This window comes from Mytilus galloprovincialis, chromosome 13 (assembly GCF_965363235.1).
Source record: "Mytilus galloprovincialis chromosome 13, xbMytGall1.hap1.1, whole genome shotgun sequence".
Taxonomy (NCBI): Eukaryota; Metazoa; Mollusca; class Bivalvia; order Mytilida; family Mytilidae; genus Mytilus; species Mytilus galloprovincialis.
The window spans coordinates 5181676-5253764 of NC_134850.1; the positions used below are offsets into that span (position 1 = coordinate 5181676).

Sequence of the window (72089 nt, forward strand, 5' to 3'; positions counted from 1 at the left end):
GCAAAAACAGACGACAAAGTCGAAAAAAAGATTAAGGGCTGATTGGAATTAATCAAATATAATTCATTAACCCTAACACAGAACAACCCATGTATTATAAATGTACACTAAACTATACTCTAAAAAGAGGAGGCATGATTCAAGTAAAAGATGGCCGAAATGGGGGAGGGTAAAAAATACTAAGGAGGAAAATTATTTAACACAGTTCTTGGGGAAGACTTTTGACCCTAGAATAATATTCTTTTGCTTGTTGAACTTATTAATTGTCCCAAGTTGTCTCCCGGCCAGCAATGTAACACAGTTTGGCAACTTAACCTATCTTGGCTGAGTAATACTATAAAAAATGTTAACAATCCCACACCACCTCCATTTAAAAAAATGTATAAGCCAAAACGACAAGATAACTTAGACAATATAGTAAGATCCATTTTGTTACATCTCGTGATTAATTTTATTTATCAATCGCCAATGGCAGTCAGCAGGGTTAAAGAACATCAGTTGTTCAACCTGTTTGTCAAATGCGTTTTGTTTAAATATACTTTTTCACTTTTTTGGTCATTTGGAAAATGTTGTCTGTGCTGTATTTAGTCGTCCATTCTTCAACGAAATTTGTTTTATATGCACACGTATAAAAATTGCGGTTTTTATCCAACGCAATCATAGGTTTGATCGTAGTTTTTAATTTAGACTTATTTATATATTTTTTTCGTTTGGGCTTGTAACATATTTTCCCTCCGGTTTATATGATCCGTTCATCCTATATTGACTCTTAAAATTCAAGAGTCTTATCTTAAATTGAGAGTAAATTATATGACCTTCCAAATATTCACCTTGATTTGTCTATTTAAGGTTGTATAAGGTATAAATAAAAGATGGTAGAATGGTTTCAATACCTAGCTAGAATGTAGCTTTTATCGTTGTATTTATTTAATTATATATCAAATATAGGTTATAAGTCTTATAAAAAAAAGCTACAACATGTCAAAATTGACATACTTTTAAAACAGCATACCGGGGGAAAAGCATCATGATGTGTATTGAAAAATATTATCAATCTGAAATTCGATTATTCCATAATGAAGAGAAATAAATCTTATGAAAGAAGTAAAATCACAAAAAACAAACTGAACTCCGAGAAAAATTCAAAACGGAAAGTCACTAATCAAATGTCAAAATCAAAAGCTTAATCACATCAAACGAATGGATAACACCTGTCATATTCCTAACTTGGTACAGGCATTTTCTTATGTAGAAAATGGTGGATTAAAATGCTTTTAGGACTTTTGTTTTTGCTTTATAACAGAATAGAATTATTATCCTTATCTCTTCTATAAAATGTATCTCTACTGATAAAACAAAGTTTTAAATAATTTTAATTATAGTCTATATCTGTTTTTTGAATATCCAAAGCTAAACAAAAATATGAAGATCGGACAAGGAATTATAGTTCTGCGTGAGGGAGATATATATTTTCTTAATTCAAAACTATACATATGCTTAAGCTATGTCTTATTTTTATATATAATGACAGGAAATATGATGCTGTACCTTGCTGTGGTGTTCATTTTGCACACGTATAAAAATTGCGGTTTTTATCCAACGCAATCATAGGTTTGATCGTAGTTTTTAATTTAGACTTATTTATATATTTTTTTCGGTACAGGCATTTATATCTGTTTTTTGAATATCCAAAGCTAAACAAAAATATGAAGATCGGACAAGGAATTATAGTTCTGCGTGAGGGAGATATATATTTTCTTAATTCAAAACTATACATATGCTTAAGCTATGTCTTATTTTTATATATAATGACAGGAAATATGATGCTGTACCTTGCTGTGGTGTTCATTTTGGATTTTAATGGTAAAGTATTCACCTTCACTTTTGGTACATGCTTAATAAAAAAAAAACACCATAACAGGTTCAATTAAAAAGGTACATAGAATAAACACATGGAAAGGTTTAATTAGCAAAACTATTCCAAATAAGGAAAAAATTCTGAGGTCATGGTTAGGTCTTCAAACTAAACGCAATACTTCCGCTATTAGTCATTCAAAATAAAACTGTAAAAATTGTTGTTTAAGGAACTAAATAGATATAATTATATATTAACTTGTTATCTAATGAATAGTATACTATATAATATTTGATGGATAAATTGTTTAAGAAAAGTCGATGAAAAAGAAAATAAAAAATATCGGTTTATCAAACAAAAAATGTATAATTCAGTGCGTTTTAACTTTTAAAAATAAACCTTTACATATGTATTCAGGCTAAAATTCTGAGAACTTATTGTCTTCCTTTTTAAAGTACATCTTGGAAATGGTTATTTTTAATCACTTGCGTCAAGCGGTCCATCAAAGATTTTGACAGTATATATTCTACATGGCATAAATAATTAAACAAAATGTCAGAATGATAAACAACGTCCTTAGGAAAATGAAAATACAACTGAACAACATATGTCCACATAGTACTAAACAGAATATTATAGATTATCACCAGCCCAGTAGTCAACTCTTCGGTGTTGACATGAATATCAATAATGTGGTCATTTTAATAAATTTTCTGTTTACACAACTTTGAATTTTTCGAAAGACTTAGGATTTTCTTATCCCAGGTATAGATTACCTAAGCCGTATTTGGCACAACTTTTTTGAATTTTGGATTCTCAATGCTCTTCAACTTTGTACTCAAGTAATTCATTTTCCCAGTACTGGCAGGAAAATTCGAATATTGTAAAACTACGGATATCTTTTGAAATTAAGGAATCCATCTTCCTCCTGTTTTTTGTCAAGGTTAAGCTATGCTTTTATAGTTTGTTTTTTTCGATTATATCAGTTTTTAATGATTCTAATAGGTTTTGGTTTTAAAATGATTGTCAAAATGTTCATCTGGTGCATTAATATTTGTAGTGTACTTGGCATTAAATTAACAACAATACAACATTTAAACAAAACTAACGATTGAACCACACAAACCCTTCAAAATACTGGAGGGATCGCATGTGCTCCGGAAGGGTACGCAGATCCTGTTTCACATGTGGTATCCGTCATGTTGTTCATATAAGCACAAGATGATAAGTCGAATTCATTCACATTCGATGGAAAGTAGGCCCGATTGTGGTTAAGACAATTGGTTTGGTATTTTTGTTATTTTAACTTTTTTCTATATCAATCGTCATCCGTGAAACATATATTCCATAACGGTCAACCAACTCGTGATGGCGTCCGTAATTTTTTTCCAAAGGATGATTTTAACTAGACCACTTGGTTTTATAGCTTCGTGAGTAGAAATCATTTATCAAGGAAATCATGATAGCGAATACAAGCCCTGAAATATCAAGTCAACTGGGAGATATTACTCCATATGAAGGTGCTACAGGAATGTTGATACATAGGAATACAAAGCTCACAATTGGAAAGTTGAAATCAATTGTTGTAATGTTGGTTTTTTTTTCAATCGACCCTTATTATCAGTTTCTAGTTGTCAGCTAACATATAAGCAGACTTTACTGTATATAATGTATTCATTCATTCAAAATGGTGTATTAAAACAATTTCATTACCGAAACGAAAAATGCTTAGCATGTAACAATTTCAAAATATTTATTACACTTATTTAGATAAAATAGGCGATTAATATAAAAAAGAAGATGTGGTATGATTGCCAATGAGACAACTATCCACAAAAAAACCAAAATAACACAGACATTAACAACTATAGGTCACCGTACGGCCTTCAACAATGAGCAAAGCCCATACCACATGTTTTAGTCAGCTATGAAAGGCCCCGATAAGACAATGTAAAACAATTCAAACGAGAAAACTAACGGCCTTATTTATGTAAAACAATTTAACGAAAAACAAATATGTAACACATAGACGACAACCACTGAATTACAGGCTCCTGAAGTCCGAATTCTTCTTATACTGTCTATCTGATGGGGTCTTATAACAATACTTAGTCCGTTCCTATTCCATTTTGATTGAATGTTTAAAAGTTATGATTGTAGTTTAACCTTATTTCATTACACATGTTACAGTATATCAAGTTGTAAATGCTTCTGGTTCTAATCAGTACTGGAACGCAACATCTGATGTATCTCTACAATGTCAGGTGGAAAGTTTGACTGTCGTATATGTTGAATGGTTCCATGTGCTTCATGGTAACATTTTGCAAACTCTATCAGGAATCCGTTTACTAAATGGAACTTCATTGACAATAAAGCACTGCAACTATGAAGATACCGGTCAATATGTGTGTGTATTATCAACAGATACCGAGATGTTCTCCGTTGCAACTAACGTAACTATTCAAGGTATATAACAAATATCTGTATTGTTTTTTTTTTTTCATTTTGAATTGTTTTCTATTTGTTCTGGGTTTTTTTTATTTGTTATTAAGTTACAAATTTATTTAAACTTGATTAAATTGCAGATTTATTTTTTGGTTTGTTTGTCATAATTGATTAACTTATTAGATAGTGGCGGAATATATACTAAAGGGACATATCAAAAGTCATGAGTAGATGTAAAACTTACAACTCCATGGCAAACAATAAACAAGAGTACACACACTCAAATGTCTCGCCTTCTTTACTAATCATTGATATTATTTCGATAGTCCTAAATATAAAGCTTTATTACAACTGTCAGATAAACTTAACGTTGACCAAGATAACTAAACATTGACCAATGAACTGTGAAAATGAGATCAAGGTCAAATAAAACCTGAGCAACTGACATATTGATCATACAATATTTCCATACACCGAATAATTAATTGACCATATAGTATTAAAAAAAAGACCAAAACTCAAAAACATAACTTTGACCCCTGAACCATGAAAATGAGGTCAAGGTCAGATGACACCTGCCACCTAGACATGTACATCTTACAATCATTTCATAAACCAAATATAGTAAACCTATTGCATACAGAATAAGAAAAATAGACCAAAACACAAAATCTTCAGTATAATCACTGAACCATGAAAATGAGGCCAAGGTCAGATGACACCTGCCAGTTAAACATGTACACCTTACAGTCCTTCCATACACTGAATACACAAGACCTATTGCTTATAGTATCTGAGATATGAACTTGACCACCAAAACTTAACCTAGTTCACTGATCCATGAAATGAGGTCAAGGTCCAGTGAAAACTGTCTGATGGGCATGAGGACCTTACAAGTACGCACATACCAAATAAAGTTACCCTATTACTTATAATAAGAGAGAATTTAACATTACAAAAAATCTTAACTTTTTTTCAAGTAGTCACTGAACCATGAAAATGAGGTCAAGGACATTGGACATGTGACTGACAGAAACTTCGTAACATGAGGCATCTATATACAAAGTATGAAGCATCCAAGTTTTCCACCCTTTAAAATATAAAGCATTTAAGAAGTTATCTAACGCCGCAGCCGGATCACTATCCCTATGTCGAGATTTCCGCGACTAAAGTCGCAGGCTCGACAAAACCAATATAAAGACCGACACCAGAAAAGAATAGAAAATACAACACAGAAAACGAAACACAACTTGACTTAGAACCAGGTTATATTCTATTTTATTTTTTTCACTACTGATGAAATATCCCATAAATATCGATTTGTTTGCTTCATTACTATTTAAACGAAGTAGACGTTGTTAATCAGATTTGATTATTTGACATCTATTTTTTTTAGACAAGCCAGTGTTAAGTCAGAAATTGTAACATCGATGGATGGACTTATAAAACTGACCTTGCTATTTTACTCACTGCCTCAGCCACAGTATGTGTTGTGGTTGAAAAACAATGAATTAGTAACGGACGGATTCAAGTCATCTCTCTCAAAGAGAATGGTTTATTTGCAGTTGTACAATAGATCAAATGGTGAATGGTTTTGTGGCAGATCTTACTTTTCCTAAGGAATTTTACAATAACTCTTACACTTGCAGAATAACAAATTTTGTTGGTAACCTGGATATTGTATTTGACGACTTTTCATTGAAACAGGTTTTTAAAAATTTGACTGATTTGAATAGATGTTGGTTTAAGAATGGTAAGATTAATTTCTTATTTGTTCGGGTAAAAATCACGTCAACCTTTGGTCAACATACTATATTTCAACTAAATTTACAAAACATTTGTAAAATATGTTGAAGCTTTTTTTTAGAAAGTGTATTCTGCTATTCGGCAGCACGAAACTGTAGTAAAAAAATTATTTAATATATAACAACAAGAGTGATCGGTTCATGCGAACTTGTGATTTAAGATTAGTCGGAATCTGTATAACATTTCGACAGAAAGTTAAAAGACATACTAAAATGTTGAAATACTACCTCAGATTTGGTACTTTGTTTTTGTGAGTATTAACATATTAACGACGCGTCAGTACCAAGTCAGGAATATGACATTTTTTTCCATTCGTTTCATGTGTTTGAGTTTTTTATTTTCCAGTCAATAAAGGACTTTCCGTTTTTAATTTTCCTTTGAGTTAGGTATTTTTGTTTATTTACTTTTATTTGTTTGTTGTGAGATTGTGACATAGTGATGTACCCATATTTTGACAATTTTACCTATTATGTCTGTTTTGTTCACGCATCGTTGTAATTATAATGAAATGTGATGCGACTGTCATAAAAGTGAAAGTAGATATCAAAGGTACCAGGATTATAATACATCAGACGCACGTTTCGTCTACATAAGACTCATCAGTGATGCTCAGATTAAAATAGCTGTAAAGCCAAACAAGTACAAAGTTGAAGAGCATTGAGGACCAAAAATTCCCTAAAAGTTGTGCCAAATACGGAAAAATTAAAGGTTTAGAGCTATACAACCAGATTCAATCCACCATTTGCTACATTTGAAAATGCCTGTACCAAGTAAGGAATATGACAGTTGTTTTCCATTCGTTTAAGGTCTTTGTTATTTGATTTTGTCCTTTAATTAGGGTTATTCCGTTTTGAATTTTCCTCTGAGTTCAGTATTTTAAATTTTGTGATTTTTACTTTTTAATACTAAGTAATTAGGAAGATAATTATCAACACTATATTTACCCAGATAGTTTGTGATATTTTTAACGAATTTGTTTATTTATAATCGCCTATATCTTAAAATTATTATTTTTAAGTAACTTCATTTCGTAATGTAATTAAGTTTGTCTGACCTACACATAACATGCATGTAACTACCATATTTATTCTCCTTTATTTCTTCAGAAATCTGCGAACCATACATGAAATTCTTTTTTGTAAGTGCAGTAGTCTTGTCGTTATTCTGACGACCATTGTCATTACAGTAACCAAGTGCGGGCAGTGGTGTTCTGGTACGTTTGAATAATCATAATAAAGTCAGTTTCCGTATAGAAGTGCTTTGTATGTGGTTATGTTTAATCACATAATTTTTTGTGTGTAAATGATAAGTGGCTTTAACAAAACCTTGTGAATTAATAAGTGTAAATGTTTGTACAGTTTTTATTTAGCCATCTACAAGACATTAAACTATCCAAATATACAATTTTACCATTGAAATATGATTTACATATATGTAGATTCAGTAATACACCATGGTAGAATTGGTAACCCAAATCAAAGATGTTGCACTTTTCTTAAATACTCCAGATGTACCTAAAATCCTCAAAGCTGCGACCTTATAGTTCAAATTTAAGGACTTCATCACATGTTTAAAATGATAAAAGAGATACAAAAGATGAAATATTATAAAATTTGTTAGTCCCCAAAATAATTTCACCATCTTTAAAATCATAACATTAACAGATCTAAGGTAATGGAAAATAGACAAAACAAATTCTTTCTTGTAAACTTGTAAAACAAAAAAAATTGCCAACTAATGGAGGTGCTGCACTTATATTATTATGTACATGTATGTTGATAACCAGATGTGCACAATTATGATTATCATTCATTCACATAAAAAAATAACAATTGAAGAAAAAACCAATAATCTATCAGTCTGAATCAGCTTTTCTGTACCAGAATCTAGCTCTGAAATCCTCACTACATGTGATGAAGGCTGGTCCTGTTGGAGAATGAGCAATGTATCTTACTGCACCATTATGCCCTGTAATATAATATATCATTTATGTCAGATGGTATTTTCTCTAATTTTCATGCTATTTTCACATTTCTCGATCTGTGTGAGAAAAGTCTTCCTAGATCTGTGTGAAAAAACTATTTATCAGCCCTCGGCAAACGATTGGTCAAAATTCAATTATGATGTTAAATTTTATTGATTTATCCAGAAATTCCTTTTATGACTTCATAAAAAAACATCACAATGCCAGATTATGTCACCTATAAAAAAACAAAACCAAGGGGTGTGGAAATGCTATGCCCGACTCGCCCGACTCGTACATTTGAACAACCGGACAAGTAATTATTTTTGTCTTGGTTGCAGGTGGACAAGTAAAAAAATATACAAAACAAAGTTTCAAATCCAACAAAAACATAAAATTAATTTCAAAACGTATAAAGATGTTTAATTTATGTAAAATAAACCAATGTTCAGCAAGTGAAAACATGATTGTTCATGACGACAAATATTACATGATACCGAAAATAGATCGATTACCAAAATAAATAAAAATAAGTCTGCGAACCAGAGTCGCGTAACATTGTATTGGCTTTGTCCATTGACCCGGGAATGGCGGGATGGTCAATTAAGTTTCATCCATCATTTACTGGAAGTGTCATTTTTTTAAATTTTGTATCGAGATTCAGATTGACAAATACTTAATAAAAAGCTGGGCAAGCAAGGCAAAAAGAATCATGAGTCGAGTAGAAAACCTTAAATGCAAACGGAGGACACAGAGTATTTAAAAAAAAGGAAGCGAGAATTTCAGACATCGTGGATATCAGTTTGCCCCTGGATATCTATAGATGGAAATTCGGAAAATAAAAGTTTTTGTCTTATTTATAGAGGGGGGGGTAGGACCTTTATCAGGATTCCGGGATCGGGTGTTTTTAAGCTTGGGATTTCGGGATTGACCCTTTCGTGATCCGGGAATCCTTTTTTTCGGATTTCGGGACGTCGGGATTTACTTTATTTAAATTCGGGACCTCTGGATTTCGTTTTTTTAAGTCTGGGATTTCGGGATCAGGACCCCTCCTATCCCCCCTCTTTATAGATGAAAGGTGAACATAATATATATGTTGTCAAACTGGTAAATAGAAGGGACGCTTTAATTGCACATCAAGACAATAATAAATAATCAAGAAAACACAATTAAGTGTGTCAGTTGAGAGAAACACCACAACATCAATAGTTAATCTATTATTTAGTTTACATTTCTTCAATCACTGTCCTCAAATTTAGTATAATTATTATGTACCTACTTGCTACAATTTTTATTCAAAAACTGCCACAAAATTGTCCTTTACATGTCATTTCATTGGTTGGTTTGCTGTTAGGTTTCTGTCCCATTGATGTTAACCCATTTCCTACTTTTCTTAATTTTTGACACATATAAACAAATGGATTTCATTTGTTTGTGATGCACAATAGTGCTAAGAAATAAACATATATTAGCTAACAAGAAATACTTCAATATTTATTGGGATCATCGGGGCAAGTAAACATTTTTCCGGACAAGTTAAATTTTTAGTTTTACTTGCCCAGGGACAAGTGCTCACAACAAATATTTCCACACCCCTGAAATCATTTGCATATCTTTGAAAAAGAAGCATAAACTTTGTTAAGATATTGTATAAAAATCATTAGAAAAATAGATTCCATCGCTATATCTGGTATATAACAATATTTCTCTAATCTCAACAGTTAAATTTTGAGTATTTAAAAAGGTCAGAAAGTAGATATAACTAGCGGCTCTTAAGAGCCTGTGTCGCTCACCTTGGTCTATGTGCATATTAAACAATGGACACATGGATTCATGACAAAAATTGTGTTTTGGTGATGGTGATATCGATGTGTTTGAAGTTCTTACTTTACTGAAAGTTCTTGATACTTACAATTATCTTGATTTATAATGAACTTTGCCCATTAGTAACAGAGGAAATTATTTTGTAAAAATTTACAAAAATTTACCAAATTAATGAAAATTGTTAAAAATTGACTATAAAGGGCAATTACTCCTTAAGGGATCACATGACCATTTTGGTCCTGTTGACTTATTTGTAGATCTAACTCTGCTGAACATTATTGCTGTTTACAGTTTATCTCTATCTATAATAGTATTCAAGATAATAACCCAAAACGACAAAATTTCTTTAAAATTACCAATTCAGGGGCAGCAACCCAATAACCGCTTGTCCAATTCATCTGAAAATTTCAGGGCAGATAGATATTGACTTGATTATCAATTTTACCCCAGTCAGATTTGCTATAAATGCTTTGGTTTCAGAGTTATAAGCTAAAATCTATATTTTACCCCTATGTTCTATTTTTATTCATGGTGGCCATCTTGGTTGGTTGGCCGGGTCACCGGACACAATTTTTTAAACTAGATACCCCAATGATGATTGTGGTCAATTTTTTTAAAATTTGGCCCAGTAGTTTTAGAGGAGAAGATTTTTGTAAAAGTTAACGACGGAAGACGCCAGACCCCAAGTGATGAGAAAAGCCTTTGGGACAGGTGAGCTAAAAAGATGTGGTATGAGTGCCAATGAGACAACTCTCCATCCAAGTAACAATTTGTAGAAGTAAATCATTATAGGTCAAGGTACGGCCTTCAACCAGAGCCCTTGCTCACACAGCAAGTCTCATATTTTAAATTTTGAAATCAAACAGTTTTGAGTGGAGACTTGATGCAGTGGTGGAATCAGTATTTGCTTTTCTAATTTTCATGACATGCGAACAATTCAACATTTAAAATGCAGTTGTCAAGTAATTAATTTTACATAATAGTTTAAATTTTCATCAGCATGTACTTATTGTAAATTTTAAATGCTTTCCTGATTAGTTTGGTGATAACTTGCCATTTTAAATTTACAATCAAATTATGATAATTGGAAATTAAATTTTTTTCAATGAAAATCTGTAATTGTAATCTGATTTTCAAGTAATCTGTTATATCAAGCACTTTTACATTACAATTATAGAATAATGATACAAACTGTCTGTTTAATATAATTTGTAAATAACTTTACTGTAAGATTAAACATGGAGCTTTTAATTATTGTAATTTTTTTCATACCTAATGCTAACAGTCTTTGTCTTTCAGCGTTTCTAGAATCCCAGCAACACAAACTGGTGGTCTTTTCATCAGGGAATAAAACTGAAAAAAATATCAATACCCTTTACAATAACACATTAAATATAAGTAAACCTTTCACAGAAAGAAGAAGTAGGTTAGATAAGTTCCTAACATGGCCCCATTTCTAGTTATAATTTCAAATAAGAATTTATTGACCAATTTCACAACAAATCATAGCTAAAAATATTACACACCATTCAATAATTAAATTTTCTTGGAGCAATTACAGAACTATTGATTTGACAAATGCTAAGTAAATCTTTTATTCTGGCAAAATTCCTAAAACGGATCCTATTAACATAACATTAAAGTATGAATTGAGTTTTACAACATCCTATAAACTCATGTCATATACTGTTGTGAAGTTAACCAGAAATAGATTTTTTGTCAGTCTTAATTATCATCAGCTTTTGATTGTGATGATTACAGTATCACAAACGATATTGTATCTTTTTTCTGAGATAAAGCCAAACTACAATATCAGTTTTATTTCTCAACTTCAAATTTTATCCATGTTCTAAACTCTGTTAAAAAGTTCATGCCATACCGGGCAATTTTTCAAAATCTCCATGGGGAATTTTAAGCACAAAAGGACCTAGTTTATAACTATATATATGCCATTTGTGTACTTAATTAGAATTTCTATGGTTAACAATGAGTGTACATGTGGTTTTGTAGTTTATACTCTGTTTAATGCCTTTTTAAAAGTACTTAATATAAATAGTTATTACTCTTGTAATGGTCAGGTCAACACCTCTCATGGGGTAAGGTGGCAGGTCTTACATACTATCTATTTTCTATGCCAGGTAACTCATATAACAGCACTTTTTACTGTTGAAAAATGTAAACGAACAGATTTGTCAGGATTGAAAATTGAATTAAAAAAATATGACATACTGTAATCTTCTGTATGGTTAAATACAGCCTGTGTTCTGTGTTCCTGTTTCCCTGTGGCCCCAGCTCCTGTATACATAATCAGACATCTGTTGGTAGACAGTTTCCATAACTTAACCAGGGAATCCTTCCCACTAGATAACACATACTGAAATATATAAACACATATTAAACAATTGAAACTGCAAGCTACTGCTCACTGATGATACCCCCACCCAAAAACTTGACTGTAAACAGGAAGTTGTTGAGTGATGAATCTGAACTACAAACTGAAATATTTAAATACAAACTGAAATATTTAAATACAAACTGAAATATATAAATACAAACTTAAATATTCAAATACAAACTGAAATATATTAAAATATATACACTCATGGGACAAAAGTGAGTGCTCACTGTCCTATTATTTCAACTTAAATCGATATTTTTCAGAAAAATATTACCAAGTAACTGTATTACTTTTAGGGATATTTATAATATATGTACCAAAAGATGTAGATATGTCTGAAGTTCTATTGTTTATTTGGCCATAATTTTCGTGATTTTCGTTTTCATCATCTGATCACAAATGCAAATTTTTACGATTTTAATTTAGTTAAGAGTGATAGCCAGAAAATTAAAATGAGCATGAATAATATAGTAACCAAATAAATAATAAAACTTCAGACATTTCTACATCTTTTGATATCTATTTGATAAAAATCGCTCAGACAGTTACTAGGAAATATTTTTTTGAAAAATATCGATTTTAGTTGAAATGATAGGACTATTTTTGACTGGGAACTCACTTTTGTCCAATAACTGTATATATATACTGAATTATATAATTAGTGAGGAATAAAGATACATGTTTTTAAATAATTTAATTTAAAACATTAAGAGTAGAAACAAAAAGTTTTGTCAACCTGAATTAGTTGTCTTATGGTACATGGACAAAGGGAGATAACTAAGACAAAATTTATCTCATATCATTGACATATGGATTTAGCTCTGACATCTTTTTATGTTCCTGCTGAGAAAAGTAAGTCCAGCTGTTGATATTATAAGAAATATTAAAAGTGTTATTTTCATTTTCAGTTATTAAGATCAGTTATTTGTTAACTTAACTTATCAGACAAAGAATTTAAAAATGGGTATTTAATAAATTTTTTAGAATTTATCTTATATTGACCCATGATTTTCTTCGACTAGTTTGAAAGCTGTTCAATTTGAGCAAGAAGATTAGTTTACACATTCTATTCATTTGGTTCAAAGATAACAGTGGCGGGTTTTTAGCTGACGCGCAAAGTGTCTGATAACAAGAAGATTAATTAAGCCAGAGCCCTTAAAATTAAATTTAAGAGTACTTTTCCATTTTTTGAAAACATTATTGAACAAACTTAATTGCCATCATGTGCCTTTGTAAATATACCGTACCTTTCCATTTCTTGAGAACATAACTGAACACACTTCGTTGCCATCATGTGCCTTTGTAAATGTATTAATGACCACATTTCCTACGCCATCCCAAACTTTTATATCTCCATCTTTAGAAGAGGTCACATACATGTTAGCATTTGGACTCCATTTTGCCTGAAAAGATAATACAGAGGTAACAAGTGAAACTGCGAGCTACTGCTCACTGATGATACCCCCGCCGCAAGTGGATGATATTAATAGTGTAAAAATATGCAAGTGTTCAGTAAACAGGAAGTTGTCGAGTGATGAATCTGAAAACGCATCACAAGGTATAGCTGACTTATATAAATCCTGAAACCAAATTTCAGAAATCCTTGTATTGTAGTTCCTGAGAAAAATGTGACGAAAATTTTCAACTTGGCTATCATGTGTAAAATCATACAAGTGTTCGGTAAACAGGAAGTTGTCAAGTGATGAATCTGAAAACGCATCACACGGTATAGCTGACTTAGATAAACCCTGAAACCAAATTTCAGAAATCCTTGTATTGTAGTTCCTGAGAAAAATGCGACGAAAAATATTCATGGGACGGATGGACGGATTGACTGACGGAAGGACAGACAGAGGTAAAACAGTATACCCCCCCTTTTTTTAAAGCGGGGGTATAAAAAGACAGCATCATATAACATGCAAAGAAAGGCCATAGAATTGATTTTTTTCTGAATACATTTTTTGTACATTACTGTTGATTCATTAATATTTGTTGTATACCAATTTTCATGGATTTCATGGGTGCAGGGAAACCATGAATTTCAATGTTCAAGAACTGAAAATTTCCTAAAGGATTATATGCAGACTTTGCCAAAACCACTTAATTCAGACTTTGTTAAAACCACTAAATTCAGACTTTGCCAAAACCACTTAATTCAGACTTTGTTAAAACCACTAAATTCAGACTTTGCCAAAACCACTAAATTAAATCTCCATGAAAATGCACGTTTTCCTCAGTCCACGAAAATGGGTACCCATGAAAATAAATAATATAAACATTTATAGTAATTTAAGTACAAACTATACATCAGCAGGACATGATCCTGTAATACAAAGAGCGTAACTATTAAAAACCGGTATTACATGTAGAAAAAATGATCATGAAACAAATAGAAGTTCAAATGAAGCTTGATAATGTAAAACTAATTCTTTGATGAAAGAACAGCAAAAAATCATATACCACTTAAAATTACCAGTGCTACGCTTGATATTTTCAATCTTAATACTGTGGTGAATAAAAATATGGGCAGATATTTCAGTAAGGATTAAATACAGAGCTGATAACAGTTAATGTACTGTTTGTGTATTTCTTAGGTCTGGAGACTGGGTCAATTATTTTTGCACATTTTGTCAATCTTGGACCCTTTCAAGCTTACGTTTACTTTTCTACATTGGCTAGAGGTATAGGGGAGAGTTGAGATCTCACAAACATGTTTAACCCCGCCGCATTTTTGCGCCTGTCCCAAGTCAGGAGCCTCTGGCCTTTGTTAGTCTTGTATTATTTTAATTTTAGTTTCTTGTGTACAATTTGGAAATTAGTATGGCGTTCATTATCACTGAACTAGTATAAATTTGTTTAGGGGCCAGTTGAAGGACGCCTCCGGGTGCGGGAATTTCTCGCTACATTGAAGACCTGTTGGTGACCTTCTGCTGTTGTTTTTTTCTATGGTCGGGTTGTTGTCTCTTTGGCACATTCCCCATTTCCATTCTCAATTTTATTACTATTCAGTTTTGGTTTTGCCTAATGTAAGGGACTGTGGGTGACATATAGCTGCCAACATCCACAAACTTTGGTTTCTTTTGGATCTTTGTCTAATTTGCAATCAAACCACATTTCTTTATTTTTACAAATTATACCTTTGAAGAAAAACACCAATTGATTAGGGCTTTTCCAGAATTAATTGTATAGGGGGTCAGAAGGCACTTGTACTAAAATTTGATTGGTGGTGGCTATATTATTTGAACATTTTAAGGAAATATCTAATTAAAAATGTATGCATGGTGGGGTGAAACAAAAAGTGCCTTCCGACCCCCCATACATTTATTTTTTTAACAGCCCTTATTTACATCTCTAATTATAAATTCTTAAATTCCTTATGGACCAAACTTACACATGTAATTGGTCCTTTGTGTTGATGACTGGGATCTCTGGCTACGAAACATTGGAATGTGTTCACATCGTAAAGTCTTACTGAAAGGACAAAAGTAAATTGTTATTTTCATTATATACATGTAGTACTTGGTCAAAATGGCCCAACTGTAACTATTAGAATCAATATGAACCCAGTGACAAAAAATAATGACTCTTTATGTTAATCTGAATAAAAAGTACATATTTAGCAATATTTAAATGAAACTACAATATTTCTTTACTATTTTGTGTAAAATGAGTCTAAAGAATCATATTCCCCTATATTCAGGGCTCACACTACTTCAGAATTATAGGGAGAAGTGACTTCTCTTTATGAAACTGATAGGGAGAAGTGGTCAGATTTGAAAGAGAAGTGCTCATTCGTGCGGTGCGCTACAAAGTTTGGATTTTACTATGGTATAAAGGGTCATATGTAAATAATGTTCTTTTTATATTGTTCTTTTCATATCTGAGTATACAATTAAAGTAACATTTCAAATTAAAAGTTGTTTAAGTTTTACTAAGGTTCTTGTGTGAAACTACCAACTTAATATCTAGCACTAAACAAATATTTTATTATTTTAAAAAAGTTAAAGAAATTATAATATATCGATAACAATTTCATTAAACATGTTAAAAACTATCTTGTGCATGAAATTTAGTGTTTCTTATCAAAAGATATACAAAGTAAAGCTGGGCCATGATATATTGATATTAGTATAATAGTCTCAGAGTTAAGCAACTTTCATCATGATTTTGAAACAATCCATATAAATTATAGGGAATTATATACACCAATCAATTAGATGTAACCAAAAGTCTGTTAATGCGTGTGGAATGCGTAATTTTTCCTTTTGGGATCAATATTCTTCTGTCAGCTGTTCCATCCATGCGTCCGTAGTAATTATTGTAAAAATACGGATTTCGGTCATAACTGGTTCGGTTCCGATTCGTAGTTTAGAAAACGGTCAATGGCGGAAGAATGCAAGAAAATTTACAAAAATAAACGATGTTTGACAAGTTATTTGGAAAGGAACATAACGTTTTTATTGCAATAAAGGATTGAGCATTTACTGGAGGCAACTTTTATCACGTTTAAATGAAGTAACAAACTTATTTTGCAGCCGAAGGTTAGGTTGATGTACGTTTTCGAGTAACAAGCACCGGAAATTGTGGAAGTGCACGAAGTGATAAAAAGTTCTATTTTTACATTAAGTAACCTGCTACACACTGCAAAGACAATGCTTCAACCTCTTTTCGTAAGAAACTGAATCGTTTCTGTCTGAATTTCTTTAATTATGAATAAAAAATTGATGTTTCATCAACTTGGTAAAAATTGACAATGCCCGATGACGGAAGCTACTGAAAGCGAGTATGATAAACAACAGGGCGACTTGTTTTCGCTTTTGGGGGTCGGGGAAAGCAAGGTGACGACCAGGAAAGTGACTTCTTCGCCCAAGTCGCCTGGTAGCGTGAGCCCTGATATTGTACAGTATCATCAATTTCTTGAAGTATTGGCCCGCCCAGTGATATCATTTGGAGGAGAGCCAAATAACTTACATGTCAGATGTTGAGCGCCCACTAGGATATAGTTCCCTGGATGATAAAATGATATTGGTTGGAGGAGAGCCAAATTACTTACATGGTGTATGCTGAGTGCCCACTAAGACATAGTCCCCTGAAGGATGAAGTGATATTGGTTGGAGGAGAGCCAAATAACTTACATGTTGGATGCTGAGTGCCCACTAAGATATAGTCCCCTGAAGGATGAAATGATATTTGTTGGAGGAGAGCCAAATAACTTACATGTTCACATCAGATGTTGAGTATCCATGAAGATATAGTCCGCTGAAGGATGAAATAATATTTGTTTGAGGAGAGCCAAATTACTTACATGTTGGATGCTGAGTGCCCACTAAGATATAGTCCCCTGAAGGATGAAATGATATTTGTTGGAGGAGACCCAAATTACTTACATGTTGGATGCTGAGTGCCCACTAAGATATAGTCCCCTGAAGGATGAAATGATATTGGTTGGAGGAGACCCAAATTACTTACATGTTGGATGCTGAGTGTCCACTAAGATATAGTCCCCTGAAGGATGAAATGATATTGGTTGGAGGAGAGCCAAATTACTTACATGTTGGATGCTGAGTGCCCACTAAGATATAGTCCCCTGAAGGATGAAATGATATTGGTTGGAGGAGACCCAAATTACTTACATGTTGGATGCTGAGTGCCCACTAAGATATAGTCCCCTGAAGGATGAAATGATATTGGTTGGAGGAGACCCAAATTACTTACATGTTGGATGCTGAGTGCCCACTAAGATATAGTCCCCTGAAGGATGAAATGATATTGGTTGGAGGAAAGCCAAATTACTTACATGTTGGATGCTAAGTGCCCACTAAGATATAGTCCCCTGAAGGATGAAATGATATTGGTTGGAGGAGAGCCAAATTACTTACATTTTGGATGCTGAGTGCCCACTAAGATATAGTCCCCTGAAGGATGAAATGATATACACCGTACTTCTGTTGCTTCCTGGAAAATAAATTCAATAAATATTCAAACTAGTTAGGATATAACCATTGGTCATTATCAATCCTTCCTTTTCTTATTTTCATAGCATAAATGTCATAAAAAAGATGACTGTTCATAAATGGATAGAAGCAAAAACCAAATACAGTGCAATTGGAATTTATTCAAAATCTTAAGAAAATTATTGATTTAAATCTTGGAACTTTTAACACCTTATAATATTTTTCATTTAATTATTGGAAAATAATCTCTGACTTCATCAATTTTGGTAAAAACTACAAAATTCACAACACAAAACTGTGTACAATGTATGTAATTTACCAGAGACATTTTTTGTTATATTACAATTAATATATATGTGGAGAAAAGTTAAACAACCATTCTATTTATTACTCCTTGTTTATTGTTAGTACAGAAATTTCTACGGAATAATAAACAATTACTGTCTTTTGATGAGGTAAATATGCGGTTTTATTGACTTTTGAAAAAATGATATTCACTGAGGCCGATGGCCGAAGTGAATATCAGTTTTTCAAAAGTCAATTAAACCCCATATTTACCGAAACAAAAGACAGTAATTGTTTTATTTCATATTATGGGAGAGGGAAATGTATTTAATGACAAACATATACCAAAACAAATTGTACATGAAGCATTTTACCATAACGTTGCATGTAAAAGCGCGTGACGTTTAGCGCGGTGAATAACACTTTCTCAGGTGAATATGCTTTTTTATTCAAAATCCAATTCATATAGAGAAACCTACTAAAATAATACTAATATGGAATAAACAACATTTATTGATATTTGAACAATGTTATTGACCTCATGTCCTATACATACCTGTATACTTTTGTATGCCTTCTTTACAGATGGACCTCATGTCCTATACAAACCTGTATACTTTTGTATGCCTTCTTTACGGATGGTTTGGAGTATTCAAAGAATCTAATGCTGAAATCTTTGCCTGCTGATTCTAAAATCTGATGCTGAGGGTGAAAGTCTAATGTTGTCACTTCCTGAAAAATAAATCAGAAACATGAATATTTATAATTCAGTTTTTTGTTCAATGTCATTTTTGATTGATAGTTGTTTTAAATGTTTGTCTTTTCATTATTTATTTTGGTCAATTTTTAGTTTTGTTACCATGGTTACATAGAAAAAACAATACTACAAAAATAACTTTAAACAAGTTAGAAAAATATTTCTCTCATTGTTAAAGGGGGTATGGTGACCTAGAATTGCTAACTTCTCCATCCTTTTTAATAAATAGTGAAGAGTTGTCTAATTGGTTATCATACCACATATTCATATTTTTACAAGATGGCATCTATTAAATGAAATACTTCAAAATTACATCAGTTGGCTAATAAAGAACATGGATCTAAAAATTTTGCAACAAATGTGTGTAAGATATAACTGAGAAATGTGTTCACCGCACCTTCTATTTGTTTATAGTTTTTTTACTATTACAAGTCCAAAAATCTGAGAAAATAATAAAAAAAAAATGTCAATTCCCATGACAAAAAACATTTCAATGCATGTAGAAGGAAAAATTGAGCTCACACAAATTATACAATCATGGCAAATTGCAATGAAAAACTATAGCCTATAGGCTGATAGGGATACAAATCTTTAACAAAAGGCATGAATAAGATACTTTTGTCCAGAAAAGATCCTCAAATACACAAAATGTACACAGAGTTATTTCCATTTAAAAGTACTAACATCTGCATGATCATAAAGAGTTCTGATGACTGGGTGATTCTCCATAGCTTGTTGTGGTGTTTCCATGGCAATGATTTCTGCTGGTGTGGCGCTTTTTGACAACATTCTTTCTACATCTAAAATCTGAAAAATAACAACAGAGTTTTCCTATTGCTTTGATCTCCTGTCTTTCAGTTTTAATATTATGTTTTCTTCATACAAAGGGTCAAGTGGTCTAAATTATTCCTTTAGGGTAATCACAAGCATGTCAGCACTAAGTTAGTGAGTTCAAACCTTGCATGGTTGTGGCAGGTGTTATTGACTCTTATTTTAATTAACACATTTTTGTAACAACGATTGCCAGTTTTTCTGCAGAAGGTCAGTGGTTTGAACTTCCTTAACCTATAAAACCTGCATGGCCCTCATGGAACAGCCAAGTGTGCTGAAAGTGGCATTAAACACCAACACCAACAATCAATCAATTAATTAATGTTTATTTTAAGATCTATAATCATTGAAAACCCCATGGCCATTTCAGTTCAAAACAAAGGCAAAACATCCTTATTTATTTTCAGAATTTACTCAAACCTAATCTTCAACGGACCAATGCAATTTAGAAAAGAAAAAAAATGGAAAACTACTGTTCGGGACTATCTGACTTTAATTAGTTCAAATGTCATTTATGAGAAGACTGATAGTCATACTATATAATATCATTTAAGAGGTTGGTCTAATAAACTACAAATCATGATGAGGACTTCGACATTAATTTGACATATGATTGGTAAAACATTTCTGTAGTTAGATTCACCTTAACGAACATTTAATGTGGATTCATTTAAGTTTCTGGGTAAGAAATTTCATGGATTTACATATTTTGAATATTGAATTTTCATGGCTTATGGAAAATGTGAACATATATATATCTAAAAAATCTAAGAAAAATAATGAGTCCACAGTATTATGTGACACAGAATTTACATGACATATGATGGAGACTTTACCTTGATAGATGCATCCTCTGATCCTGTTGCAATTAATTTCCCTGAAAAAATCAAAATGTTACTGTCAATCAATTCGCCGTTTCAGAATCTAATACATGCTAAGTGATATTTTCAAAAGCATACACTAAGACGTTATGATTGGTTTAAAACAATAGAAAGTCAACCAATGGCGTGACATTATTTTAATTTTGATGTACTAACAATGAGATTACCCATAATCCTTTAGATTCTGAAAAGGCAGTTTTGATAAGACATAATTTTAGTTTGAGTTATCTCCCTTGGTCACCATATTGTTGAGGAAGGATAAATGATTGATTTGGTTAAAAGACAAACCAAATAGAAACATGGGGTATAAATCTGATAAAATATTCTTACTACATTATAGTGTAAATCATGAAATTGAATTGATCAGAAAACAACTACTGTGGATTCAGTTATTTTCGTGGGTATCAATTTTCGTGGATTGCTGAAAACTTGCAAGTGAGAGGTTTAGCTAGCTATAAAACCAGGTTCAATCCACCATTTTCTACATTTGAAAATGCCTGTACCAAGCCAGGAATATGAAAGTTCTTGTCCATTCGTTTTTTATGCGTTTTGTTATTTGATTTTGCCATGTGATAATGGACTTTCCGAATTGATTTTCCTCTGAGTTCAGTATTTTTGTGATTTTACTTTTTTGCATATTCGTGGATATTAGATTTTGTGGTTTTACCAATTTCTGTATAAAAAGTTTAAAATATGTTATTCATTGAACATTTGAATTTGTGGTTCACCTGTACCCACATAACCCATTGGGTATCCTACGAAAAATAAAGAATCCACAATATTTTTAAAGTCAAGCAGTCAGTCAGATCCTCTTTTAACTGATTATATTTAATGTATGGGTTTTGCTCTTTGCTGAAGGATATAGATGTAGGAAGATGTGGTGTGAGTGCCAATGAGACAACTCTCCATCCAAATAACCATTTAAAAAAAAGTAAACCATAATAGGTCAATGTACGGCCTTCAATACAGAGCCTTGGCTCACACCAAACAACAAGCTATAAAGGGCCCAAAATTACTAGTGTAAAACCATTCAAACCGGAAAACCAACGGTCTAATCTATATGAAAAAACAAGAAACGAGAAACACGTATAAATTTCATAAACAAACGACAACTACTACACATACACTGCTGTATAACTGTTTTAATCCACATCATTTGGTCTGTGTTGGATAGTTGTCTCATACCACATTATTTTCACACAAAGAAGTTTTACATTTATATAAACCTACCACTAGGATGGAAAGCTGCTGCCCGACATGGTCCTTTGTGTGCTGTTACATAACAAGTTTCATAGAGTGCAGCCTCTGGTGAGATTGTCTGAACCGTAAAACAAAGTAAACAAAATGAAATATAAAAAAATAATGAAGTTTGTACATGCATAAAATATAAAAGATTCATACCTTGTTTGGATTTTTTTATGTTTGTGCCATTAAACATTTGTATTGAGGTTTTCAAAAATAACAGGGGTTTCATCATCTTTTATGTTGACAGGTTATTTCCCCCTTTGAAGTTGGTACTTCAATGAATACGTTATACCTCTAACATATTTAACCCCTCCACATTCTGTATGTATGTGCCTGTCCCAAGTGAGGAGCCTGAAATTCAGTGGTCGTCGTTGGTTTATATGTTACATATTTGTTTTTGGTTCATTTTTGTTTTGTACATAATTAAAGCCGTTAGTTTTCTTGATTGAATTGTTTTACATTGTCATTTCGGAGCCTTTTATAGCTGACTATGCGGTATGAGCTTTGCTCATTGTTGAAGGCCATACCATGACCTATAGTTGTTAATTTCTGTATCATTTAGTCTCTTGTGGAGAGTTGTCTCATTGGCAATCATACCAAATCATCTTTTTTTTTATCATATAAAAATTTCCTACATTTACATTTGCTGTTTTTGAAATTATGAAATTCAATGTACATTAGACTTTTCATCTAAGAAAATGTTCCTTTTAAACAACCCTCAATAAACAAACAAGCATCATCAGTTCTAATATTAATGATACTATATTTTTTTGGCAATTGGTGAGAGACCCCCCCCCACCCCAATAAACATGATAAGGGAGGTAATCCTAACATCTGTAGTAAACTCCAGATCAATACCAGTTCCTGGGATGGTGCTTACTGTAGTATTTTGCTTGGTGCCAGTGATTTCTGAAATATTAAAACAAACATATAAGACATCAAATCTATGCAGTCACATCAAAAGTTTCATAGAAAGCTGCCTCTGGTGAGATTGTCTGAACTTTTTGATTCAATTCCATTTCAATTCTTCACAATACTAAGTAAATAATGTTACTTACTCAAACAGAACAGTTGTGCAATGGTGAATGTACACATATAATAAGGGTAACTTTTTGGCCCTTAAAATTTGTGAATCAAAATATATTACAGATAACATTCTTTAGATGTTACAAAACATCAGTATATAGATACAGGAAGATGAGTGCCAATGAGAAAACTCTCCATTCATGTTACAATTTATAAAAGTAAACCATTATACGTCAAGGTACGGTCTTCAACATAAAGACTTGGCTCACACCGAAACAGTAAGCTACATTTATAAAGGGCCCTAAAATAACTAGTGTAAAACCATTCAAACGGAAAAACCAACGGTCTAATCTATAAACTTTTAAGCCAAATCCCATCTTGTACACAACAACTGATCCAAGAAGTCAAAATTAGAGCCTTTTAACAATGTTTAAAAATTTAGATTTTAATTACATTACCTTCTTCCACATCTAGTCCATATTTGACAACTGTGAAGAGTCTGTCTGATGGGGGACAAGCTGGATGAGCCTTTACAAGGTTAGATAATGTCACAGCTAACTGTTGATGTCCGTCATAGAATAACTGACTGAAATTATAAAATTTATATTTAGTTTACAGATCTTTGTTTACATGGTCTACATTATGTACATTTCATATATATACATGATATATGTTTATTTTATACTCAGTCAGTTAGAAACCACTGTGGCAAAAATAAAAGCAAAATATGATAAACCTGTACATTTAAATATCACAGTAGCAAAACACATCAATTTGTCGTGATCATTTTCACAGGAAAATGTTGCCGTCAAATTATTATAGTTCGCTTGGATGTAAACTTTAAATGTAAGTATTTACATATCATCGTGTTCACACAAAGGACCCCCCTCATGATGGCCTCCCCATATGCATATCTTACTTGTAAATATTTTGATGCATAGAAAGTTATATTTCACTGTTGGTTTCATAACGAACATTCACAAAATAATGTAGACTGCTGAGGATTGTTTGGGATTGTGTATATGATATGACCGTAAAATCACTGTAAATTCACTTGTGTGTCTTATTTTCACCAATCATGCCAATAGGATACAGAAACTTACACAAATTTACTCAATAATTCATGAAAACTAGCGTCAATGTATATTTTAACATTATTGCGAGGCAGAAAGATACATAAATTAACAAAGGTTTTTGAGTTTGTTATTTCAGCAGTACAGTTTGGAAGATTTTGTAGATTACACTGCTTAATCTAAATCTTGAAGGGGGGATATCCCGGGCTTAAAAACATAAAATCTTAAAAAATTTAAATCCTAACATCCGGAAATTCAAAAAAAGAATTCCTGATTCCTGAAAAAAATCAATCTCAAAATCCTAAGCTTAAAAACACCTGATCCTGACGTTCCGTAAAAGGTCCTGCTGCTCCCTCTCAATCTTGGGATATAAAGGCACCATTCTATTAACCAATTCAGCCAGACAGTTCTTCTATATCTATAGATATCTTAGTCCTTTTTAAGGGCAGCCCATTCAAAAATTGCTCAGTCCCAATTACTGTATTAGGCCACAAGTCACTACAACAATACAGCTTATCGCTAATCCCGGCTGACCCGGCCGCTTGAACTTTTGACGCATACAACAATCACTTTTCCATTGTGGCGTCAGATATTTTGTTTTGCGACGTCAAATTTTTACGGGAACCTGTGTAATATCCAGTAATGGCGGACAAATAGCGATAAGGTGTATACATACACCTTAACCGATAAATGCATACATGTGAACCTCCCGACGGGAGTACAATAATCCCGTTTTCAGGGGTCTCCTCCCGTCCTCCCGTTTAGGAGAAAAAACTCCCGTGTATGAAATATTTCATGAATGAAAATTTTTGGACGCCATATTTGATCATTTCTTATTACTGTACCGGTGTAATTGACACCTGTGTTAAATTTTACCTCTGTAAATCAAAGAAGATGTATAATTATATGGCTTCACTTGACAGCTTGGGTGTCAAACATACTGGTAATCAATGATGTTTACCTCTGGCTAACTGCCGTTGTTTTTATAAAAACTTTGAGTATTGGAAATAATTGAAATACATTTTTGTTACTTCCCTTTGTTTTATCCTGTTTTCAGTTATTTTGCTTTTAAAAATGTAAATTGTAAAAAGACTATAAATTATTCATATTTTAATCAAATAATCATAAAAGGATGGTAACTAAATGAATTTAAATGTTTTGGGACAAATAAAAAAATATAAATTTATAAATTATTTTAGCAATCTAGACTTCCTTTCAAGGATTAAATTGAAGTTTATATGATAAATCTGTCTCTCCCCCACCCATGCTAGGGCTGTATAGCCAGTCAAGGTCGTTAAGAAACCTCCATATATATAATCTGTCTCTACAAAGTGTGACTGGAATATACAATATGTCATTTACACTGATGAAAAATAATTAAAAAAAAAAGATAAAAAAAGATAAAAAAACACGGATGAAAAATCCTAGTTAGTTCAATTCCTAATAAAACCTTGGGATTTATAATTGTAGATGTCAGTATATATAAGATTTTATTAATTTAGCTAGAGATAGCAAAACATTTTACACTGTTTAAGTCTTTTTAAGTTTTCTAGAAATATGACTTTCATAATGCGTAAAAGCCATGCAGTACTATTATTAGTGTTTGTTATTTTTTTAATAAATTTTTGATGTTGCAAATATACATGTAGAGCAAATTTCTTTCTTATTTGTCTATACAGTTACCAATGATAAGGAGATGGAGACATGAATACAAATCTATACAGATAAGATAAAAATAAATATAATGATTTATTTGCAAGCAGTGAACAATCATTTATCACAAAATAAACAAAACAAGAAACAGATTCTTCTTAATATTTTATTTCATTCAAATAGAAAGGCAATAAGGGTACTATAAACATATTACAATTTGATGGAAATTTGAAGAAAAAAATAAATTCTACATCATACGGTTACATTTACGACAAAAATTTATGTCGATAAAAAACCTCCTGATCTGAGTCCTAATCTCCTGACCAAAATTTCCAAATCTCCTGATCTGAGTTTCACAGTCCATCACATGTATGTAAATGTCCGACATTACTGGAATCACACAGGTTCCGCAGAGTTTTAACGTCATAATACAAACTATCTGATGACACAATGGAAAAGTGATTGTTGTATGACATCGATAGTTGTAGCGGGACAGATTGTTGGGTCAGCCGAGAATAGCAATATGTATGTAGCTGAACTGTTTTAAAACCTTTTTTAAATGACATATGATTTAAATTGACAATATGGGGTAAAGGATGTGTGCATGATAAAATGTATAAACCTCACATAATAGTGTGCATGTTACTGATGTGCCATAGATCAACGTAAATTATCTATAGGGCCAGGCTTAGCAAAACTTCATCTTTTCAAAAATCATTATTTGGAATTTCTGAACAGAAGCATTTTTACCTGATCATAAGTCTGTACATTAGCTCTCGTTGCTTTATTTCTGCATAACCCCCTCCAGTCATTGTGTTAGCTTCTATCTAGATAATTTATCAGGAAGAACGCACAAAACCGGCAAAACTTACAACGTGCGTATTGTTTATACTCTCTATACTTTTCTTCATGAACAATGATAAAACTAAAGAAGTTCCGTATTTGGGTTAGTTCTGCGCTTTAGTGACCGGGTACAAAATCTCTCGATTAAGAAACAAAATGAACTTGAATGTTGTTCAAGATATGTTTTTCCAGACCCCCAAAAATGTAACTGTTACATCCCTTTGGTTCTTCACTATACGTATCATCACTCCTTGATATGCTATTATTAAGGTGGTGACATTATTGGATCTCCTGTAGTTGGTGATCACAATACTGGTATACTAGTATTGTGGAAATTTTGAAAATTTTGTACCAGTATTGTAACTTAAAAAAAAAAAATACAGCAATACTGGTACATTACTGATATACCAGTATAGTAGTTGTATTTTTGACTATACTTTAAAGGGCATAATGCAAAAAAAATTAGATATTCAGGGATGATTCCACTATATAGTTTAGGGCCGCTTAACGGCCCTTAAATGGGCCAGCGGCCCCAAAAAAAATGTTTGTCAATATAAATTTCCAATTCAGGAAAATAAAAAAAAAAATCGGTATTTCTGGCAACTATAATTTTTCATAGTTAATCGTCAAAACAGTAAAATCCGGATAAAAATGCTGACTATGATCGCATTTTATTAACAATGATTTAATTATGTCAACATGAGGTAAACAATTTTAGCGGCCTGATTCAATTGAAGTTAAAATGTTATGAGAGTATGTGGTCTCGTTAAAGTAGATCGCTCAGCAGGTTGATCAAAAATATGCTTTTTGTCAAAATGGGTGTCAAAACAGACCTCAGCAAAGAGCAAATTTTATATACCATTGATGAATGAATTTGAATGGTAAAAGCAGATCGCCCAACAGAGCCGGTTATGTTGATTAAAACTTGTTTTGTAAAAGAAATTATTTTATATTTAGCTCTTTTTTCCGCAAAAGACAAAAGTTTGAGCGTTTTTGAAAATAATGTTGATGATAGACCATTCATGAAAATGAGAACCCCCCCCCCCCCCCTCCCTGAAATACGATGTCATCATTATAGAACTGTTTCAAAAGATATGAAAATGATCCAAATAATTTTAAAGTTCACTGGTTCAACTGCTTTAAATAACTTATCAATTAAGCATATATATATATATACTTTTGTAATTGCTTTTCTTAATTCAACAATTGGCAAGTTCTATTTGAAATACATTTAAATATTTTTCACTGGTTAATATGGCAAGCCGTTTTGCTATTTAATCTAACTTCAAGATATCTCATAAACTTTATAACATATCTTATATAATAGTTCATTAGATATTTGATATAGTTTGAAAGATATCTTATAAAGTTTATAAGATATCTTATATAGTTCACGAGATATCTGAAATAATTTATGAGATGTCTTATACATGTAGTTTATAAGATACATGTATCTCATATAATTTTCTTAATATGAAATCCAATGAACTATATAAGATATCTTATACAAAACATATTTATAAGATATTTCATATACTTTAAGATATCTTAAATAAATCTTATATATTATATGAGATATCGTATATATTATGAGATAATTTGAAATTCGAATAAATAGCTAAACGACCTGCCATAGGTTAATGTTAGCTGGTACTTGTGGTATATATGTTTTTTGTAATAGGCCTCGTTTACCAAAGTTAAGATGATAGTGCATCATATGCAATGATATTCATGTATTACAACTTCCCTGGTCTGAATCAAATAATTTCTTCAATCAGTGTACAGAAGAAATTAACTTAATATTCATTTTCTGTTTTTACAGGAAAATGATATATTATTTCGTCTTAGATTGTATGCATAAAAAATTCCCAATTGGGATAAAAATTCCCAATTGGGATAAAAATTCCCAATTTGATATTCAAGGGACCCATTTGTAAACACCTGGAATCATCCCTGATATTGGAGATCAAAGGGAGATTAAATAAACTCAAAAAGATTATAGAATATAATTGTGAAATCAATAAACAACAAGTTAAAAATAATTACTATACTTGTACAAATAAACAAAAGATTAATGTACTTAACTCATATTATACAAACAATTATTGTTAATTATATAAAATAATGGCTAATAGTTTTATCATATTTCTATATTTTATTTCATTCAATTTAGATAAGATAAAATAAAAGCTTTTTTGATTATGCAAGTTATTATTTAGTAAATTCAAGCAAATTATAACACTCTAAATTCAGCATTTACATGTATGCCATCGTATATTTTTTACAGATATTTTAATACATGTTAAAACTTAGTGTGGCATTTGTCACATGGTATACTTAGTGTGATAAAAATATGATTTTGAATTAGTGCTCTGAGAAAAAGTCTCATCTCATAAGTAAACAGGATATTTCAACATTTAAAAAAAAAATCATAGTTGTAATAGGTAGTTACAGTTGTATGTATTTTTTTCAGTCAAAAATCAAGTTGAACAGGTTGATAGTCATGATAGTATTATGTAGATCTGCCCAACAAATGTCCAAGACGCCTTACATCGACGTAAGGCGCCAAAGAAAAAAAATATAATAGCCTTTCAAGACATCATAATTATTTGGACTACCATTCTTGATGGTCTGCTTTCTTGATTGCACCCTTGTTCATTTGTTAGAGGTTTTGCTTAAATAATTTCTTAATGTGTTTAATTTGTAAATTGCTTTTTTGAAATAGATTTTAAGATTTTATTGTATTTTCAGTTTTAGAATAAACAAAAATGATAAAGATAATAAGATTTTACTGTTTTACAACAAAGTAAGTTAAATTCTAAAGACAAAACCATTTTTTTAACTGTTTCTTTTTAGAGTTTTAAGAATTATTTTGACAAAATAAAATATTAATATTGACTTGATGATCAAAAGCATTTCATTCAAACAGTCACCAAACTTGTCACATTAAAGCAATATCACCAGCTCACACAATCATACAATCTAAGTGCACTATTCCAAACGCAAAACGATTACTAGAATATTTAGTAACTACACCAAAGCTAGTATAAATACAACCCATCTGACCCAATACTACCAAATTAGCTTTCTCAATACAAGTTAACAGTAATCATGAACATTATTATACCTTACATATATATTACAAACAATTCTGTTGGATAACACCTTATCACGTGACATGGAATAATTCAGTTAATTTTCATTTAATTGCAAAGGAGGACGAATAACCCTTCAAATTTACTACAGCAGTGAATAACCATAAAATTCACCAGCGAATAACCTTTTGAGTGTCTAGATTTGCACTCGAGTTTTCTCCCATGTATTTTCCTGAGGTATTTTTAAACGTCAGCTTGTGTTTGTTTACTTTGTTAGTAAAAAATATATTAAGTGTTTAAAAAGGCCCTTCCACTTTTAGTTCGGTATAATAAAACAATTGTGGCCCCTTAGAATCGATGAATATCCAAAATTGTCAACCATTAAAAGTTGCGCCCTCATTGAAATAATCTTCTCATATTGATAATTTTGGATATTCACCTTTTCATTGGGCCATAATTGTATATTATTATACCTTACATATATTTTAAACAATTCTAATGGGTGAAATGTTATCATGGTTATCACGTGACATGGAATAATTCAGTTATTTTTCATTCAATTGCAAAATTATTATTCACCGGCGAATAACCTTTTGAGATTGTTAATTTGTACTTGAGTTATCTTCCATGAAAATGACGTCACAGACGTAAATAAACAAAATGGCAGCGTTCACGTTACACTGGAAGTCCACCGAGAGACGAGGAAATAAAGGCTTCGGACATAAATAGAGTGCCAGCAGCTGATGATAGCTCTTATAGAGTAACGGTCCTTTTCAGGGCCATCGATATTTTACAAAAATATTCTACCTTTGTTGTTTAAAATTCTAGAACACAAACTGTTTCCAAACGTCAGCTTGTCTTTGACTTTGTTATGTAAAGTTTAAAAAATGTAGAAAGTGTTCGAAAGGCCTTTCCACTGTTAGTTCGGTATAATAAAACAATTGTGGCCCCTTAGAATTGATGAATATCCAAAATTGTCAACCATTAAAAGTTATTTCACTTCGGGCTGCGCCCTCATTGAAATAACCTTCTCGTGTTGACAATTTTGGATATTCACCTTCTCAACGGGCCATAATTGTATATTATTGACCATCTAATCACACAAGAAATGAAATTAAGAACTCCATTAAAAAAAGTTGTATTCATGAGAATATAAATATTTTAGTAGAAGAAGAAATATGTTAAGTTGTGCTGTATACATTTGCTTCTGCACATTCTAAAGTTGTGAAGATTTTGTTGATAAAAACTCTCATATATTTTTCAATTCATTATTTATAGAGTATTTTATTGTAGAAGGTTAGGAATCATTGACAACCAAATTAGAAATCAAAGAAATGGGACGGTCAAGCAAGGACAAGCGGGATGTTTACTACAGACTGGCTAAAGAAGAGGGTTGGAGAGCAAGGAGTGCCTTCAAACTACTGCAAATTAATGAAGATTATAGTTTATTTAATGGTATAATTTAAATCTAAAAAGTTTGGGTTTTTTTTATCACAAAGGTGTTTTAATGATCTAAATTAAATTGCCAATGAGAGTCCCTTACAAACAACTTCCTTATGTTTTAATTTATTCTCTAGATATTGCTAAAATAATCATTCATGATCCAATAATTATTTTTTTTTTAAATACACATTCACCGAACTTTAAATTTTGAATCTACTCAATACTCTTGAAAAAACATTTTTCATTTTATTATGTCCATGATGGGAAACATTTTTGACCAGATTCTTAGAATCCTTTTAAGATTCTTAGAATGAAATACATGTATCAGGTAATTTGAGATAATAAAAAAGACCCCTGAGATGGTATCTTACACCATTTTATTTTTGGGTTGCTGTCTCATTATTAATATAATGGTCAATATCCCTTTTATATATAATTGATGGCCTTTAGTAAATTTTTATACCCCCGCTTTAAAAAAGGGGGGGTATACTGTTTTACCTCTGTCTGTCAGTCCGTCCATCCATCAGTCCGTCAGTCAGTCAGTCAGTCAGTCCGTCCCATGAAACTTTCGTCACATTTTTCTCAGGAACTACACATCCACCCTTTCTGTAATTTGGTATCAACATTTATATATGTCAGCCACACCGTGTGATGCGTTTTCAGATTCATCACTTGACAACTTCCTGTTTACCGAACACTTGTCTGATTTTACACATGATAGCCAAGTTGAAAATTTTCGTTACATTTTTCTCAGGAACTACAATACAAGGATTTCTGAAATTTGGTTTCAGGATTTATATAAGTCAGCTATACCGTGTGATGCGTTTTCAGATTCATCACTCAACAACTTCCTGTTTACCGAACACTTGTATGATTTTACACATGATAGCCAAGTTGAAAATTTTCGTCACATTTTTCTCAGGAACTACAATACAAGGATTTCTGAAATTTGGTTTCAGGATTTATATAAGTCAGCTATACCGTGTGATGCGTTTTCAGATTCATCACTCGACTACTTCCTGTTTACCGAACACTTGTATGATTCTACACATGATAACCAAGTTAAAAATTTTCGTCACATTTTTCTCAGGAACTACAATACAAGGATTTCTGAAATTTGGTTTCAGGATTTTTATAAGTCAACTATAACGTGTGATGCGTTTTCAGATTCATCACTCGACAACTTCCTGTTTACCGAACACTTGCATATTTTTACACTATTAATATTATCCACTTGCGGCGGGGGTATCATCAGTGAGCAGTAGCTCGCAGTTTCACTTGTTTTTTCTTCATCTGAACACTCATCTGATCTGAACAAATCTTGCGTCTCAACATGTGCAAAAATGTAAGCCAGGTTTTATTACTTGTACAATGTATACATATCTTCACCTGTCCAATTAAACTTGAATATTTATAATTTAATTTTGGATGTAACACGTCTTCTGATTGGCTGACGTTTTGTTATGAGCCCATAGACATAATTTAGTCATGTGACCGTGACGTCATCAACGTTTTTTCATGGTTTTCTTCGGTTTAAAATGGAATTTAGAATCAAATTATAAGAAATGACTGTCATGACTGTAATATTTTTTCTGTCTATTCGAAATAACATAAAAAATGTAGTGCACACTGTTAAATAATCTGCTACGTGCGTTATTCAGTGTGCACCAAATTTTTTATGTTATTTCTTCATAGACAGAAAAAATATTACAGTCATTCCTTCAATGTTTTAGGTGTGAACAAAGTTGTAGATTTGTGTGCTGCTCCAGGAAGTTGGAGTCAAGTTTTGGCAAAGAAGCTAATGCAAGTATATTTATAGATATCCATGTTGGTTTTAATAATTTGTGGAAACCCAACAAAATATAAAGTGAAAAAAAACACAAATTAAAAGGAAAAAGTAGGGTCTTTAACAATGCAAGTGTGTCTATACCATAAGTGAACTTAACAAAATAACATGTAAAATTCGCATGGACTGATAAAGAGTTATAGGCATTGTTTTCTGAAGAGAGATATGTCTGTAAAGATTGTGTAAAAAATGTAATGATCACGCAGACACATGATCATGATGACAGACAGACAAAAACAATTATTTTTTCTCAACTTCTTGTTCTTCATTAAGGATTTTAGGGATTTTAACAATTTAAGCAAACATATATATATATATAAAGGAGGTAAAGGTTGATAGTTACCCATAAAGGATTTTTGTTTTGGTCAAAATATAATGCTTTGCTAGAAAAAATGGCATCTAATAATATTCATCTTTAAAAAATGTGTGATGTTTATGATTAAATATATTTATATGCATCAATATTTATTTGATTTTGATAATTTGTAAATTACAGAGAAGAGAAAGAGAAACCTGACAATGTTAAGATAGTTGCAGTAGATCTGCAGGCTATGGCACCAATCCCTGGTGTGATTCAAATTCAAGGGGACATAACCAAGGTACAGGATGCAGATGTATTTATGTACAGATGAAAAAAAATATTACTATTAGGAAGGGTTTGGATAGATGGAAAAAAACACAGTAGTTTTGATAGATAGCAAAAAGCACAGTCAAAGATAAGAACATATCTATAATACTAAAATTACGAGGTCCAATTTATCAGCCGGCATCAGGTAAAAACGACATATCAAAGAATTCAACTTTATATATAGCTAATATAGGACAATTGTGTAGATTAAAAATTACACCACTCCAGACCCTTTTGTTTTCCACATAATTAATATTGCCAATAATTAACAAGTTCCGGGTTGAATCCGGTACCGATACCAAAAGTATATTCACCTGTTACCCATTACCTTATCTGTACGTTCCGTATCTAACAGGTGCACAACCAAATGGTGTATTTGATTTTACTATATACACCGGTCATAATCACAAAGTCGACACAACTAAATTCAATCATTGTCAAATTGTTCCCTATTGTAGTTTTTTAATTAGTAAAACTTTCTAAGATAACAATACGAATACTAAAAATTTGGACTAAGGCGTATAGGTACAGTTTTCAATTTGTTAGCGGGCATGACACAAAACAGCGAATCAAACATTTGAACTTTATTGGACAATGCTGTTGATTAAAAAATACTCAATTCCAGGACCTGAATATTACCAATAATTGAAAAGTTCCAGGTCGACAGGTTCAAACAGAAAGATTTGAAAGCAGAGAAAACTGTGTATCTTATAATCGGCACGACTTTATCAGATGACAATACCAATACTAAAATAAGGCTTACGCATAGTTATATACTTTAATTCAGTCATGGACCCGCGATATCAAGGGGGTGTTCTAGTAAACTGTTATAATTATAACATTGTTTTTAAAAAGATACGGACATACTTGACAAATGAAGTGACTTAAAATATACATGCATTTGTTTAACAGTCCACTATGTTTTATACTTGTTGAAGCATATATAATTGAAGAAAAAATGTACGGATTTAAAACATACTTCTAAAGTGTTAGTTTCTAACTGAGTTTTTTTAATTTGTTTCTTGTCAATGGGAGGTAATCAGGAGTATTTACATTTTTTATCACATCTATGTTTAAAACTCATATCATTTTGTTTTGTAGAAATCAACAGCTCAGAAGATAATATCCCATTTTGAAGGTGATTATGCTGACCTTGTGGTCTGTGATGGAGCTCCTGATGGTAGGTGGCGCTGTTTATCATTGTTTTTAGATAACAAAAATGAATATAGTATTTTTGAGGCTCAAATAGTATTTATGTGTGAGGCAATTATTAGAATTTTTACTATGTGAAAACTTGAATATTGCAAAGGAGTTTTAAATGGCAAGCCATATGATAGCCAATGCTCAAAGTCTGGAATTGGCAAATGTTTGGCTCACCTGTCAAAAAAATTAAAAGGAAGCTTTTCTCATCCATGATTTTATTTAGGCTTCTTTTCCCTTTAATTATACAAGCTAATGACCACAAGTATTATTAAAAAAGTTAGAAAATGATACCAAATTAGGGACGTTAAAGACAGACAAGGGTAAAACTTTATGTCCCCTGTGCTATACATGTATATGTCTTGGGCATATAAACTTAGTTGATAATTCAAGTTATCTCCCCTTATCCACTTACACAGAATAAACTGATTTTATTAGTTTGAATAAATTCAATAGAAGATTCCAAATATTGAGGGGTGTGATTTCAAATATGTACAAGATCGATTCTTCTGTTGACTTGTTAAAATCAGTACAGAGAACTTAAGTTACCTCCCTTTGTCAACCTATGCAAAATAAAGTATTCTGAATCAGAAAAAAAATGAAAAAAAATATTAAGCTGAATTTTTGTTTTTGTTTCAGTGACAGGGTTACATGATATAGATGAGTATATACAGGCTCAATTATTACTAGCAGTAAGTATAAAAAAAAATACACTTTGAAAATGTTTGCAAATTCTTGAATAAATGGATGAAAGAAATCAATTAACACATGTATAAGTTGATAAGTAAAATATGTTAAACTAATAATCTAATATCAATTTATTGTAGGGGGCCTCGGTGGCCAACTGACCTAGTAGTTCTACTACTGTAATCACTTGCCAGTCAACACTGAGGTTGAGAGTTTGAACCCTGCACTTGCAGGTGCACTCAAATCCAATCTTAATTGACTGGGATTGTCAGTTTTCTGCAAGCACTCCAGCTTCCTCCAGGAATAAAAACTGACCGCCATGAAATTTCCCAAAATAAAAAGGTGTTAAAACACCGACAATCAACCTATTTATTGTGCATTGTAATTGTATCACTCCCCTTGTATTTTTCTCATCACTTGGCGTCCGTCATCTGGCGTCGTCCGTCGTCAGCGTTAACTTTTTACATTTTGAACTTCTTCTAGAGAACCATTGAATGGAATAAAACCAAACATAGCATGAATTTTCCTTATGAGGTGCTGATCAAGTGTTGTTACTTTGTAGCCGATCCATTATCCAAGATGGCCGCCAGCGGGGGACTTAGTTTAACATAGGACCCTATGGGAAATGCATACAAATGACTTCTTTTAGAGAACCACTGAATGGAATGAAACCAAACATGGCATGAATGTTACTTATGAGGTGCTGACCAAGTGTTGTTACTTTGTAGCCGATCCATCATCCAAGATGGCCGCCAGCTGAGAACTTCGTTTAACATAGGACCCAATGGGAAATACATACAAATGTCTTCTTTTAGAGAACCAATGAATTGAATGAAGTCAAACATAGCATGAATGTTCCTTATGACATGCTGACCAAGTGTTGCTACTTTGTAGCCGATTCATCATCCAAGATGGCTACCAGCGGGGTACTAAGTTTAACATAGGACCCAATGGGAAATACATACAATGTCTTCTTTTAGAGAACCACTGAATGGAATGAAGTCAAACATAGCATGAATGTTCCTTATGACATGCTGACCAAGTGTTGTTACTTTGTAGCCAATCCATCATCCAAGATGGCTTCCAGCAGGGGACTTGGTTTAACATAGGACCCTATGGGAAATACATACAAATGTCTTCTTTTAGAGAACCACTGAATTGAATGAAAGCAAACATAGCAAAAATGTTCCTTTCTTAATGAGGTACTGGCCAAGTGTTGTTACTTTGTAGCCAGATTTTATCTTTTTTTATATGATGTCTAAAACCCAAGTAGAATCAGGTGAGTGATACAGGCTCTTGAGAGCCTCTAGTTGTATACTGTACATGTAGATTTATTATACTCAAAGACGTACTGTAACCCAATCGAGTACACTCAAAACATAGTTGAAGCATGAACTTGTGTATTACCTTTGAAATATGTGTTAATAATTATAATATATATACAGTAATGCTACTACCTATATTTACTTTGTATATATAATACATTTGTATAAGTTCAAATAACTTGAAATCATATAGTTTAATATATACATGTAAGATAATTTCTATACTGTAATCATAATATACTATACACATGATACATATGTGATGCTCCTGTAGCGCAGTTACTGCGTCTGAGTTTGATTAATAAAGTTTGAAAGTTTGAAGAAGGGGGTATGATGTTTTTACCTTTGTTTGCTTTTCCATTCATTAGTTCTTCTGTCCATACTTCCATCCGTCCCATTTGTTTTCCTTAAATTTGCATTTTCCCAAGAACTACAAATTTTATGCTTAGAGAAACAGGTTTTAGTGAGTAATGTGTTTTCAGACTTATTTTTCTTCATTGGGCAATTTACCCAATACCTTGAAATATCACAGTTCTTCTTATTATTTCATTTCACTGCTGTGAAGTATTTTTCCACACTGTAGATTTATGCCACAATGTCCAATCAATTCTAATACATGTTTATATACTGTAAATTCATAAATTATTGCTTGCATTTATTATAGCGATTTTGTCATTTCAGAGTAAAATGCAAATTTTATTTTTGCCATAATGAGAAAATCCTGTTTAATTTCAATAAAAAATTTCATATTGCAAGTTTTAAATATTGTGATCATAACCCTGTTTTGCTTTTTTCGCATTAAGGTTTATGACCCCTTCTGTAGCCATTTTTGTACGAATTTTTCAAACATCAATTGTATCAAAACTACAGATATGATGAATAATAGAGATAGGCTTTTTTGTACATATACTAGGGGGAAACTTGATGGAAAGCATTATTATTTACTGTTTCATTGCATTTAATAGACAAAGTTTACTTTGTGGCAATTGAACCAAGATTTTTATAGAAAATTCACAGCTTTTAATACAGAGATTTTTGTTACAAAATTTGAAACATAAATTACTCACTTGCTTTTCTATGATGTGCTAGTGTTTATTTTTTACAAAAAGTTCTAACCAACCTGTAAATTCCAAAATAACTCGTGCTGAGTCACTAAATTCAAGCGCACCCTAAAAGTTTGATTTGGTCCATATTTTTATTTATTTTAACCAATAACTACATTAATAAACTTGTTTTAAGGAAACCAATGCTAGCACTGCATGCAATAATCCTATATTTATCAGTCATCAAATTGCCAAATATGATAGTACAAGGATAAAGGCTGTTGATTTTCTATAAAATTTCCATATGTTTAGCATTGAATCAACAGAAGGGTATATAATCCTTAATAAAACATCCCAATAATTTCTGATTTTTTATATATGTATGTTTAATAATTACCTTGATCTACATTCTATTTCAGGCTCTAAATATAACAACACATTGTCTCAAGAAAGGAGGAAACTTTGTTGCAAAGGTGAGAATTAGCCATAAAACCATAGAAAGTATTAAAATAGTCATTAATCATGTTAATGCATATTTGTTTATGCCCCCATCGTAGTGGTACATACGTACATACATCCCAAAATTGGTTTCTATTCTCTAACTTCAGTTTGCCTCAACCAAATGTTATGAAACTTATACACAATGCTTATTACCACAAAACATACATGTAGATCAAGTTTGAATTTTGGTGGCATCACTCTAACCGTTCTAGAGTTATGTCCCTTTACAAATGGAAAAATTGCAATATTTTTAGTTCCATTTTCTAACTTAAGTTTGACTCAACGAAAAGTTATGTATAAGTACCCGGCCATGTCAACTTGTATTTTTGTCCATCTGATGAGTTAAGCCTTTTTCAACTGATTTTTGTAGTTCGTTCTTATGTTGTACTGTTATACCACTGTCCCAGGTTAGGGGGAGGGTTGGGATCCCGCTAACATGTTTAACCCCGTCACATTATTTATGTATGTGCCTGTCCCAAGTCAGGAGCCTGTAATTAAGTGGTTGTCGTTTGTTTAAATGTTACATATTTGTTTTTCGTTCATTTTTTTACATAAATAAGGCCGTTAGTTTTCTCGTTTGAATTGTTTTACATTGTCTTATCGGGGCCTATTACAGCTGACTATGCGGTATAGGCTTTGCTCATTGTTGAAGGCTGTACGGTGACCTATAGTTGTTAATGTCTGTGTCATTTTGGTCTTTTGTGGATAGTTGTCTCATTGTCAATCATACCACATCTTCTTTTTTTATATTAAACACAATGCTTATGACTTCAAAATACAGATCAAGTTTGAGTTTTGGTGGGGTCACTTTAACCATTCTGGAGTTATACCCAGGGCCCTTTATAAATAAAAAAAAGCAATATTTTTAATTTCCTTTCTCCAACTTGAGTTGTTTCAACCAAATGTTCAGAAATTTATACACAATGCTTACTACCACAAAACATGGATCAAGTTAAATTATAGTTGGGTCACAATAACCATTATCAAGTTATGCCTCTTTATAAATAAAAAATTACAAAATTTTTAGTTTCTGTTCTGTTCTTAAGTTTGCCCCAACCAAACATTATGAAAACTATACACATTACATTTTTATCACAAAACTAAGATCAAGTGCAAATTTGGGTAGCGTCACTTTAATAGTTCTTCAGTTATAATGTCCCTTTATAATGTTGTATGCAAGCGGGGGCACCATCTGTGTCCTTGGGACACATTCTCTGTTTTTTTGAAAAAAATCAAAAGGTTTTTATTTTGAGTTTTTTTAAGATACAACATCTTCTGAACTTTTCTGTTACAGATTTTTAGAGGAAAAGATGTCACATTATTATATTCACAACTGAAAATATTCTTTCCGCTGGTCTCAATCTTTAAACCAAGGAGTAGCAGAAATTCTAGCATAGGTAAGGTTAGTTTAAGGATGTGATCCAAAGTCATGTGATTGGTTAGGCTCAGTCATGTGACTCTTTTTAGTATATTATCCTGAAACCTCAATGTGTTGACTTTAACCCCAAATAAAATTAATAACTGTAAATTCAGAAGTTATTGCAATGTTTTTATTATTGTGAAAAATGTGACAAGGTTATAATAGCAATAATTTAAGCTCACATTTTGAAAATTTGTAATGAATTGAGCAGGATTTTTCTCAATATCGCAAAAAATAGAATCGCATTTTAGTATAAAATAACAAAATCCTAATAATAAATGCATGCAAAATTTTCTGAATTTACAGTTAAATATACTTTTAAGCTTACAACATATATATTAAAAGACTTTTTTCAAATTCTAAGATGTCTAAAGTATATATTTACTGTACATGTTCTAATTGTAAAAATGTATGAAAGGTCTTCATTATAAATTTTTAAAGGAACTGGAGACAGGAAATTCTCACAATTTGTTACTCCAAAAGTTGACAGATATGACTCATTGAACATATTTTAGGAAGTTGTGATTGATTTCTGTATGGTTTTTTTTCTTACAGAGGCCTTTGTTGTGTGTCAGAATTATTGTCCACCAGACGGTTATGTACCCAACATGTCAAATCCATTACTAGATCATCAGTATGGTAAGCTATGTACCCAACATGTCAAATCCATTACTAGACCATCAGTATGGTAAGTTATGTACCCAACATGTCAAATCCATTACTAGATCATCAGTATGGTAAGTTATGCACCCAACATGTCAAATCCATTACTAGACCATCAGTATGGTAAGTAGCAACTGCATACGTTGTTGTATTTCTTTTTACCACAGAAAAACTGTTCACATTTGAGTGTTTAGAAAAAAGTCTTTCAAGCTGATAATTTACTACAAGACATTATAGGGAATGTTTATGAAACTTTAAATGAAATAATGTTATAAAAAGTGAAATCACAAAAAAATGAACTCCAAGGAAAATTTGAATGGAAAGTCTCTAATCAAATGACAAATTCAAACACATCGAACAAATGGACAACAGTTATATTCCTGACTTGGTACAGGCATTTTCATATGTAGAAAACTGTTGATTAAACCTGGTTTTATGGCTAGGTAAACCTCTCACTTGTATGACAGTTGCATCAAATTCCAATATACTGACAATGATGAGTGAACAAATCAAACAGACATAACAGGTAAAAATGTCAAAATTAGGGATATAGCAGTCAACATTGTGTTATTATCTTAAAAAGTACAAAAACAAACAAATATAAAAAAAAAAACCATTTACCATGGCATAAGAACACTATGATGGGTAAGTACAGAGACACGTGTACATCATATGTAAGTAAGAAACACAAACAGGCATATAGACCCAGCATATTAGCAAAAATGAAAGACAAGAATACAGGAAATTGTATCCTATGGACATTGTATCTTCTTTGTCATCTTTTTTTCACTTTTCAGATGTGGACTTTAATAATTTAGAAGGACCAAACAGAATAATTGTACCATTCTTAGCTTGTGGAGATCTAAGTGGATTTGATTCAGATCGTACATATCCCCTAGAGGTACATAATAGTTTCAAATTGGTATTGCAGTAACTGAATTAACTTCATATGTTATTTTAGAACAGTCTTTGTATCAATGGTCAAATTTGGGACAGTTGTTAACCACTACAGTGTTTCTATTACTATTTAGTCAAGGTCAGTTTGTAGGTGACCAAGGTGTGGCTAAATAGTTTAGAACAGTGTTGATTGTTCAATGTGAGAGATTAGATAACTTGTTTGAACCATGGACCTACAGAAAGAAAACCAACAATCCTAGTCAACAAAGATTGTAGTCAAGTGCACCTATCATGTTGGGGATTTAAACTCACAACTCCAATGATGACAGGCTGCGGTTACAGTAGAGTGACTACTAAACCCACTTGGTCTCACATTTATTGGTTGTCTCTGGTTATGTGCATTTTGAACTGAATGTTTCCCTTTGCTCTTATTTCAATGCTTTTCGGATTTGACCATAGAAATAGCCATTTACGCCCTGCTCCTTATATTAAAATGGGTTTTGTACAGCTTATGAGTACTTTTCTATTTCTGAAAAACATTCAAAATAGTTTGTTTTATGGATATTTCATTTTGATAGTTTTGAGTTCACATGCTCACATTGCAAAACAAATATTCATTCAAATTTAAATACATTTTCAGCTTGAACCTGGTAAAGAATATGTGTATCATCCCCCAACACAAAGTCCAATTCATCCCCCTTATGAGGAGGCATGTAAACTGAGGAAGAGTGATCAGCTATCTAAACCATCAGATGGGGGCCATTTGAGGGACATTGGTGCAGCAAATGATGACAGAGGCACTGCAGGTGTGACAGGCAGTGGTGATGTGAGAGACAATCGAGTGACTCCTGGTATTGGTTTAGACAATGAATCAAAGAATCATCTGTGTAGTGATTTGAATAATTTAACAATAAAAGAAGATGATATAAGAACAGTGACAGCAGATGATATTAACATGGAGAAAAATTCTATCAGCAATGGTTAAAAATAAAGATTTTTTTAACTGAGATAAAGTTTCTTTTTTACAGACATTGCCATTCAGAACTAAATGTATGTGCTTCAAACTAACTCAAAATAAAAATGCTGTTGTCGCACAGATGGCATTGAGATATATATCCAGATAATATGTATGCATGAACTGTGCAAATCTGTATCATACATTAACTTTAATCTAAATTGGAATTTTTACACCAAAATGATATTATGATAGAGATTTCCAACAAAGTAGTTGATTTTGTATTTTAGATATAAGAAGATGTGGTATGAGTGCCAATGAGACAACTCTCCATCCAAGTAACAATTTATAAAAGTAAACCATTATAGGTTGAGGTACGGCCTTCAACACGGAGCCTTGGCTCACACAGAACAAAAAGCTATAAAGGGCCCCAAAAATTACTAGTGTAAAACCATTCAAAGAGGAAAACCAACGGTTTAATGTATATAAAATTAAGAAACGAGAAACACATATGAACTACATAAACAGTCGGACTACTTTACAAATTTATTTTGTTATAACAGTTTTTATATGAAAAATCTAAAATCAACAAGGATGAACTTGGCAAACCCTTCTCTTAACAACAATACATGAAAATGAGGTACAACAAGAACACACATTGATGTGCTAAGTAAACCCTTCTCGTAATTGAAAGTAATGTACAGGAGGATCTGTAAAGCTCTCACAAAATTAAGTTATAACACATAATTGCCAATCTGATAACTAAATATGAGTGATTCTGCCAAGTAATATTTGTGAAAATGGTTCAAATGATCATTCATCCTGGGAATAGTATACTGGTAATTTAACAACCTGAAAATGAATCCTTTGTGGAGTGTCAAGATTCTTCGATATCCAGATTCATAAAAAATTTAAATATTGACAATCAGTAAGTAAGTGTTAATTTGACAGATCTATCCGATAAATGATCATGTGTTACAACTCATCACTGTTAAGCTAATGAACAAATATTAAAAAGTTCAATCTCAAAAATACTGAACACTGAGGAAAATTCAAAACAGAAAGTCCCTAACCAAATGGCAAATTGTAAAGCTCAAACACATCAAACGAATGGACAACTGTCGTATTCCTGACTTTTTATAGGCATGTTCTTGTGTAGTAAATGGTGGATCAAAACTAGTTTTATAGCTAGCTAAACCTCTCACTTGTATGACAGTCACACAATATTCCATTATATTGATAACAATGTGTGAACAAAACAAACAGAAATTGTAGGTCAAAATGAGTGGCACACAGTTCGTTCCCATAGGAATGCTGACAAATTGTTAAATAAAGGCTACCTCCAAATTCAACAAATATGTTTTCACAAAGAAACTTCAACATACTGATCACTTGTTCCTCTTTGTAGCATGTTTTACCTTTTTGTTCACTTAACAAAATATACTGTAATGTATCCCGAAGTGATAAATTTATGTTGAAAAGCATTGAAGATTATTTCTTTTATCTGAAGAGACTCCGTTTGGTTATACTTCAGAAAAGTGTGACACATATATTTATTGCAAAGTAAACAGATGGTAGGAGTTACGACGGACCTACAAGCCTAATGCAATGCAGATAACTGTAAAAGCGATACAAAGAGAACTCACTGACGACCCTATAAATATTTTGACATTTACACAATGTAAACTGCATCTGTTCCAAAACAAACTAATTTGTATGGTGTCTTAGATTCTAAAAAATACTGAAAAACCATTTTTTTCAAAATAAATTAGTCTTACATAATTTAACTTACCCAGCAAGAAATTTATTTAGAACAAAGGCATAACATATATATTGGGATGCTAAGGTAGAAGAAACACGTCTTTTGAAAGACAACTTTAAATTATGTTCATAAATGTGCAATGTGAATAATATTTAGCCAGTGCATCTACTTTACAAGTGACAGTAGGCAATGAACAACCCATTATTTAATCTTTATCATGATAAAAAAAACATATAATAACGGATAGGCAATGTTAAGAAAGCTGTGTTTGAATGGCAGTATGCCTAATTTTGTAAACTAATCCTATTTTATGTTCTGAATTGTCAGCTACGTTAGATTATTGGGCTGAATTAGAAATAAATGTGCACGTGAATGTGGTTATTTTCCAAACATTTGTATAAAAGATGTTAAAGAAAAACATGATAGTGTCAAACGGTCGGGTCAAAGATCCTTTGATGATTCATGCAATACTCAAAACGAAATTTTTTTTCTCAAAAGGAAGTCTTTTTTATTTTTGTGTTGAATAAATTTAGGTGTTGACCTAAATTTTATTTGCACAAAGTCGGAAAATATCAAACATGCCAAGCCTTTTTTGGTCAGTACATTTTTTTTTATATTGAAATGAAAAATGTATATTTATTTCAAGAGGATTGAGACATAACACTAACGTTAACTAATGCAACTCAACTACATGTTATTCGTGTAAATGTAGGACGCATACTAGTTGATCACATTCCAGCTGTAAAATTTGCTTTAAAGCATGCAATTTCATATATTTTGTCTCAAATTCTCTTTATATAGATGACAATGGAAATACATAATCATTACCTGCATCTACGTCATTTTAGTAATTGATAGTTGTTTCATTGACGATCATGCCACATCTTCTTATTTTTGTATAGTGTAAATTAGGAAGAAAGATTGTATGATTTAACACGAGGTTGTTCGTTACAAATGTGTATTCAGATACTTTACGATAATAGTCATATCAGTTCAAACTATACGGGCTTGCTGTGTTAATTTTCGTTTTGGGAAAAGTTAGTTGTACATTACTCTATACAATGCACAATGATCACCCTTTTCATCGCAGATCAGTAGAGTGTTTTTGTCCTTATTATAGCATACCGCACGGGGAGAAGAACTGTTTTCAAAATCAAGCAAGTTTTTATATGTTTTTCCATCATGTTGTATAAGTATCAGATTTCTAGACAAACAACCAACAACGAAAACGTTGCCACTAAAATCATTTGCTACGCCGTAAGGATGCCTCAAAGAATCATCATGAAATCTCCATTCTTCTTTTCCTTTCATATCATAACAACATACATTGTTATTTGAAGAGTTTGAACAGAAAATATTCTTTTTTGATGCAGTTATATGAAGGTCTCCTGTTGCAGCCAAAGAACATAGTTTCTTTCCCGTAATGTCGTTAATGGCTACTTGGTCAAACTGAAGTCTCAAGTAAATTTTACCATTTGACTGACTCAATCCCCAGCAATGCTCCCCGATCTCGATTTTCTTCTCAACCCGACTAGTACTATTGCGATAGTTAAATATTTCGAAGAATTTTCTATTTCCGTATGAGATTGCAATGCGATCCGAATCTAGAACTGTAATATCATACGGAGTAGCAGAAACTTGAATACTACCGATGTAGTCACCTTCTTCACTGTACTCAAGTAGGTTGTGTTTATTTGTGTAATTCGCAAATAATAGATGTCCATTGGGTAATATAGCACAACCTGTAATATACAACTTTCCTTGTTTCTTGATATCAACTTCAGTTATGAATTGGAGTTTAATGTCAGATATATTTCTCGCGGGTTGTACGTTTTGCTGTATTTGAGCTTGCTCTATTTTTAGTTCTTTTATATCTAAATTTGAGGCATGTTCAGCGACTGGAATTTCTCCAAACTCTTTGACTAAACCATTTGATAATTTCTGAATATCACTGTTTAGAACCAGGTTGAATTTATAATCGTACATAGACTTAGCTGTAGCTTTTATGGATTCTGTTTCACTCATAACTAATGTGTCAATTTGACGCGTTCCAAGAAATACTTGTAAGTCGGATGCAAACTCTTTCATCTGTAACACCTGATCTTTTAGTTTGATGAGTTTTTCCTCTTGTGAATGGAACTGTTGAAGAAACTTGTCACATTTCGATTTGCATGTTTCTGAAGATGATTCAAATGTTTGAATTAATTTTTCTTCCAGCTCGTCCAAGTGACTATTTATTTGTTTTCTCGTATCTCGGATAATACTCCTCACATTTTTTTGTTGCATTTCAATATCATTTTTGGTAGTATTTCTATTGTTGATACAAAGTGTAATATTACGCAATGTTACCTCAATGGCCTCCTGCAAGTCAGATACAGCGGTGGATTTTCTGACATTTGTAGCAGCAACATCTATTGGTATGACATCGGAACAAGATCGGTGTTCAGTCGGCAAACAAACTATACAAAGAGCTTTATCGTGAGATTTACAAAACCACTCGAATTTCTTGTCATGGACGCTGCAGGTAAAAGAGACTGGAACATCTTCTATCTTTCGATAATCTTCAGTCGAGATAAGTTTATGGTCCCTTGTCGTCTTGGTTTTCCTGTGATTTTTCTCACATTCTTCACATAAACCCTCCTCACAATTGATGCACCATTTTTTAGCATTTTGATGGGTATCATCGTACAAACATGGACCACAAGGTATAACGGTAGTCATGACGCAAACCTACATGAAACAAAATAAACCTTTAGTAAATTTTGACATTATATGTATATCTCTTTTAATGGTCTGATATTTCGTTCAAATAAAGGATAGTATATGCTTCCAATATTTAAATTACTTGTAAAAATTATTAACAATACCGAAGTCAAATGCAATTAAGGAAAAGGTGGAAAATCTGATAAAATCAAAATCTGTATCATCTAATTGAATGACAGAATAACTAAATCCTGATATAGAACAAGTTCTTTCCGAAGAATGTGGTAGGTTAAAATCCATCACAATATGCAAAGATATCAAATGGTTGACTGAATGATACCATAGGATACATACTGAGAATGAATCGGAGAATAATAATAATCTTTAAAAATTTATAAAACGTTTTGTTTATAGCACATGCAATTCAACGATTCATCTTTTAGTTCACATACTAATTCCTTTCATCTTACATGTCTTACGCTGTGTCTCCTTAAAATAAAATATGCATGACAATATCTCATAAAATATATCCTGGCAATAGTTAGGACAGTTAAATTGGATCAACCACTATGTTAACTCGTACTCACATGCCACAACCAGAAATAGAACAAATCGGTACAATTATTAATTAGACGACAATTTTTGTATTTAAAGATAACAGATTGCGAAAAACATTTCGCTAATGAGTTAAGAAACAGACATACATTCAATTCTAATATCTAACCTTTTTTTAGACAAAGGGGCCATCGTGGTTAAAGTAGTAATACAATAATACTAATTTCCATGACATTTCATGAAAATAACAAAATTATACTGATGTCGGAAATACATATTAAAACATTTTGCTTAAGCTCGGAATTATGTCTTGATCATGAACATTTTACAAGCATCTCCAAGTTGTGTAAGGGTCAAAACAATCCAATAACATCTTATTATTATTCTCCGATTAATTCTCAGTATGTATCCTATGGTCTCATTCAGTCAACCATTTGGTATCTTTTCATATGCTTAAATCTAAGAGTTTTATTTATCTCTGTTTAAATTTCATCAAACTATGTCTGATTTAGATTTTTCTTGTGTTAATACACGATAAGTTCTGATAAACATGCAACTTTCTTGCAATGACTGCAATACTATACATGTATTTACTTTTTCCCAACATGAGAATATTTTGTACAAGGAAGTTGAATAGTACGGTCAGATACATATATTTATATAGGTTCATCATACCAAATGGACAAATATGGCCGTATTTTCACCTCAAAAACTACTCTGTGTACAGACTTACCTGTGCTATTTGGAAAATTTCAAGGCCTAGTATCCACTAGATATATAAAAGTTAAATGCATTTTGTGTTTAAGAAAGATTTTTATCTTTCTTGGTTTTTGATGGGCATTTTTTTTCCTTTCTGCAGAAAGTGTAAAAATAAACAAACACCTGATTTGCTTTGATACTGTCAACTTAATGACTCAGAAAAACTCTTTAACTCACCTGCAGTTGTGAAGATACCTCTTGTCCATGTAAATTAAGGGAAAATCAAAACAATTGTCAATAAAAACCGGTTTTTTTACCTGAGGGAGCATCTCAAAGTTGTACCACAACTTAGTTAATTTTCACACCTTATGCATGACGGAAAAAAAATGCCCATCAAAATCCAAAAGAGATTTTTATCTTTGTGAAAAAAATGCATTTAACTTTTATATATCTAGTGGACGCTAGGCATTAAAACTTTTCCAACTTCACAGGTACGTCTGATCTCAGAGTAGTTTTTGGCATGTAAATACAGCCATATATTTATCCGTTTGTTATGATGAACCTTAATACACATTATATGTCTCTTGTACGGTTATAATTAGTCTCATCGACTAGTTTATAAAAGAAATGTTAGTATCATATGCCTTTTTTATATACAAATTGTTAATTCAATGTTGATTTAATGCATGTTAGGTTTACCTGTTGAATGATAAACGATATATAGCCAACACCTTCGTGTGTTTACTATTGTCATAGCGTGGAATCACCCGTTATCTCCCCTGTATCTCGTGTCAATGACTTTGTCGATAATTAAACATTTTATATACGCGGGAAAATTTGAATCAACTTTTTAGGACAGGAAATAACTTTATTGTATTAATTTATTTATGAAGAAAAATGATGATTAAAAAAACTACGATACCTTGAAGTTAGACCTGAATGTACATCTCGTCAATGATTAAAAGAATAAAACCTTCAAAATTTTACTGTGTTTTTTATTGTGTATTTAAGCATTCGCGATCCCAGAATTCTACTTCATCACCCATTGTCTCCCAACTATTCGTTTTAATTGATTTTTAATCATGGAGGAAACGGGTGAGAAATTGTAGATATGATTGTCATATTTCAATTCATAAGAACGAATAGATTTAATCGCATTGTATCATTACGACCCCTACTTAAACAATGTATTTTGTAAAAGACAACTGTTTCCTCAAGATTAAAATCATTATTTGATATTATATTCAACCCGAATAATTCCGACCCTTCCTACCCGTTATAGATCTCTCATGCAAGTCATTGTAGACGAGATACCGAAGATAACAACGGAACATTAGGGGAAAGAGGACGTGCTTGTAGTTACAATATTTTAAAAAATAGCCAACGCAGAGATGCAAATATTGAATTTTTAGAGTTTATACTTTTAGGCTTTTATACAACTTGAAAATATTCATTGAGTAGTTATCAAGTCGATTTTCAAAAAGTTAAATAGAACAATAATCATTATAATGCATCTCGATAACAAAATTGCATGGGAAGCCAAAGTAAAAATGCTAGAAGTCAAAGACTATTAACCATAGTTAACAATACATATCCATGATTCCGTATTTAAGTTATTTATTTACATGATACAAGATAAAATTCTGTTGTCAGAGCTTTTGTCATACTGCAATAATGATATCTTTATTTAGGGAGAGGAACTCATTAAAAGCATATACTGAGCATACAGTAATAAATAACTTATATTTTACAGTATGATAAAAGGGCTGATATAAAAAAAAATATCACTTGCTTCCGACTAATATCACATGCCTTTCCGTAACTTTATGGCGTGGCATTCCGGCGTTACTCGGCAAATTCTGAAAAATATACCTCTATTGTACATGTTGTACGTTTTCATTGAAAACGAAACCAATCTAAAGTAGGCAAGGACGTATGACTAACATCTTACATACGTTTTCTAAAATAGGGTACAAATCTATTATTATGAAACAGGAAATATATTATGATTATGCCAAAACAAAATAATACAATAAATGCATTTTTCAAGGTTTCCAGCAAAATTTAGAAAGTGACCCTTTGAACTTTGAACAATACACATGTACTAAACTGTTACTTTTTCTCTATTGTTGAAGCATATGATAAACAGATTTTGACACATTGTTTTTCATTTCTTTGGTATAAGTTATTTAAATGAGTTTCGTCATGATGGTACAAAAGTCGAAATATGGCAAGAATGTCAACAACTTTATTACAAATGGTCAAATCAAAATGACTGTACAATATGAACGCAAACACGCCTACCAAGTATAACAGATTTCTGAGAAGACTTGCAATAACGAGCTGGCATTGTTGTAATACTAAATAACATGGTCTATTTAAAAAAAACTCAAGTCAAAATGAACAAACCAAACTGACGATATAGCACGTTAATTATAATATAATGACAAAGATTCCTGCCTTGTGTATGAAAGCATTATGTCAAGGAGTATTTAGAGTGAACAGACGAACGGACAAACAATTACCATACCCAAACAGGGACAGTCTATACTGAGTCTGAGAAAAAAATGTGTTATTTTTGTGTTTGTCTCAACTTAATGCATTATTAGTTTCCATTTCTCAAGATTCAAGGAAGAATTTTAACTTATCATACATAAATGCATTATCTCGATTCTGAAAATAGCCATGAACCACAATTTTGCATGAAAAATATTGCTGGTACCTAATAAACTATAAAACATAACTGTTTTTTTCTTTCTGATTTATTTTGAGTAATAATTTGTAAGGGATTTACTGAATATGACCAAAAGGTATCTTGGAAGGTTATGGGCAGTGTATGTTGCAAAAAATATCAAATTCCAAAATTGAAATCATAACGTCGCTACTTAATTTGAAAGAGAATAACAATCATTTACTAAAGTCAGCACGGAAAATGATTTTAATTTCATTTTAGAAAATAAAAGATATTACTGAAAATTGAATAATATTAGTGACATAGTGTGCTAGTGACCTAATACGGTATATATGGGGTCAGTAAATTCCATATGGGGTGAGAGCGAAGCTCGAATCCCCATATGGAATTTACTGACCCCATATATACCGTATTACGTCAGTAGCACACTATGTAACGAATTTATCTTACCGACTATCTGAACGTGTGAAATTAAGACTAGTGATTCTCAACTTGAATGAGCAAGTCTTTAATACTGTTAGCATTAAGAAAATACTACCATTGATCCTACAAAAACAGATGCCAACAATAACGACTTGTAAGGTTTAAATGTGTTTTATGAATTTATTTCAATCTTAATCATCAATTTCTTCGTCTGTTGGAACTTTTAATTTTTTTTCTCAGTACCGTTTTGTTTTTATAAAGGGACATAACACCATTACTAAACGTGTATGAAATAAACCCAGCCCCCTTCTTACCTAATATGGAATATAAAGGGACATAACTCCACTACTAACCGTGTATGAGATAAGCCCCGCCTCCCTACTAACCTAATATTAAATATACACGGTTTGCACGCGGACGCTTTTAACCAATCATATTCCTGGAAATGTATAGGAGGTAAGATAAATGTCCATAATGACCATGGCAAAAAAACACACAATAGTACACAAACACAGCATGGAAAACTAAAGACTGAGCAACACAAACCCCACAGATCTTATGTGTTCTGGAAGGGTATGCAGACCCTGATCAAAATGTTGCATCCGTCTGACCAGTTAAGACTAATTAAAATCAATTTCAATTTGTTTTGTTCACATGGTCAGAAAGGGTGGTGAGGAATACTTCCATCACCTGACATCAATGTGAATGTGGTTTGATAAATTTAACAAAATAACTTTTCCTCTAAAAGTATTTGACCAATTTGAACATAACTACGCCACAATAATCCTGAGATTATTCTGGTTAAAAATTTAATACATAAGGGTTTCCCTGATGGCATAAATGTATTCATCATGTTTATCTTCTCGTAGATTTTTAGCAAAGTTGTTGATGTTGTTAATTTTGTGCTAATTTTATTTTGCATAACAAAAACATGTAATTAAAGCTAAAAAGTTATCAAAAGTTCCAGGATTATAATTTAATACGCCAGACACGCGTTTCGTCTACATAAGAATCATCAGTGACGCTAAGATAAAAAAAAAAGTTACACTGCCAAACAAGAACAAAGTTGAAGAGCATTGAGGACTCAAAATTCCAAAAATGTCTAGCAAGCATATGCAATATCTTCGTGCTTAGTATACAAAATTGGTTATTTAAAGTATAAGAAAAAGTAAAAATCGCAAAAATACTGACTCCAAGGAAAAGTTAAAACGGAAAGTCCCTAATCAAATGGCAAAATCATAGGATAAAATATATCAAACGAAGGGACAACAACTGTCATATTCCTGATTTAGTACCGGCATTTTCAAATGTAGAAAATGAACAAATGCAGATATGAAAAGCTCCCGCAAGTTAAAACACATCACTGCAAGGTTTATACCTAAACATGAAGTCACTCAGTTCAGAAGTAATTAAGCATAAAGTTTATTCATCAGATTGAAAAATCTAAATATTGCAATGTTAATTTGACAGGTCTATTTGATAAGAGCTCAATTGTAACAACACAGTACATTCAAGATGCTGACTAAATATGGAATAATTTTGTTAAGTTATACTTGAGAGAAGAATGACAATTTTTTTGTAGAACAAAGTGAATAAGAACTACACAGTTAGCTATATTAATAATCATTCCGGGGCCCTCATAAAAAAAAAAAGAAAAAGTCAGAAACCCAAAAGCAAACATATGCATGGTATAAATTAGTATAAAAGTCAAGTGTAATGATGATGTTCAGGAGAACTGCATAAAATGTTAAGAAAAAAATATATAAACATGAAGAAACAATCAATATTTGATAATGTTGAACAGGTTGAATTCAATAAATGATTTTTTAGTTTATATCAAAAAGAGTTAACATTTGTAATATTTCGTAACGATATTGGCAAATTGTTCCACAAGAAGGGTTCAGAATACACAAAAGATTTCCTGAACAATTATATTATTAATTTAGGGAGTATGAACTGCATTTCTCAAGGGGTATGAATTATTGTCTGAAACTTCGATTTTGCTAATAAGATATGATCGGGCACTCAAATGTCATCACAATCTATAAAACATCTTCAAATATAGACGGAGCACCTGAGATCAACCCTAGTGTTTGGTGGGGTTCGGGTTGCTTATTCTTTAGTTTTCTATGCTGTATCTATTTGTCTATTTGTCTTTTTTATTTTCAGCCCGGCGTTCTCAGTTTATTTTCGATTTATGAGTTTGACTGTTCTCCTGGTATTTTTCGTCCCTCTAGATCTCTTATACAAGGAGAAGTTTATGACTTTTCATAAATATCTATATAAACTAATGATTCTTATCATTTTAAACTTTTTTGTGCCACATCAAACAATAGGTTGTATGCCATATTTTGCTGGTGTTATTATTTCTATAACTTCTAATCCTAACAATTTATAATTTTTTAAATTAACCAATCCAGCAATGTATCCAAATTGGAATAGGTAGAATAAACTTATTTATAAAGTACAACTTTCAAGAATGATCATAATATAAAGATAGTATTTTCAAGATCACATCTTCTTTACAATTGTAAAAATAATCAAACAGTGATCGAAAAATCAATCTGTAAGGGGGTAAATAACACTACAAGGAGGTAACGTTTTAAAAACATTCTATAGTTAAGAAATGTTAAGGAAATACTACACTTATCAATGATCAAATTTTGTGTTTGTTAAACATATCCAATAACAAATTTCCGATAAAGTGTACATGTGTGGTTCAAGATTTTTGAAATGTTCCTATATTTATCAAAAGATCAAAGGGTCGATGTTGTTTCTTGTGTACTATTATTTGTCTGTTTGTCTTTTTGATTTTAAGCCATGTCGCTGTCAATTTATTTTCGATTTATGAGTTTGACTTTTCCTCCGGTATCTTTATATTGCCCCTAATTTTAATACTTTGTCTAAATTTAATGAAAACTAAACCAGCCAAATTTTTTATAGTCGAGGTATTTAGTACCACCTTAAATGATAAAGACAATCGTTTTAATTGAGAAAATGTTATAGTTTGCCAATATGCAGAAAGGGCAATATGTCGAGTTTCGCAACCGACTCAACTATTCCGATTTAACATTCTGAAATATTAGAATCCTGCTATTCTTGACTATTGCCCGGCCACGTCCACTCTGTCTTTGTTATGTGTGGTTTCATTTGTATCCATCTGATGAGATAAACCTGTTCAACTGATTTTTATAGTTCATTCTTTTGTTGTACTGTTACACCTCTGTCCCATGTTAGAGGGAGGGTTGGGATCCCGCTAACATGTTTAACCCCGCCACATTATGTATGCAAGTGTCCGTCCCAAGTCAGGAGCATGTAATTCAGTGGTTGTCGTTTGTTGATGTGTTACATTTTTGTTTTTTGTTTATTTTGTACATAAATCAGGCCGTTAGTTTTCTTGTTTGAATTGTTTAACATTTGTCATATCGGGGCCTTTTCATAGCTAACTATGCGGTATGGGCTTTGCTCATTGTTGAAGGCCGTATTGGGAACTATAGATGTTAATTTGTGTCATTTGGCCTCTTGTGGAGAGTTGTCACATTGGTAATCATACAACATCTTGCACTGACTAACTGAAAAGGAAGCAGCTGTTTTGTTTATTACTTCCCTATACAATTGTTTAAGAAATTCCTGATATCGTTAAACATTCGGAAAAAGTTCCTAAGACCATTAATGACTGAAAGACAAGCATGCAATAACCAAAAGGAAAATTGTTTGTTTCAAGAGTATATTTTGATCTGCTTACCCTTCCTGGGCACCTGAGAATACCCCTAGTTTTTGGTGGGGTCGACTTGTTTATTACTTAGTTTTCTATGTTGTGTCAATTGTACTATTGTTTGTCTGTTTGTCTTTTTCATTTTTATCCATGGCGTTGTCAGTTTGTTTTCGATTTATGAGTTTGACTGTCCCTCTGGTATCTTTCGTCCCTCTTTTACTTTGTGTTAATTACATTCAGATGTACACCTACAATTAATTGGTTAAAATCAGAAAATATTAAAGATACCAAGCTTTTTTGTTCCGTCTATATAAAGTTATGAATATATTTATCTCAAGAAGATTGTGACATATACCCTTTTAAAAGTTAAGGCTTTAAAGTCACTCTACTAATTCGAAGTTGTTTTAATCATTCCACATCATCTGGTTTTGATATATTTTCAATAAAAAGGTGAATTACTGTCAGGGGTCGAATTTAAGCTTTTTAGTGTACTGGCCAGCCGGACCAGTGAACTTTAGATCTACTGGTCCGGCTCAAAATTTAATGGTCCTGCAAAAATGACATTCATTTAATAACCACTTAAAGATATGATATATGTTTAGTTTTATTTTCCTCAGCTGCTTTCCTCTTCTTTATTCCAAAAATAGCACCCCAATACCCTAAAAATAATTTCTCAGGTTTATTTTTTTGTAAACAAACCGAGATAGAGATGCAATCATTAATTTTAACGAAAAATTTCTACTGGTCCGCCGTACCACCAGCTGACAAAATCTACTGGTCCGACACAAATTCTACTGGTCTCGGACCACCGGACCAGCGCCAATTTCGACCCCTGATTACTGTTAACTATTGTTGTTATAACCTGTTTAAATGTTGAGTCAAACGCCCAGTTAGAGTTGTGGTATCATTTTAAAGCGGATAATTTGCTATTTTCATCTTTAATTTGAAAACAGTTAAGAGTACAATATCTTATACAATGCACAATTATCACCGCGTTGATCACAGAACAGCAGAGTGTTTTTGTCCTTATCATAGTATACCGCACGCGGGATGGAATTTCTATTCAAATTAAGCAGGTTTTTATAGGTTTTCCCGTCATGTTGTATAATTAATAGGTTAAAAGACATACCACCAACAACGAAAACGTTACCCGAACAATCATTTGCTACGCCTAAAGGATGCTGTACATAATCATCGTGAAACGTCCACACTTCTTGTCCACTCATGTCATAACAACATACATTGTTTTTTGAATTGTTTGAACAGAAGATGTTGATTTTTGACGAAGAGATATATAACTTTCCTGAGGCAGCCAAAGTAGATAGTTTATTTCCCATTTTGTCAAAAACACCAATATCTTGATTATGTCGGACGTAAATTTTACCATTTGACTGACTTAATCCCCAGCAGTTTCCACCGGTCTCTATCATCTTCACAACCCAACTATTGTGATAATTAAAAATTTCGAAGAATCTTTTACTTCCGTATGTGATTGCAATGCGATCAGAATCTAGCACTGTGATATCATATGGATTAGCAGAAACTTGAATTCTGCCGATGCAGTTACCTTCTTCATTGTACTCCAATAGTTCTGTGGTATTGTAATTCGCAAACAATAGATGTCCATTAGGCAATATAGAACAACCTGTAATACGAATATCTCCTTCTCGCTTGATTTTAACCATTGTTAATAATTTAAGATTTACGTCAGCGACATTTCTCGATGGTTGTATCTTTTGCTGTATTTGTGCCTGCTCTATTTTTATCTCTTTAATGTTTAAATTCGAGGTTGGTTCAGCTACTTGAATTTTTCCAAAATCTTTGACTAAACCATTTGATAATTTCTGAATATCACTGTTTAGAACCAGGTTGAATTTATAATCGTACATAGACTTAGCTGCAGTTTTGATGGATTCTGTTTCACTCATAACTAATTGGTCAATTTGACGCGTCCCAAGAAATACTTGTAAGTCGGATGCAAACTCTTTCATCTTCAGTACTTGATCTTTTAGCCTGATCAGTGTTTTCTGTTGTGAATGGAACTTTCGTGTAAACGTATTACAATTTGATTTGCACGTTTCTGATGCTGATACCAATGTTTGGATTAGTTTTTCTTCAAGCGCGTCCAAGTGCTTATTTATTTTTCTCCTCGTATCTTGGATAATCTTCCTAATATCTTTTTCTTCCTTTTCAATATCTTTTGTTGCAGTATTTCTATTGTTGATGCAATGTGTTATATTTCGAAATATTAACTCAATTGCCTCCTGCAAGTCGGATATAGCCGTGGATTGTCTAGCATTTGTAGCAGCAACATCTATTGGCATGACATCAGAACAAGATTTGTGTTCACTTGGCAAGCACGTCACACAAAGAGCTTTATCGTGAGATTTACAGAACCACTCGAATTTCTTGTCATGATCGCTGCAAGTAATGTTGATTGGAACATCTTCTATCTTTCGATAATCGTCAATCGAGATAAGTTTATGATCCCTTGTAGTTTTGGTTTTCTTATGATTTTTCTCACAGTCTTCACATAAACCCTCTTCACAACTGGTACACCATTTTCTAGCATTCTGATGGGTTTCGTCATACAGACATGGACCACAAGATATAACGGAAGCCATGACCACACCTATGTTAAATAAAGAAGCTTTAGTAACTTTCGGATTATTAATATATCTAGTAACGATCTAATTTTCTTTCAAATATAGGAAAACATGTGTCCATGCATAGTTCTTACATTTAAATAGTTAGTAAAAATTATAAGCAACAATACCGATTTCAAAGGTTATTTCGAAAAAGGTTGATAACCTTTAAACCTGAAAAATCAAACTATATATCATCTAAAAAGCAAAATCACAAAAATACTGAACTCCAAGGAAAATTCAAAACGGAAAGACCCTAGTCAAAAACAAACGATAACAACTATCATATTCCTGACTTAATTGGTAAAGGCATTTTCTTATGTAGAAAAGTGAGGATTGAACCTGGTTTTACAGCTAGCTAAACCTCTCACTGGTATGACAGTCGCATCGAATTCCATTATATTGACAACAATGTGGGAACAAAACAAGCAAACATTATAGGTATAAACGTCAACAAAAGAGGTAACTGCATGAATGGTAGAAAAATCCTGACTTTGTACATGTAAATATACTTTCCGAAGAAAATAGTACTAGGTAAAACTTGGTATTATAGCTAACCAACTCTTTCACCACATTTATGAAAGAATTAAATCCAAAAAAAAAATGAACGCCGAGAAAAATTCAAATCGGAACCAATAAATTAAAAAATATATATATATATAGTTTAAAACACATGTTTATAGCACCTGCAATTCAAAAATTTATCTGTAAGTTTACACAATCATTCCTTTAATCTTACGCTTTGTTTCCCAAAAGTGAGATATGCATGGCAATAATTAGGACAGTGAGAATTAGATAAACCACTATGTTAATTCGTACTCAAATGCCACATCCAGAAATAGGACAAATCGGTACAATTATTAGTTATTGTTTTATCTGTGTCAATATCCCTAATGCGCCTCGAAATGAGGGACTCAAAAGTTGTGTGTAAACAAAAAATCTCTGTGTAGTGATATTTGACACGTTTTTATGATAAACAAGTGACTGAGCTTATCATCTTGTGTTAGTTTAGAAAGTGGGGGAACATGGAATAGATATGTAAAAACTACGGAGCTTTTAAATGTATTCAAAGTCCGTTTACGATAGGACTGTGGTACAGAAAAAAAAAACGTTACCATTATCGTGAAGATTTTGTCCCATCTAAAGATATGAGACTGCGAAAATGTTAGGCTAATGAGAAGGCCGTACTTTAACCTATAATGGTTTACTTTTTAAATTGTTATTTGTATGGAGAGTTGTCTCATTGGCACTCACACCACATCTTCCTATATCTATATAGAGACAGACATACCTTTCTAGATTTGTTCATATCTGAATTTCAACCTTAAATTAAACATGTATTTACTGCTATCCCAACTTGATATTTTGGACAAGGAAATTGAATAAGTCTAATGAGTAAAGAGACAGACATACCTTTCTAGATTTGTTCATATCTGAATTTCAACCTTAAATTAAACATGTATTTACTGCTATCCCAACTTGATATTTTGGACAAGGAAATTGAATAAGTCTAATGAGTAAAGAGACAGACATACCTTTCTAGATTTGTTCATATCTGAATTTCAACCTTAAATTAAACATGTATTTACTGCTATCCCAACTTGATATTTTGGACAAGGAAATTGAATAAGTCTAATGAGTAAAGAGACAGACATACCTTTCTAGATTTGTTCATATCTGAATTTCAACCTTAAATTAAACATGTATTTACTGCTATCCCAACTTGATATTTTGGACAAGGAAATTGAATAATGCAGTTGATTAGTAGGACTTGTTTTATCGACTCGTTTATAAAAGAAATATTATAATGCAAATGATTTTCTGAATCAAATAATTAATTGTATGTCAATTTAATGCGTGTTTGGTTTACCTGTTAATGATCAACAAATTTATATCCAACGCCTTCGTGTGTGGACTATGGTCAAAGTGGGATATCAGTTGTAATCTCTCATGTATCACGTGGCAATGACTTTATCAATAATTATACATGTTATTGACGCGGGATGATTTGAATAACATTAGAGGGGGCAGACCTTGGTTCAGGGAGATAACGCTTTAAATCAGTTATGTATTTTAAGTATTTGCCTGAATTACACTGAAAACAATATATGATATTAAAGGCAACATTAGTACCGCTGTTCGAAAGTCATAAATCGATTGAGAGAAACATATCCGGGTTACAAACTTAAACCGTAGGAAACACATAAACTATTATAGGGAGACAACGAAACAGTGCAACAAAAAACAAACGACAATGCAACACACTATACGATAACAACTGCCATTTTCTCCGACTTGGTTAAGGACATTTTACGAAAAAAATGGTTGATTGAACCTGGTTTTGTGGCTAGCCGAACCACAAGTTTTTACGGCAATGTTAAAAATAACACTCAAATGATAACATAACATGAGAGGACTACAGTACAAATAAATGCAAGAACATTTAGGATAGAGAAATACCCTAATAAACAATACAATAGTACATTTCGACATGCTAATAGTTATCAAGGGGTCCCAGGCTTATATTTAAATACGCCAGACGCTCGTTTCGTCTATATAATTCTCATCAGTGACGCTCAGATAATTGTAAGTAAGCCAACAAGTACAAAGGTGAAGAGCATTGATGATCCAACGTTCCATAAAATTGTGCCAAATATGTTACATAGAAGCTTAGAACATACATTGTATTTATGAAATGGTTAACACAAGCGTACTGATGATTTTAAGAGTTATTTTCTTTACCTAGGTCTACTTCCTAAAATGGGCACTAGCTGTTAAAATCATGTTCACCGTTTTGAATCAAATTCTTATATTTTATTTATAACATACTAAAACGTAAATCCAAATTACAATATTACAATAATAAGTCTGAAATGAACAGAAAACAATGTATGTATTCGATAATGTTTATAAAAGAATCCATGTGTTTTAGTCTAGACGCCAGCTAATTAATTAGAAGATGACCTATAAGACTGCCGACGGTCACATAACCCGATATCAACATAAGAATGCATATAAAGAGAGAGCGAACTCGTGCAATTAGATTGTTAAGGACTCTTTGATTTCATGTTATTGGTTAAAAAATAAGTAAATTGTCGTTTTCCCCTTTAAAAGAATGATTTTTTTGTGTGGATTGACTCAATGAACGGAAGGGTTTACCTTTGTTTCATTTTCACTATAGACATACTTTTTTCTCTTAAATAACGGCTAAAAACGACTAAAACATACGTAATAATCTCTAGCTAATGGGTCAAATTGAATGGCAAATGAATACGGATAAAATGAGGTCGAATTATGCACTTGCAAGTCAATAATTCATCAGCGATGTGTCTAATCCTATTTTGACAAAATTGGTCCAAATTGTCTGCTAAAAGATTATTATTTCATTATTTCCCTTTTATTAATGATTGAACCAAACCAATAAGATAAAAAAAACCAATAACCTGTGTATAGTTAGACTATGATCCTAAATATATAGACAAGACGTGACATGGTTTATTGGGCACAGTTCTTTCGTTTTCTTCTTTTTTGTTTGGTCTGGGTATATATATAAAAAGAAGAAAATGTTGTATGAATGCCAATCAGACATCTATCAATCAAAGTTCAAATAAAGTATATGTAAATAAATTCATCATAGATACCAGGATTAAACTTGGTCTTTACGCCAGACGCACGTTTCGTCTACAAAAGACTGATCAGTGACGCTAGAATCCAAAAAAGTTATAAAAAAAAAAATAAAAAAAAGGTAAAAAAAAAAGGTGAAAAAAAGGGTAAAAAAAAAAGCCAAATAAAGAACGAAGTTGAAGAGCATTGAGGACCAAAATGACTAAAAGTTTTGCCAAATACAGCTAAGGTGATCTAGTCCTGAGGTAGAAAAGCCTTAGTATTTTAAAAATGCATTAGTTTGGTAAATAATGATTCCCAACTTTTATCAAACAAAAAGTATATAAGTTTTCAGTAATACTTTTATAAAGCAGGTCCTTTTTTGAAAATCAATATTTATTTTACTGTTAAATTGAAATGAAGTATTTTTTCACTTCCCTATACTAATAGGAAATAAATTTTTTTCTAAAGAAATAGAAAAAAACAATTCATCAAAACAAATTGAAAATAAGAATGTGTCCCAAGTACACGGATGTCCCATCCGCACTAGATTTTGTATTTTCAGAGGACCGTGAAAATGTGATTACGTTTCTAATTTGGCATTAAAATTTGAAAGATTTATCATAGGGAACATGTGTACTAAGTTTCAAGTTGATTGGACGTCAACTTCATCAAAAAATAACGCGATCAAAAACTTTAATCAAAAACTTTAACCTGAAGCGGGACGGACGGACGAACGAACGAACGGACGCACAGATCAGAAAACATAATGCCCATAAATAGGGCATAAAAAATAATTTCCCTCCATAAAAGATCGGCAGTTAATAGTTTTGAAGAGAAAACTCATCTAGTGTTTTAATTTAAGAGTCAAATGAAACACATACAGCAAATCTGAATATGTAGCTGAGTAAGAAGCTAAAATATAAATACACATTATGAAATATTCTAAATTTTTTGAGTCTATGTTTGTTGTTGGGTATGCGTTTGAGCATGCGTAAAAATGTGTTAATGTGAAAAGTAAAATCTCAAAATAACTGAACTCTGAGGGAAATTCAAAACGGAAAGTCCCTAATCAAATTGCAAAATCAAAAGCTCAAACACATCAAACGAATGGATAACAACTGTCATATTCCTGACTTGCTACAGGCATTTTCTTATGTAGAAAGTGATGGATTGAACCTGGTTTTATAGATAGCTGAACCTTTCACTTGCATGACAGTCGCATCAAATTATATTATATTGACAACGATGTGGAAACAAAACAAAAAGGTATAAAAGGTAAAATTGTATGAGTACACAAGTCATCATTGTGTTATAGTCTTAATCAATAAAAAAAACAAATATTTAAAGCAAAGAAGCACAAAAAAGCATATATAAAATTAAACAATATATATAAAAAAAAAAAGAAGATGTGGTATTAATTCTTATCCTTGTATGCATGTAGTGAGAACCCGCAATATGGTCAAAATAGCCAGTTATAATTTTGGGATAGGCATTTTAGGTGCATGAAAATAAAGAAAGATTGAGATATCCTGAAACAAGTACATGTATGTCTGTTGTTAGCCTAAGTGTTCTCTAACGATTCAAATACATACAATAAGATTCACGTTTCAAATATTATGAACATTAGCCTTTCAGTATCTTAATTTAAATTAATTGATAATCTCTCTTAAAGTAACTTTAATACTATAAGTACTAACGGAGAGATATACTTAACCTATACATGGTCCCTTCTTGTCCTGACATACAATACTCATTAATTAAAACAGAAATTAAATCGCTGTCAAATCCTAAAATAAGCACACGGCCCTCAAACAAATTTAGTTATACAATAACATCTTAAACTATTATTTCAAGTGAATATATTAATCTGATGTTATACCAGTTAGCATCTAGAACTATTGTTTCAAGTGAATATATTCTGTTATTATACCAGTTAACATCTAAAACTGTTGTATCGAGTGAAAACAATCTGATATCATATCAATAGAACAATGGACTATCGACTGGTCGAAAACGCAGAGCACGAAAGCTCAGAATTCAAAATTCGTTCCGATATAAAACCGGATAAAGTGTGTAAACTAAAAGGACTTGCAAATTTGAGAGATCAGCGAAAAGGACTGGCGTTTGGGCTAGCAGTTGGATTTATAGCAAACGTTCTGTTTTGTCTTGCTACTGGGTTGATTGTTTACAACTGTCATAGTGATTTACCGAATTCGGCTAGAAACACAACAGTTTACGGTAATAAATTTATCTAGTTACCGTAGATTTTTCTCAGTTTTTCAGAGGTTTTTTTTAAATCTTTTAAAATTACACTATTTATAAGTTTGTTAATTGATACTTGCTGAAACTACGGATTTTGTTCGGTTATAGAATTTTAGAATTAATTTATATCAAAAAATTATCTTCCGCGTGCTTAGTTTTGATCTTTTTTCCAGAGGGTTTAGAATTGGGTTTTCAAATAGATATAGGAAACTTGTTTAGCTTATATCTTGTTAAATAGGATTAAAAGATACGTTGGAAAATGCGATCTTTACAGAAAACCAAAAATAAGCTTTATTTATATATCTATAGGTCTTAAATACTAGTTAAACCTCACCAGATATGTCGAACCACAGGAACCTCGTAAAATCTTAATACATCATTTCTTACATTTCCGTTTTTTGTAATTGAGAGCATATGTAGTGTTGATAAAATTAAGAATGGGCAGAAGGGATACGTCAAAGAGACAACAACTCGATCAATCAAACCAAAGTCACAAATGGGGCTACAACTCACCGAGAAAATCTTGCACTATCAGTTCATTTTATTCATAACTTTTATCTAACGCATGACTACTTGTAGCTTAGTGTACAGAAATTTAACCCATTCATGTTAAGCTTAATAGTAACCACAAATTAGGCATAAGCATATTAATACAATTGAATCATAAGAGGATCCGGAACCAAGCAATTGTGTCGATTTACAGCTTGACATTGTATTGCTACGTGTCTATTGTTGAAGTTCTCAATTTCTTGTTGTTGTGAAGTTGTTTTTGTTGCTATGGTTCTGTCTCATCTACGTTTATACCACAGGTCTCCTTTCATTCTTTATAGACAATATGCGTAAATGTACGAACATGAGTTTTATCCTACAATATTATATTTACGCTTAAAAGTATAGTTTTTATTTAATATTTACTTCCAAATCAGTTGAATTTGTTTCAGGGTGAACTCAATACTCGGGCCGCAATAAGGATCCAAATTGAACTGTGGGGTAATAGTAATCTAAATATGACCTTTCATTTGATTGGCTAATACGAGAAGCAGGATGTGCGTTAATCACTCAATGTTATCTGAACATCACTATTTGTATGGTAGAAAGGTCGAGTGCAGGAAAACAATAGTATCAATGCGCATTTTCACCGGGTACCTTATATATTCATAAAAAAAAAACTACTCGGAAAGTTACTGGCCACAGTTCAGGTCATGTCTGTGGGTTGTTTTGGATTTTCTTTTATCTGTCACTTTTTCAAAACACGTGCTTATTTGCGACTTGAACGCCATGAAAATATCAAAACCCTTCAAATATAAGCATGCGACGCAAAACTTAGAAATATAAAACCTTGGTCAATTTGATGTAATATGTAGCAACATCCATGTACCTTCTGTCAGGATGGATGTTCAACAAATAAAAAGAAAACTTAGGCATTGTCAATATATGATACAGCAACGTACTTGTAAATTTTCCATCTGTCAATATAATTATAATTGTATATGTAGTATATTATATACCATAACTATTAAAGATATTTCTCAAGTATTAGGAAACGTTATATGATACATCTTTCCTTTTTCTCAAGACTATGACAAGTATCAATTACTAATTACTTACAAGAAGATGTGGTATGATTGCCAATGAGACAACTATCCACAAAAGACCAAAATGACACAGATATTAACAACTATAGGTCACCGTACGGCCTTCAACAATGAGCAAAGCCCATACCGCTTACTCAGCTATAATAGGCCCCGAAAAGACAATGTAAAACAATTCAAACGAGAAAACTAACGGCCTTATTTATGTAAAAAAAATGACATGCTCTTTTTGCATGTTTGCTTTTAGACTGAATTCTTCTGTACCTATAATGCTTATTGATTTCACTATTTTCTTTCTCTTTTTGTGCACTATATAAAATAGCAAAATCAATAAAAAGCAAATGTAAACTGGAAAATATATGCATTGAAGGGACAGAAAAATTCGGTCTAGTCTGCTTTGTTCTACTAACACGATAGAAATGTGAACGTATTCTTATTCCTTAATTCAAGTTTTAAAACATTTTTGCAAATTCTTTTGATTGATTTAAGCCTCCCAATTGATATTTTATAGTGTGTCTTCCTATGTTGTGATGTTATACTATTGTTTCAGAAAAGGGAAAAGGTTTGGTACTATTCCGTAAAACGTTTAATCCCACTGCAATTGTTTGCACCTGTCCTAAGTCAGGATTCTGATGTTCGGTGGTTGTATTCTGTTTATATATGTAGTTCATAAGTGTTTCTTATTTCTCACTTTTATATAGATTAAACCGTTGGTTTTCCCGTTTGGATGGTTTTACACTAGTCATTTCGGGAGCCCTTTATAGCTTGCCAAGGCTTTGTGTTGAAGACCGTACCTTGTCCTATAAGGGTTTACTTTTATAAATTGTTACACGGATGGAGAGTTGTCTCATTGACACTCATACCACATCTTCCTTTATCTATTTGAAAGGACGGGTACAGAATATATATACAAAATATGCAAAATCCGAAGCAAATGGAAACACTTTCATTGTTGTTTATCGTCGTTAAGTTGGTTACCAATGTAGAAAAAGATGTTAGGTGTTAGATGTCGAGCATCAAAGAAATTATATCTAAAGACTGTCATTACTGCCTGACATGATAAGTAATGTGTATGCACAAAACAGCAATGTCTGTACAAACCGAAAAAGAAAAATTGAAAAATGTTCCACAGTCTCAATACAAATGCCAAACTCTGTCAATTTGAAGTAGGTTAACTAAGGGCTTTCTCGTATAAATTCAAGACAAAACTCGACACGTATGATTTATATTTTTTTTCTTTCAGTTTCAGAAACCAGGACAGTCTATGCCGCTGCTCCACAGACTATGAATGAAACAAACGGAGTCGCATTTACCGCTCTAATAAAGGATTCAAAATTTGACAGCGAGGCATTAAGAAATAATAGTGTTATTGTTTACGACTATGTTGAAACGAATGTCGGCAATGGTTACAATAGCACTTCCGGTATGTTTGTTGCGCCATGTAGCGGAACATATGCTTTCACTTGGTCTGTCTGCGTACTTGGAAAAAGGAAAACGGGGAGTAATGGAGAAGTGTCCATCCAACTTGTGAAAAACCGAAGAGTCATATTTACTGTCCATTCGGATACTGAGATTAAATGGGACGATGACTGTACCTCGGGATTCATTATCGAAAATCTGGCAGAAAATGATCAAGTTTTCACAAGAGCTACTCGACACTTGGAAGGGAGCATAAAAAATGACGCTGCATCAAGATGGGCTTTCTCGGGATGGAAGCTGTTTTGAAACTTGCCATATGATGTCGTGTCGTAAAATTATACTTTAAATATTTCTCAACGGCACTTTCAAGTTTTATCTTTCAATACTGGAATGTAATTTTTCATTTTCATAGAAGGATTGAGGATTAAAAGAATGAAAGATCGAAGAAACGTGCTTTTGGTTGTAATATATTTAAAATTTCTTGCATTCGTTTTTCTATACAGTGGCAGTATTGAGTATGACTTATTTGGCACATGCTGTTTTAAAATTGTATCAGGTGGTTCAATGCTTGTCTTTGTAGTTAAAACATTTGGTCATGGTGTCAATATATTCAGTGTAAAGAAATCTTACTGGTATCACTCCTTTTCTTAACTTTATACTATACCCACTAAACATTTCACGTTTTTCTTTTTCTCGTTTTATCTCTCTCTCATACATTAGACCGTTGGTTTTCCTGTGTGAATTGTTTTGCACTAGTCATCATAATAGCTTGCTGTTTGTTGTGAGCCAAGGCTGCGTGTTGAATAAAATTGAGAAAAAAAATGGGGAATGTGTCAAAGAGACAACAACCCGACCATAGAGCAGACAACAGCCGAAGGCGACCAATAGGTCTTTAATGAAGTAAGAAACTCCCGAACCCGGAGGCGTCCTTCAGCTGGTCACTAAAGAAATATGTTTACTAGGTTAGTGATAATAGTTCAGTGACCTATAATGGTTTACGTTTTACACATTTTGACTTGGTTTGAGATTTGTCTCTTCGGCACTCATACCACATTTTCTTATTTCTATATTTTGTCTGGAATCACATGATTTTATACTGTAATGTGTCTGCAATATTGAAACCTGTCACGGGCAATCACTTCTTGTCAGATAATTTGTGTTTTCCCAACTGAGCTTATTGAATTTTTTTTATCAATGTCTAATAAAGATTGCGGATCGAGCCTGCTGATTGTGCTACCACATGCTCTCAAATAAAATAGATATTTATGTGATTGTAATGTCTGAATTGAAGGTGAGACTTTTTTGCTTTTTAAGGACTTTATGGTATTAACAGAAGTAACAATATCCCTTCCATCAATACCATATACTTTAGTTATTATAATGCGTCTTCATACTGTATGTAAGCGTTTTTACTTACTTTTATCAAGTGGAGGTTTCAATCTTATTAAAATATCGATCTCTGATTTCGTTATACTACACATGAATACTGTAATATATGTGTCGTTTCAAAAATCAGAGTTATGCAGTAGTCCTCTAGATATTCTATTCATATGCGTAGATATAAGGAAAGGTTGTATGACTGTCAATGAGGCAACTCTCCATCCAAGTCATAATTTGTAAAAGTAAATGTCATATAAAGAGTTTTTCATTGATATTTTTGCGGTCGTTTTATTTTCGCGTTTCAATTCTTAGCTCGAAAATAGCGAAAATAAAACTACTGCAGTAGTATAACTAAATCAGAAATCAATATTTTAATTAGGATTGATAATTTTTAATTATAGATTGGTTGAGGTTTCTGATTGGACTGCGGACTGCATTATTTAAAGCGAAATTTCTGGAGTTGAACATTATTGATGGAATTGTGATTGCTTGCAATTGGTCCAGTGGAAAATATTTCATGCATATTCTAATTTCAGAAATAGAAGAAATTTAATACTGCAAGGATGACGAGAAGAATAAAAGAATTTCTTTTTAGGGGGTAAACCTTTGTTCAGGGAGATAACTCTTAAAATCAGTAATGTGTTTGTAAAAGCCAAGTTTCATCACAGTATTTTACGCATTTATTTGAAACAGATTGGAAATAATCTATTTATCCTAGAAGCTTAGAATATATTTATGAAAATGGCTGACACAAACATGTTGATTCCAATAACCTAGGTCTAACTCCTTAATTTTTAGTTTCAATGAGTGTCTGGAAGGGGCTACATATTAGACTATTATAGAGAATAAATGGGTGGACAATAATAGAGTAAACAAGAAAAGAAGAATAAAAAAAAACAGGGTGCTAAAATATTAAGAATAGAAAATATGGGGTACCATTAGAAAAGAAGAAAATAGCGCAAAAATTAAGAAACACTGAAAATTGCTTTAAAATAAAGAAATTAGGAATCCGCCTTTTTCTCTATTCCTGATCCTCATTTGTGTGGGCTATGTACATTTTTTTGTATGCGTCAAAGAAAGCACCAAAATGACACAAATTAACCAAATAATGTGTTATTCTTAATTGTATTTACTATATTGTATCTGGTAAGTAGATTCTGATCCACATGTTGCACCTATCGTGTTGTTAATGTAAATTAAGTCACTTGAAACTTTTAGGCTTCATTGGCTAATTTATAATCTAAGAAAATAAAAACAGCTTATATTCATTGTCATGATGATTCAGTGCTACATTTTGTTCATCTTTCTGTGAAAAAGGCCGCAATCCTATCGTAGCTTAGGTAACATATATATTACATAAGCTTCTGTGTTATACTTTGGTTTCTCTAATTCTATTGAAATTTATCCCTTTCCGAACCCATTGTATGAAAAAAATTATTCAACGTGAGGTTGCCGGTGATCTCAAAAGATCATTAAATGATTTTAAGGGTCATAACCTCTTTAGCTAACTGGATGAATAAAAATATGCTAACAGGTGTTAATGAAATTGACAACTTCGTGGAATGTGAAAGACACTTGAAGGGGATTTTCGTTTAACAAAAAATGAAAATTCATTTTTTAATCATTAGAGAAACAGATTTTTACATAGTTACTCGGGGATTATCGGATTTATCCAATCTCGATAGTTAAATTATAAATTTAAAAGTCCTCGTCGAGGCTCGGACTTTAAAATCGATAATTTAACTATCTCGATTGAATAAATCCGGTAATCCACTCGTACCAATGTAATAATCTATATATATCAAATGCCCTTGATGGAGCTAAAATCCCAAATATTGTAATTCATCATCGTGAATCATCATCTAATTTCTTCATCGCCTGTTTCAGCTTTGATAAAAAAAAACTATATTAAATTTTAAACATTCGCAAAAAGGTATTCTTGAGGATTTAAACGTCTTGGATTTTTTCATACCGCTAATATATTCTTCAGATTGTTTTCCCAACCAGCTATATGTACTATAATACAATGAATCAAAACAAAGGAATCAGATAAAGAATGAAAATACTCAATATTTTATCATTTTCTTCCAAATGGAGATTTCAGGGGAAATAATCTGAAAATATCATTCAGTTTTCACACTGAGTATAACGAAGGTATAATTTCAATTTGGATCGATTGATTTAAAACAATACACACAAGCTCTATAATACCTTTTTTCCCAAATAAGTAAAATAATTAGTGAACATTTATTATACAGCAAACAGCATACATTTAATTTGTAATTACATGTATTAGTTATCAAAGGTACCAGGATTTATATCGATCAAAACTTGTATTAAACATAGAATCTGAGTATACTATTCGCTAGCAAAGGGTTACGATCCACTCCCGTGAAGAGAACGGGAGTGGATCGTAACCCTTGGCTAGCGAAGATGAGTATACTAGAACAAATTCAATTCTAGTATAACAATTTCAGCTTCCTCAATCCTAAGCTCCATTACACGCATTTAATCAGACAATGCAGTATAATTATGACGAATTAAACAAATAAATTAACAATAATTGTTCAATAATAAAGGGGGAGTCAGACCACACGTTATACAAAGAAGGATAACTCTAGAACAGCAACCACTTGAATTCCTACCCCTTAATAGCATTAATGATTACACTATAATAATGTCAGAATAGCTCTCCGTTCCTGTCAATGTTAAAGCTTTAATCCCTGGGATACTGTCAGTTACACCCCCTTTGAGTCCCTTGTTGAAAGTGAACTATCCGTTTCTTTCTAAGTCAAAGCCCCAATCCATATAGTATCATCAGTTTCACCCTATTGTTGTGTCATTGTGTAAATATAAAAAAAATATAAAAAAGAAGATGTGGTATGGATTGCCAATGAGACAACTCTCCATCCAAATAACAATTTATAAAAGTAAACCATTATAGGTCAAAGTACGGCCTTCTTCACGGAGCCTTGGCTCACACCGAACAGCAAGCTATAAAGGGCCCCAAAAACTAGTAATGTAAAACCATTCAAACGGGAAAACCAAAGGTCTTATCTATATAAACACGAGAAACGATAAACATGTATGAACTACATACACAAAAGACAAATAATGTACATCAGATTCCTGACTAAGGACAGGTAGCAAACATTTGCAGCGGGATTAAATGTTTTAATGGTAACAAACCTTCTCCCTTTTCTGAAACAATAGTATAACATCACAACATAGAAAAACACACTATAAAATATCAATTAGAAGGCTTAACTCAATAAAAAAAAACGCAAATTAACACACAATGAACGAATTAGTTTGATCTGTAAGTATAGTTCTCTGTTCCTGTTAATGCAAGTATAGTTCTCTGTTCCTGTTAATGTTAAAAATCCAATTCAAGTGGTACTGGTAGTACCACTCAATACCCCTGTTCTCTTATTTTGTATGCAAAGCTTTTTCCGTTTTTTTCATAGCGAATATCCCCTTCCATTTCTGTGGTACTGTAAATATCATTCCCTTTCTGGTCATAATGTTAATATGTATCCCCATTCCTCCAACAATTTAATTCAATTTAATATTTTATTGTCATATAAACTTTACAGTTTGTGAAATAGAACAAAAACAACAAGAAAGTGTCCATAGTACACGAATGCCCCACTCGCACTATCATTTTCCATGTTCAATTGACCCTGAAATTGGGTCAAAAGTCTAATTTGGCTTTAAAATTAGAAAAATCATATCATAAGCAACAAGTGTACAAAGTTTCAAGTTGATTGGACTCCAGCTTCATCAAAAACTACCTTGAGCAAAATATTTAACCTGGAGCGAGACAGGCGGACGAACGGACGGACGCACGGACGGTCGGACGGACAAACGGTACGACGCACAGACTAGAACACATATGCCCCTCTACTATCGAAGGTGAGGTATAAAGGTAGGGCATAAAAACAAATGAAGACAATAACTAAGTGACTTTTATTTCTCCTATCCCAATGACACTGTAAGTATCACTCACTGTCCCGTTTCTCTCATCTTGCAAAAAAACCTCTCCGTTTTTACATCACGATGACCTTGGGGTCATTTCGATGTATTGCCATCGC

The 72089-nt window shown here is 32.2% G+C and overlaps 3 protein-coding genes and 1 long non-coding RNA gene across 4 annotated transcripts; 1 reads left to right on the forward strand and 3 right to left on the reverse strand.

Moving 5' to 3' along the window:
- Window positions 1–7453: 7453 nt before the first annotated feature.
- LOC143057274 (cleavage stimulation factor subunit 1-like) lies at window positions 7454–26905 on the reverse strand. Its single transcript, XM_076230552.1, has 13 exons — window positions 26747–26905; window positions 23729–23856; window positions 23074–23153; window positions 22230–22320; window positions 20955–20995; window positions 19972–20094; window positions 19140–19262; window positions 18171–18246; window positions 15683–15762; window positions 13539–13694; window positions 12123–12267; window positions 11166–11246; window positions 7454–8074 (listed from the first exon to the last, which is right to left on the reverse strand). Exons 1-13 carry the CDS (start codon window positions 26806–26808, stop codon window positions 7962–7964), a joined length of 1299 nt encoding a protein of 432 aa, XP_076086667.1. The 5' UTR covers window positions 26809–26905; the 3' UTR covers window positions 7454–7961.
- Window positions 26906–26930: 25 nt separating this feature from the next.
- LOC143057275 (tRNA (cytidine(32)/guanosine(34)-2'-O)-methyltransferase-like) lies at window positions 26931–42600 on the forward strand. Its single transcript, XM_076230554.1, has 11 exons — window positions 26931–27043; window positions 31228–31389; window positions 33111–33180; window positions 33720–33822; window positions 34953–35031; window positions 35691–35743; window positions 38526–38579; window positions 39902–40004; window positions 40583–40666; window positions 41488–41591; window positions 42228–42600. Exons 2-11 carry the CDS (start codon window positions 31269–31271, stop codon window positions 42570–42572), a joined length of 1116 nt encoding a protein of 371 aa, XP_076086669.1. The 5' UTR covers window positions 26931–27043; window positions 31228–31268; the 3' UTR covers window positions 42573–42600.
- A 2645-nt stretch (window positions 42601–45245) lies between these two features.
- Window positions 45246–49040, reverse strand: LOC143055872 (uncharacterized). Its single transcript, XR_012972154.1, has 2 exons — window positions 48961–49040; window positions 45246–47034 (listed from the first exon to the last, which is right to left on the reverse strand). It is a non-coding gene; the product is annotated as an uncharacterized LOC143055872 (long non-coding RNA).
- A 6973-nt stretch (window positions 49041–56013) lies between these two features.
- Window positions 56014–59713, reverse strand: LOC143055873 (uncharacterized). The gene is made up of 2 exons (XM_076228920.1): window positions 59607–59713; window positions 56014–57723 (listed from the first exon to the last, which is right to left on the reverse strand). The coding sequence occupies exon 2, from the start codon at window positions 57713–57715 to the stop codon at window positions 56045–56047; it is 1671 nt and encodes a 556-aa protein (XP_076085035.1). The 5' UTR covers window positions 57716–57723; window positions 59607–59713; the 3' UTR covers window positions 56014–56044.
- Window positions 59714–72089: the final 12376 nt, after the last annotated feature.

Excerpts from the sequence above, each read along its gene's own strand:
- LOC143057274 (XM_076230552.1), bottom strand. The coding sequence starts at position 26,808 with ATGACTGGAGGGGGTTATGCAGAAATAAAGCAACGAGAGCTAATGTAC. Across the intron at positions 13,695-15,682 it reads ACAAAGGACCAATTACATGT|GCAAAATGGAGTCCAAATGC; the intron begins GTAAGTTTGGTC and ends TTATCTTTTCAG. Across the intron at positions 12,268-13,538 it reads TGTTCTCAAGAAATGGAAAG|TATGTGTTATCTAGTGGGAA; the intron begins GTACGGTATATT and ends TATATATTTCAG.
- LOC143057275 (XM_076230554.1), top strand. The coding sequence starts at position 31,269 with ATGGGACGGTCAAGCAAGGACAAGCGGGATGTTTACTACAGACTGGCT. Across the intron at positions 31,390-33,110 it reads AGATTATAGTTTATTTAATG|GTGTGAACAAAGTTGTAGAT; the intron begins GTATAATTTAAA and ends TCAATGTTTTAG. Across the intron at positions 41,592-42,227 it reads ATCGTACATATCCCCTAGAG|CTTGAACCTGGTAAAGAATA; the intron begins GTACATAATAGT and ends ATACATTTTCAG.
- LOC143055873 (XM_076228920.1), bottom strand. The coding sequence starts at position 57,715 with ATGGCTTCCGTTATATCTTGTGGTCCATGTCTGTATGACGAAACCCAT.